The following is a 72089-nucleotide window of genomic DNA, read 5'->3' as shown; positions in this document are numbered from 1 at the left end:
TCTAGCAGTGTGTGGGACTTGTTCTATTAGTCCATCTATACTAAACTCCATCAGGTTGCAAATTCAATATAAATTTTTTCTGCATCTTGCTCTGAAAAAATATTTTGGCTTCTAGCAGTGTGTGGGACTTGTTCTATTAGTCCATCTATACTGACCTCCATCAGGTTGCAAATTCAATATAATTTTTTTCTGCATCTAGATCTGAAAAAATATTTCGGCTTCTAGCAGTGTGTGGGACTTGATCTATTAGTCCATCTATTATAACCTCCACCAGGTTGCAAATTCAATATAATTTTTATCTCCATCTAGCTCTGAAAAAATATTTGGGCTTCTAGCAGTGTGTGGGACTTGGTCTATTAGTCCATCTATACTGACCTCCATCAGGTTGCAAATTCAATATAATTTTTTTCTGCATCTAGCTCTGAAAAAATATTTCGGCTTCTAGCAGTGTGTGGGACTTGGTCTATTAGTCCATCTATACTGAACTCCATCAGGTTGCAAATTCAATATAATTTTTTTCTGCATCTTGCTCTGAAAAAATTTTTCGGCTTCTAGCAGTGTGTGGGACTTGGTTTATTAGTCCATCTATACTAACCTCCACCAGGTTGCAAATTAAAAATAATTTTTATCTGCATCTAGCTCTGAAAAAATATTTAGGCTTCTAGCAGTGTGTGGGACTTGTTCTATTAGTCCATCTATACTGACCTCCATCAGGTTGCAAATTCAATATAATATTTTTCTGCATCTAGCTCTGAAAAAATATTTTGTCTTCTAGCAGTGTGTGGGACTTGGTCTATTAGTCCATCTATACTGACCTCGATCAGGTTGCAAATTCAATATAATTTTTTTCTGCATCTAGCTCTGAAAAAATATTTCGGCTTCTAGCAGTGTGTGGGACTTGGTCTATTAGTCCATCTATACTAACCTCCACCAGGTTGCAAATTAAAAATAATTTTTATCTGCATCTTGCTCTTAAAAAAAAATTGGGTTTCTAGCAGTGTGTGGGACTTCTTCTATTAGTCCATCTATACTGACCTCCATCAGGTTGCAAATTCAATATGATTTTTTTCTGCATCTAGCTCTGAAAAAATATTTCAGCTTCTAGCAGTGTGTGGGACTTGTTCTATTAGTCCATCTATACTAACCTCCATCAGGTTGCAAATTCAATATAATTTTTTTCTGCATCTAGCTCTGAAAAAATATTTCGACTACTAGCAGTGTGTGGGACTTGTTCTATTAGTCCATCTATACTGACCTCCATCAAGTTGCAAATTCAATATAATTTTTTTCTGCATCTAGCTCTGAAAAAATATTTAGGCTTCTAGCAGTGTGTGGGACTTGTTCTATTAGTCCATCGATACTGACCTCCATCAGGTTGCAAATTCAATATAATATTTTTCTGCATCTAGCTCTGAAAAAATATTTTGTCTTCTAGCAGTGTGTGGGACTTGGTTTATTAGTCCATCTATACTGACCTCCATCAGGTTGCAAATTCAATATAATTTTTTTCTGCATCTAGCTCTGAAAAAATATTTCGGCTTCCAGCAGTGTGTGGGACTTGGTCTATTAGTCCATCTATACTAACCTCCACCAGGTTGCAAATTAAAAATAATTTTTATCTGCATCTTGCTCTTAAAAAAAAATTGGGTTTCTAGCAGTGTGTGGGACTTCTTCTATTAGTCCATCTATACTGACCTCCATCAGGTTGCAAATTCAATATAATTTTTTTCTGCATCTAGCTCTGACAGAATATTTCGGCTTCGAGCAGTGTGTGGGACTTGGTCTATTAGTCCATCTATACTAACCTCCATCAGCTTGCAAATTGAATATAATTGTTTTCTGCATCTAGCTCTGAAAAAATATTTTGGCTTCTAGCAGTGTGTGGGACTTGTTCTATTAGTCCATCTATACTGACCTCCATCAGGTTGCAAATTCAATATAATTTTTTTCTACATCTAGCTCTGAAAAAATATTTAGGCTTCTAGCAGTGTGTGGGACTTGTTCTATTAGTCCATCGATACTGACCTCCATCAGGTTGCAAATTCAATATAATATTTTTCTGCATCTAGCTCTGAGAAAATATTTTGTCTTCTAGCAGTGTGTGGGACTTGGTCTATTAGTCCATCTATACTGACCTCCATCAGGTTGCCAATTCAATATAATTTTTTTCTGCATCTAGCTCTGAAAAAATATTTCGGCTTCTAGCAGTGTGTGGGACTTGGTCTATTAGTCCATCTATACTAACCTCCACCAGGTTGCAAATTAAAAATAATTTTTATCTGCATCTTGCTCTTAAAAAAAAATTGGGTTTCTAGCAGTGTGTGGGACTTCTTCTATTAGTCTATCTATACTGACCTCCATCAGGTTGCAAATTCAACATAATTTTTTTCTGCATCTAGCTCTGAAAAAATATTTCGGCTTCTAGCAGTGTGTGGGACTAGGTCTATTAGTCCATCTATACTGACCTCCATCAGGCTGAAAATTCAATATAATTTTTTTCTGCAACTAGCTCTGAAAAAATATTTCGGCTTCTAGCAGTGTGTGGGACTTGGTCTATTAGTCCATCTATACTGACCTCCTTCAGGTTGCAAATTCAATATAATTTTTTTCTGCATCTAGCTCTGAAAAAATATTTCGGCTTCTAGCACTGTGTGGGACTTTGTCTACTAGTCCATCTATACTAACCTCCACCAGGTTGCAAATTGAAAATAATTTTTATCTGCAACTAGCTCTGAAAAAATATTTGGGCTTCTAGCAGTGTGTGGGACTACTATTAGTCCATCTATACTGACCTCCATCAGGTTGCAAATTCAATATAATTTTATTCTGCATCTAGCTCTGAAAAAATATTTCAGCTTCTAGCAGTGTGTGGGACTTGTTCTATTAGTCCATCTATACTAACCTCCATCAGGTTGCAAATTCAATATAATTTTTTTCTGCATCTTGCTCTGAAAAAATATTTCGGCTTCTAGCAGTGTGTGGGACTTGTTCTATTAGTCCATCTATACTGACCTCCATCAGGTTGCAAATTCAATATAATTTTTTTCTGCATCTAGCTCTGAAAAAATATTTCGGCTTCTAGCAGTGTGTGGGACTTGGTGTATTAGTCCATCTATTCTAAGCTCCTCCAGGTTGCAAATTCAATATAATTTTTATCTCCATCTAGCTCTGAAAAAATATTTGGGCTTCTAGCAGTGTGTGGGACTTGGTCTATTAGTCCATCTATACTGACCTCCATCAGGTTGCAAATCCAATATAATTTTTTTCTGCATCTAGCTCTGAAAAAATATTTCGGCTTCTAGCAGTGTGTGGGACTTGGTCTATTAGTCCATCTATACTGACCTCCATCAGGTTGCAAATTCAATATAATTTTTTTCTGCATCTTGCTCTGAAAAAATATTTCGGCTTCTAGCAGTGTGTGGGACTTGGTTTATTAGTCCATCTATACTAACCTCCACCAGGTTGCAAATTAAAATAATTTTTACGTGCATCTAGCTCTGAAAAAATATTTTGGCTTCTAGCAGTGTGTGGGACTTGTTCTATTAGTCCATCTATACTGACCTCCATCAGGTTGCAAATTCAATATAATTTTTTTCTGCATCTAGCTCTGAAAAAATATTTTGGCTTCTAGCAGTGTGTGGGACTTGTTCTATTAGTCCATCTATACTGACCTCCATCAGGCTGCAAATTCAATATAATATTTTTCTGCATCTAGCTCTGAAAAAATATTTTGTCTTCTAGCAGTGTGTGGGACTTGGTCTATTAGTCCATCTACACTGACCTCCATCAGGTTGCAAATTCAATATAATTTTTTTCTGCATTTAGCTCTGAAAAAATATTTCGGATTCTAGCAGTGTGTGGGACTTGGTCTATTAGTCCATCTATACTAACCTCCACCAGGTTGCAAATTAAAAATAATTTTTATCTGCATCTTGCTCTTAAAAAAAAAATGGGTTTCTAGCATTGTGTGGGACTTCTTCTATTAGTCCATCTATACTGACCTCCATCAGGTTGCAAATTCAATATAATTTTTTTCTGCATCTAGCTCTGAAAAAATATTTCAGCTTCTAGCAGTGTGTGGGACTTGTTCTATTAGTCCATCTATAATAACCTCCATCAGGTTGCAAATTCAATATAATTTTTTTCTGCATCTAGCTCTGAAAAAATATTTCGGCTTCTAGCAGTGTGTGAGAATTGTTCTATTAGTCCATCTATACTGACCTCCATCAAGTTGCAAATTCAATATAATTTTTTTCTGCATCTAGCTCTGAAAAAATATTTCGGCTTCTAGGAGTGTGTGGGACTTGGTCTATTAGTCCATCTATACTAACCTCCACCAGGTTGCAAATTAAAAATAATTTTTATCTGCATCTAGCTCTGAAAAAATATTTGGACTTCTAGCAGTGTGTGGGACTTGTTCTATTAGTCCATCTATACTGACCTCCATCAGGTTGGTTGCAAATTCAATATAATTTTTTTCTGCATCTAGCTCTGACAGAATATTTCGGCTTCGAGCAGTGTGTGGGACTTGGTCTATTAGTCCATCTATACTAACCTCCACTAGGTTGCAAATTAAAAATAATTTTTATCTGCATCTAGCTCTGTAAAAATATTTGGGCTTCTAGCAGTGTGTGGGACTTGTTCTATTAGTCCATCTAGACTGACCTCCATCAGGTTGCAAATTCAATATAATTTTTTTCTGCATCTAGCTCTGAAAAAATATTTCGGCTTCTAGCAGTGTGTGGGAATTGGTCTATTAGTCCATCTATACTGACCTCCATCAGGTTGCAAATTCAATATAATTTTTTTTTGCACCTAGCTCTGAAAAAATATTTTGGCTTCTAGCAGTGTGTGGGACTTGTTCTATTAGTCCATCTAGACTGACCTCCATCAGGTTGCAAATTCAATATAATTTTTTTCTGCATCTAGCTCTGAAAAAATATTTCGGCTTCTAGCAGTGTGTGGGACTTGTTCTATTAGTCCATCTATACTGACCTCCATCAGGATGCAAATTCAATATAATTTTTTTCTGCATCTATCTCTGAAAAAATATTTCGGCTTTTAGCAGTGTGTGGGACTTGGTCTATTAGTCCATCTATACTGACCTCCTTCAGGTTGCAAATTCAATATAATTTTTTTCTGCATCTAGCTCTGAAAAAATATTTCAGCTTCTAGCACTGTGTGGGACTTGGTCTATTAGTCCATCTATACTAACCTCCACCAGGTTGCAAATTAAAAATAATTTTTATCTGCATCTAGCTCTGAAAAAATATTTGGGCTTCTAGCAGTGTGTGGGACTTCTATTAGTCCATCTATACTGACCTCCATCAGGTTGCAAAATCAATATAATTTTATTCTGCATCTAGCTCTGAAAAAATATTTCAGCTTCTAGCAGTGTGTGGGACTTGTTCTATTAGTCCATCTATACTAACCTCCATCAGGTTGCAAATTCAATATAAATTTTTTCTGCATCTTGCTCTGAAAAAATATTTTGGCTTCTAGCAGTGTGTGGGACCTGTTCTATTAGTCCATCTATACTGACCTCCATCAGGTTGCAAATTCAATATAATTTTTTTCTGCATCTAGCTCTGAAAAAATATTTCGGCTTCTAGCAGTGTGTGGGACTTGGTCTATTAGTCCATCTATTATAACCTCCACCAGGTTGCAAATTCAATATAATTTTTATCTCCATCTAGCTCTGAAAAAATATTTGGGCTTCTAGCAGTGTGTGGGACTTGGTCTATTAGTCCATCTATACTGACCTCCATCAGGTTGCAAATTCAATATAATTTTTTTCTGCATCTTGCTCTGAAAAAATATTTTGGCTTCTAGCAGTGTGTGGGACTTGGTTTATTAGTCCATCTATACTAACCTCCACCAGGTTGCAAGTTATAAATAATTTTTACATGCATCTAGCTCTGAAAAAATATTTGGGCTTCTAGCAGTGTGTGGGACTTGTTCTATTAGTCCATCTATACTGACCTCCATCAGGTTGCAAATTCAATATAATTTTTTTCTGCATCTAGCTCTGAAAAAATATTTAGTCTTCTAGCAGTGTGTGGGACTTGTTCTATTAGTCCATCTATACTGACCTCCATCAGGTTGCAAATTCAATATAATATTTTTCTGCATCTAGCTCTGAAAAAATATTTTGTCTTCTAGCAGTGTGTGGGACTTGGTCTATTAGTCCATCTATACTGACCTCCATCAGGTTGCAAATTCAATATAATTTTTTTCTGCATCTAGCTCTGAAAAAATATTTCGGCTTCTAGCAGTGTGTGGGACTTGGTCTATTAGTCCATCTATACTAACCTCCACCAGGTTGCAAATTAAAAATAATTTTTATCTGCATCTTGCTCTTAAAAAAAAATTGGGTTTCTAGCAGTGTGTGGGACTTCTTCTATTAGTCCATCTATACTGACCTCCATCAGGTTGCAAATTCAACATAATTTTTTTCTGCATCTAGCTCTGAAAAAATATTTCAGCTTCTAGCAGTGTGTGGGACTTGTTCTATTAGTCCATCTATACTAACCTCCATCAGGTTGCAAATTCAATATAATTTTTTTCTGCATCTAGCTCTGAAAAAATATTTCGGCTTCTAGCAGTGTGTGGGACTTGTTCTATTAGTCCATCTATACTGACCTCCATCAAGTTGCAAATTCAATATAATTTTTTTCTGCCTCTAGCTCTGAAAAAATATTTGGGCTTCTAGCAGTGTGTGGGACTTGTTCTATTAATCCATCTATACTGACCTCCATCAGGTTGGTTGCAAATTCAATATAATTTTTTTCTGCATCTAGCTCTGACAGAATATTTCGGCTTCTAGCAGTGTGTGGGACTTGGTCTATTAGTCCATCTACACTGACCTCCATCAGGTTGCAAATTCAATATAATTTTTTTCTGCATTTAGCTCTGAAAAAATATTTCGGATTCTAGCAGTGTGTGGGACTTGGTCTATTAGTCCATCTATACTAACCTCCACCAGGTTGCAAATTAAAAATAATTTTTATCTGCATCTTGCTCTTAAAAAAAAATTGGGTTTCTAGCATTGTGTGGGACTTCTTCTATTAGTCCATCTATACTGACCTCCATCAGGTTGCAAATTCAATATAATTTTTTTCTGCATCTAGCTCTGAAAAAATATTTCAGCTTCTAGCAGTGTGTGGGACTTGTTCTATTAGTCCATCTATAATAACCTCCATCAGGTTGCAAATTCAATATAATTTTTTTCTGCATCTAGCTCTGAAAAAATATTTCGGCTTCTAGCAGTGTGTGAGACTTGTTCTATTAGTCCATCTATACTGACCTCCATCAAGTTGCAAATTCAATATAATTTTTTTCTGCATCTAGCTCTGAAAAAATATTTCGGCTTCTAGGAGTGTGTGGGACTTGGTCTATTAGTCCATCTATACTAACCTCCACCAGGTTGCAAATTAAAAATAATTTTTATCTGCATCTAGCTCTGAAAAAATATTTGGGCTTCTAGCAGTGTGTGGGACTTGTTCTATTAGTCCATCTATACTGACCTCCATAAGGTTGGTTGCAAATTCAATATAATTTTTTTCTGCATCTAGCTCTGACAGAATATTTCGGCTTCGAGCAGTGTGTGGGACTTGGTCTATTAGTCCATCTATACTAACCTCCACTAGGTTGCAAATTAAAAATAATTTTTATCTGCATCTAGCTCTGAAAAAATATTTGGGCTTCTAGCAGTGTGTGGGACTTGTTCTATTAGTCCATCTAGACTGACCTCCATCAGGTTGCAAATTCAATATAATTTTTTTCTGCATCTAGCTCTGAAAAAATATTTCGGCTTCTAGCAGTGTGTGGGACTTGGTCTATTAGTCCATCTATACTGACCTCCATCAGGTTGCAAATTCAATATAATTTTTTTTTGCACCTAGCTCTGAAAAAATATTTTGGCTTCTAGCAGTGTGTGGGACTTGTTCTATTAGTCCATCTATACTGACCTCCATCAGGATGCAAATTCAATATAATTTTTTTCTGCATCTATCTCTGAAAAAATATTTCGGCTTTTAGCAGTGTGTGGGACTTGGTCTATTAGTCCATCTATACTGACCTCCTTCAGGTTGCAAATTCAATATAATTTTTTTCTGCATCTAGCTCTGAAAAAATATTTCAGCTTCTAGCACTGTGTGGGACTTGGTCTATTAGTCCATCTATACTAACCTCCACCAGGTTGCAAATTAAAAATAATTTTTATCTGCATCTAGCTCTGAAAAAATATTTGGGCTTCTAGCAGTGTGTGGGACTTCTATTAGTCCATCTATACTGACCTCCATCAGGTTGCAAATTCAATATAATTTTATACTGCATCTAGCTCTGAAAAAATATTTCAGCTTCTAGCAGTGTGTGGGACTTGTTCTATTAGTCCATCTATACTAAACTCCATCAGGTTGCAAATTCAATATAAATTTTTTCTGCATCTTGCTCTGAAAAAATATTTTGGCTTCTAGCAGTGTGTGGGACTTGTTCTATTAGTCCATCTATACTGACCTCCATCAGGTTGCAAATTCAATATAATTTTTTTCTGCATCTAGATCTGAAAAATTATTTCGGCTTCTAGCAATGTGTGGGACTTGATCTATTAGTCCATCTATTATAACCTCCACCAGGTTGCAAATTCAATATAATTTTTATCTCCATCTAGCTCTGAAAAAATATTTGGGCTTCTAGCAGTGTGTGGGACTTGGTCTATTAGTCCATCTATACTGACCTCCATCAGGTTGCAAATTCAATATAATTTTTTTCTGCATCTAGCTCTGAAAAAATATTTCGGCTTCTAGCAGTGTGTGGGACTTGGTCTATTAGTCCATCTATACTGAACTCCATCAGGTTGCAAATTCAATATAATTTTTTTCTGCATCTTGCTCTGAAAAAATTTTTCGGCTTCTAGCAGTGTGTGGGACTTGGTTTATTAGTCCATCTATACTAACCTCCACCAGGTTGCAAATTAAAAATAATTTTTACATGCATCTAGCTCTGAAAAAATATTTGGGCTTCTAGCAGTGTGTGGGACTTGTTCTATTAGTCCATCTATACTGACCTCCATCAGGTTGCAAATTCAATATAATTTTTTTCTGCATCTAGCTCTGAAAAAATATTTCGGCCTCTAGCAGTGTGTGGGACTTGGTCTATTAGTCCATCTATACTGACCTCCATCAACTTGCAAATTGAATATAATTTTTTTCTGCATCTAGCTCTGAAAAAATATTTTGGCTTCTAGCAGTGTGTGGGACTTGTTCTATTAGTCCATCTATACTGACCTCCATCAGGTTGCAAATTCAATATAATTTTTTTCTGCATCTAGCTCTGAAAAAATATTTAGGCTTCTAGCAGTGTGTGGGACTTGTTCTAGTAGTCCATCTATACTGACCTCCATCAGGTTGCAAATTCAATATAATATTTTTCTGCATCTAGCTCTGAAAAAATATTTTGTCTTCTAGCAGTGTGTGGGACTTGGTCTATTAGTCCATCTATACTGACCTCCATCAGGTTGCAAATTCAATATAATTTTTTTCTGCATCTAGCTCTGAAAAAATATTTCGGCTTCTAGCAGTGTGTGGGACTTGGTCTATTAGTCCATCTATACTAACCTCCACCAGGTTGCAAATTAAAAATAATTTTTATCTGCATCTTGCTCTTAAAAAAAAATTGGGTTTCTAGCAGTGTGTGGGACTTCTTCTATTAGTCCATCTATACTGACCTCCATCAGGTTGCAAATTCAATATGATTTTTTTCTGCATCTAGCTCTGAAAAAATATTTCAGCTTCTAGCAGTGTGTGGGACTTGTTCTATTAGTCCATCTATACTAACCTCCATCAGGTTGCAAATTCAATATAATTTTTTTCTGCATCTAGCTCTGAAAAAATATTTAGGCTTCTAGCAGTGTGTGGGACTTGTTCTATTAGTCCATCGATACTGACCTCCATCAGGTTGCAAATTCAATATAATATTTTTCTGCATCTAGCTCTGAAAAAATATTTTGTCTTCTAGCAGTGTGTGGGACTTGGTTTATTAGTCCATCTATACTGACCTCCATCAGGTTGCAAATTCAATATAATTTTTTTCTGCATCTAGCTCTGAAAAAATATTTCGGCTTCTAGCAGTGTGTGGGACTTGGTCTATTAGTCCATCTATACTAACCTCCACCAGGTTGCAAATTAAAAATAATTTTTATCTGCATCTTGCTCTTAAAAAAAAATTGGGTTTCTAGCAGTGTGTGGGACTTCTTCTATTAGTCCATCTATACTGACCTCCATCAGGTTGCAAATTCAATATGATTTTTTTCTGCATCTAGCTCTGAAAAAATATTTCTGCTTCTAGCAGTGTGTGGGACTTGTTCTATTAGTCCATCTATACTAACCTCCATCAGGTTGCAAATTCAATATAATTTTTTTCTGCATCTAGCTCTGAAAAAATATTTAGGCTTCTAGCAGTGTGTGGGACTTGTTCTATTAGTCCATCGATACTGACCTCCATCAGGTTGCAAATTCAATATAATATTTTTCTGCATCTAGCTCTGAAAAAATATTTTGTCTTCTAGCAGTGTGTGGGACTTGGTTTATTAGTCCATCTATACTGACCTCCATCAGGTTGCAAATTCAATATAATTTTTTTCTGCATCTAGCTCTGAAAAAATATTTCGGCTTCCAGCAGTGTGTGGGACTTGGTCTATTAGTCCATCTATACTAACCTCCACCAGGTTGCAAATTAAAAATAATTTTTATCTGCATCTTGCTCTTAAAAAAAAATTGGGTTTCTAGCAGTGTGTGGGACTTCTTCTATTAGTCCATCTATACTGACCTCCATCAGGTTGCAAATTCAATATAATTTTTTTCTGCATCTAGCTCTGACAGAATATTTCGGCTTCGAGCAGTGTGTGGGACTTGGTCTATTAGTCCATCTATACTAACCTCCATCAGCTTGCAAATTGAATATAATTGTTTTCTGCATCTAGCTCTGAAAAAATATTTTGGCTTCTAGCAGTGTGTGGGACTTGTTCTATTAGTCCATCTATACTGACCTCCATCAGGTTGCAAATTCAATATAATTTTTTTCTACATCTAGCTCTGAAAAAATATTTAGGCTTCTAGCAGTGTGTGGGACTTGTTCTATTAGTCCATCGATACTGACCTCCATCAGGTTGCAAATTCAATATAATATTTTTCTGCATCTAGCTCTGAGAAAATATTTTGTCTTCTAGCAGTGTGTGGGACTTGGTCTATTAGTCCATCTATACTGACCTCCATCAGGTTGCCAATTCAATATAATTTTTTTCTGCATCTAGCTCTGAAAAAATATTTCGGCTTCTAGCAGTGTGTGGGACTTGGTCTATTAGTCCATCTATACTAACCTCCACCAGGTTGCAAATTAAAAATAATTTTTATCTGCATCTTGCTCTTAAAAAAAAATTGGGTTTCTAGCAGTGTGTGGGACTTCTTCTATTAGTCTATCTATACTGACCTCCATCAGGTTGCAAATTCAACATAATTTTTTTCTGCATCTAGCTCTGAAAAAATATTTCAGCTTCTAGCAGTGTGTGGGACTTGTTCTATTAGTCCATCTATACTAACCTCCATCAGGTTGCAAATTCAATATAATTTTTTTCTGCATCTAGCTCTGAAAAAATATTTCGGCCTCTAGCAGTATGTGGGACTTGTTCTATTAGTCCATCTATACTGACCTCCATCAAGTTGCAAATTCAATATAATTTTTTTCTGCATCTAGCTCTGAAAAAATATTTTGGCTTCTAGGAGTTTGTGGGACTTGGTCTATTAGTCCATCTATACTAACCTCCAGCAGGTTGCAAATTAAAAATAATTTTTATCTGCATCTAGCTGTGAAAAAATATTTGGGCTTCTAGCAGTGTGTGGGACTTGTTCTATTAGTCCATCTATACTGACCTCCATCAGGTTGGTTGCAAATTCAATATAATTTTTTTCTGCATCTAGCTCTGACAGAATATTTTGGTTTCGAGCAGTGTGTGGGACTTGGTCTATTAGTCCATCTATACTAACCTCCACCAGGTTGCAAATTAAAAATAATTTTTATCTGCATCTAGCTCTGAAAAAATATTTGGGCTTCTAGCAGTGTGTGGGACTTGGTCTATTAGTCCATCTATACTGACCTCCATCAGGTTGCAAATTCAATATAATTTTTTTTTGCATCTAGCTCTGAAAAAATATTTTGGCTTCTAGCAGTGTGTGGGACTTGTTCTATTAGTCCATCTATACTGACCTCCATCAGGTTGCAAATTCAATATAATTTTTTTCTGCATTTATCTCTGAAAAAATATTTTGGCTTCTAGCAGTGTGTGGGACTTGTTCTATTAGTCCATCTAGACTGACCTCCATCAGGTTGCAAATTCAATATAATTTTTTTCTGCATCTAGCTCTGAAAAAATATTTCGGCTTCTAGCAGTGTGTGGGACTTGGTCTATTAGTCCATCTATACTGACCTCCTTCAGGTTGCAAATTCAATATAATTTTTTTCTGCATCTAGCTCTGAAAAAATATTTCGGCTTCTAGCACTGTGTGGGACTAGGTCTATTAGCCCATCTATACTAACCTCCACCAGGTTGCAAATTAAAAATAATTTTTATCTGCATCTAGCTCTGAAAAATATTTGGGCTTCTAGCAGTGTGTGGGACTTCTATTAGTCCATCTATACTGACCTCCATCAGGTTGCAAATTCAATATAATTTTTTTCTGCATCTTGCTCTGAAAAAATATTTCGGCTTCTAGCAGTGTGTGGAACTTGTTCTATTAGTCCATCTATACTGACCTCCATCAGGTTGCAAATTCAATATAATTTTTTTCTGCATCTAGCTCTGAAAAAATATTTCGGCTTCTAGCAGTGTGTGGGACTTGGTCTATTAGTCCATCTATTCTAACCTCCACCAGGTTGCAAATTCAATATAATTTTTATCTCCATCTAGCTCTGAAAAAATATTTGAGCTTCTAGCAATGTGTGGGACTTGGTCTATCAGTCCATCTATACTGACCTCCATCAGGTTGCAAATTCAATATAATTTTTTTCTGCATCTAGCTCTGAAAAAATATTTCGGCTTCTAGCAGTGTGTGGGACTTGGTCTATTAGTCCATCTATACTGACCTCCATCAGGTTGCAAATTCAATATAATTTTTTTCTGCATCTTGCTCTGAAAAAATATTTCGGCTTCTAGCAGTGTGTGGGACTTGGTTTATTAGTCCATCTATACTAACCTCCACCAGGCTGCAAATTAAAAATAATTTTTACGTGCATCTAGCTCTGAAAAAATATTTGGGCTTCTAGCAGTGTGTGGGACTTGTTCTATTAGTCCATCTATACTGACCTCCATCAGGTTGCAAATTCAATATAATTTTTTTCTGCATCTAGCTCTGAAAAAATATTTCGGCTTCTAGCAGTGTGTGGGACTTGGTCTATTATTCCATCTATACTGACCTCCATCAGCTTGCAAATTGAATATAATTTTTTTCTGCATCTAGCTCTGAAAAAATATTTTGGCTTCTAGCAGTGTGTGGGACTTGTTCTATTAGTCCATCTATACTGACCTCCATCAGGTTGCAAATTAAATATAATTTTTTTCTGCATCTAGCTCTGAAAAAATATTTAGGCTTCTAGCAGTGTGTGGGACTTGTTCTATTAGTCCATCTATACTGACCTCCATCAGGTTGCAAATTAAAAATAATTTTTATCTGCATCTAGCTCTGAAAAAATATTTGGGCTTCTAGCAGTGTGTGGGACTTGGTCTATTAGTGCATCTATACTGACCTCCATCAGGTTGCAAATTCAATATAATTTTTTTCTGCATCTAGCTCTGAAAAAATATTTCGGCTTCTAGCAGTGTGTGGGACTTGTTCTATTAGTCCATCTATACTGACCTCCATCAGGTTGCAAATTCAATATAATTTTTTTCTGCATCTAGATCTGAAAAATTATTTCGGCTTCTAGCAATGTGTGGGACTTGATCTATTAGTCCATCTATTATAACCTCCACCAGGTTGCAAATTCAATATAATTTTTATCTCCATCTAGCTCTGAAAAAATATTTGGGCTTCTAGCAGTGTGTGGGACTTGGTCTATTAGTCCATCTATACTGACCTCCATCAGGTTGCAAATTCAATATAATTTTTTTCTGCATCTAGCTCTGAAAAAATATTTCGGCTTCTAGCAGTGTGTGGGACTTGGTCTATTAGTCCATCTATACTGAACTCCATCAGGTTGCAAATTCAATATAATTTTTTTCTGCATCTTGCTCTGAAAAAATTTTTCGGCTTCTAGCAGTGTGTGGGACTTGGTTTATTAGTCCATCTATACTAACCTCCACCAGGTTGCAAATTAAAAATAATTTTTACATGCATCTAGCTCTGAAAAAATATTTGGGCTTCTAGCAGTGTGTGGGACTTGTTCTATTAGTCCATCTATACTGACCTCCATCAGGTTGCAAATTCAATATAATTTTTTTCTGCATCTAGCTCTGAAAAAATATTTCGGCCTCTAGCAGTGTGTGGGACTTGGTCTATTAGTCCATCTATACTGACCTCCATCAACTTGCAAATTGAATATAATTTTTTTCTGCATCTAGCTCTGAAAAAATATTTTGGCTTCTAGCAGTGTGTGGGACTTGTTCTATTAGTCCATCTATACTGACCTCCATCAGGTTGCAAATTCAATATAATTTTTTTCTGCATCTAGCTCTGAAAAAATATTTAGGCTTCTAGCAGTGTGTGGGACTTGTTCTAGTAGTCCATCTATACTGACCTCCATCAGGTTGCAAATTCAATATAATATTTTTCTGCATCTAGCTCTGAAAAAATATTTTGTCTTCTAGCAGTGTGTGGGACTTGGTCTATTAGTCCATCTATACTGACCTCCATCAGGTTGCAAATTCAATATAATTTTTTTCTGCATCTAGCTCTGAAAAAATATTTCGGCTTCTAGCAGTGTGTGGGACTTGGTCTATTAGTCCATCTATACTAACCTCCACCAGGTTGCAAATTAAAAATAATTTTTATCTGCATCTTGCTCTTAAAAAAAAATTGGGTTTCTAGCAGTGTGTGGGACTTCTTCTATTAGTCCATCTATACTGACCTCCATCAGGTTGCAAATTCAATATGATTTTTTTCTGCATCTAGCTCTGAAAAAATATTTCAGCTTCTAGCAGTGTGTGGGACTTGTTCTATTAGTCCATCTATACTAACCTCCATCAGGTTGCAAATTCAATATAATTTTTTTCTGCATCTAGCTCTGAAAAAATATTTAGGCTTCTAGCAGTGTGTGGGACTTGTTCTATTAGTCCATCGATACTGACCTCCATCAGGTTGCAAATTCAATATAATATTTTTCTGCATCTAGCTCTGAAAAAATATTTTGTCTTCTAGCAGTGTGTGGGACTTGGTTTATTAGTCCATCTATACTGACCTCCATCAGGTTGCAAATTCAATATAATTTTTTTCTGCATCTAGCTCTGAAAAAATATTTCGGCTTCTAGCAGTGTGTGGGACTTGGTCTATTAGTCCATCTATACTAACCTCCACCAGGTTGCAAATTAAAAATAATTTTTATCTGCATCTTGCTCTTAAAAAAAAATTGGGTTTCTAGCAGTGTGTGGGACTTCTTCTATTAGTCCATCTATACTGACCTCCATCAGGTTGCAAATTCAATATGATTTTTTTCTGCATCTAGCTCTGAAAAAATATTTCTGCTTCTAGCAGTGTGTGGGACTTGTTCTATTAGTCCATCTATACTAACCTCCATCAGGTTGCAAATTCAATATAATTTTTTTCTGCATCTAGCTCTGAAAAAATATTTAGGCTTCTAGCAGTGTGTGGGACTTGTTCTATTAGTCCATCGATACTGACCTCCATCAGGTTGCAAATTCAATATAATATTTTTCTGCATCTAGCTCTGAAAAAATATTTTGTCTTCTAGCAGTGTGTGGGACTTGGTTTATTAGTCCATCTATACTGACCTCCATCAGGTTGCAAATTCAATATAATTTTTTTCTGCATCTAGCTCTGAAAAAATATTTCGGCTTCCAGCAGTGTGTGGGACTTGGTCTATTAGTCCATCTATACTAACCTCCACCAGGTTGCAAATTAAAAATAATTTTTATCTGCATCTTGCTCTTAAAAAAAAATTGGGTTTCTAGCAGTGTGTGGGACTTCTTCTATTAGTCCATCTATACTGACCTCCATCAGGTTGCAAATTCAATATAATTTTTTTCTGCATCTAGCTCTGACAGAATATTTCGGCTTCGAGCAGTGTGTGGGACTTGGTCTATTAGTCCATCTATACTAACCTCCATCAGCTTGCAAATTGAATATAATTGTTTTCTGCATCTAGCTCTGAAAAAATATTTTGGCTTCTAGCAGTGTGTGGGACTTGTTCTATTAGTCCATCTATACTGACCTCCATCAGGTTGCAAATTCAATATAATTTTTTTCTACATCTAGCTCTGAAAAAATATTTAGGCTTCTAGCAGTGTGTGGGACTTGTTCTATTAGTCCATCGATACTGACCTCCATCAGGTTGCAAATTCAATATAATATTTTTCTGCATCTAGCTCTGAGAAAATATTTTGTCTTCTAGCAGTGTGTGGGACTTGGTCTATTAGTCCATCTATACTGACCTCCATCAGGTTGCCAATTCAATATAATTTTTTTCTGCATCTAGCTCTGAAAAAATATTTCGGCTTCTAGCAGTGTGTGGGACTTGGTCTATTAGTCCATCTATACTAACCTCCACCAGGTTGCAAATTAAAAATAATTTTTATCTGCATCTTGCTCTTAAAAAAAAATTGGGTTTCTAGCAGTGTGTGGGACTTCTTCTATTAGTCTATCTATACTGACCTCCATCAGGTTGCAAATTCAACATAATTTTTTTCTGCATCTAGCTCTGAAAAAATATTTCAGCTTCTAGCAGTGTGTGGGACTTGTTCTATTAGTCCATCTATACTAACCTCCATCAGGTTGCAAATTCAATATAATTTTTTTCTGCATCTAGCTCTGAAAAAATATTTCGGCCTCTAGCAGTATGTGGGACTTGTTCTATTAGTCCATCTATACTGACCTCCATCAAGTTGCAAATTCAATATAATTTTTTTCTGCATCTAGCTCTGAAAAAATATTTTGGCTTCTAGGAGTTTGTGGGACTTGGTCTATTAGTCCATCTATACTAACCTCCAGCAGGTTGCAAATTAAAAATAATTTTTATCTGCATCTAGCTGTGAAAAAATATTTGGGCTTCTAGCAGTGTGTGGGACTTGTTCTATTAGTCCATCTATACTGACCTCCATCAGGTTGGTTGCAAATTCAATATAATTTTTTTCTGCATCTAGCTCTGACAGAATATTTTGGTTTCGAGCAGTGTGTGGGACTTGGTCTATTAGTCCATCTATACTAACCTCCACCAGGTTGCAAATTAAAAATAATTTTTATCTGCATCTAGCTCTGAAAAAATATTTGGGCTTCTAGCAGTGTGTGGGACTTGGTCTATTAGTCCATCTATACTGACCTCCATCAGGTTGCAAATTCAATATAATTTTTTTTTGCATCTAGCTCTGAAAAAATATTTTGGCTTCTAGCAGTGTGTGGGACTTGTTCTATTAGTCCATCTATACTGACCTCCATCAGGTTGCAAATTCAATATAATTTTTTTCTGCATTTATCTCTGAAAAAATATTTTGGCTTCTAGCAGTGTGTGGGACTTGTTCTATTAGTCCATCTAGACTGACCTCCATCAGGTTGCAAATTCAATATAATTTTTTTCTGCATCTAGCTCTGAAAAAATATTTCGGCTTCTAGCAGTGTGTGGGACTTGGTCTATTAGTCCATCTATACTGACCTCCTTCAGGTTGCAAATTCAATATAATTTTTTTCTGCATCTAGCTCTGAAAAAATATTTCGGCTTCTAGCACTGTGTGGGACTAGGTCTATTAGTCCATCTATACTAACCTCCACCAGGTTGCAAATTAAAAATAATTTTTATCTGCATCTAGCTCTGAAAAATATTTGGGCTTCTAGCAGTGTGTGGGACTTCTATTAGTCCATCTATACTGACCTCCATCAGGTTGCAAATTCAATATAATTTTTTTCTGCATCTTGCTCTGAAAAAATATTTCGGCTTCTAGCAGTGTGTGGAACTTGTTCTATTAGTCCATCTATACTGACCTCCATCAGGTTGCAAATTCAATATAATTTTTTTCTGCATCTAGCTCTGAAAAAATATTTCGGCTTCTAGCAGTGTGTGGGACTTGGTCTATTAGTCCATCTATTCTAACCTCCACCAGGTTGCAAATTCAATATAATTTTTATCTCCATCTAGCTCTGAAAAAATATTTGAGCTTCTAGCAATGTGTGGGACTTGGTCTATCAGTCCATCTATACTGACCTCCATCAGGTTGCAAATTCAATATAATTTTTTTCTGCATCTAGCTCTGAAAAAATATTTCGGCTTCTAGCAGTGTGTGGGACTTGGTCTATTAGTCCATCTATACTGACCTCCATCAGGTTGCAAATTCAATATAATTTTTTTCTGCATCTTGCTCTGAAAAAATATTTCGGCTTCTAGCAGTGTGTGGGACTTGGTTTATTAGTCCATCTATACTAACCTCCACCAGGCTGCAAATTAAAAATAATTTTTACGTGCATCTAGCTCTGAAAAAATATTTGGGCTTCTAGCAGTGTGTGGGACTTGTTCTATTAGTCCATCTATACTGACCTCCATCAGGTTGCAAATTCAATATAATTTTTTTCTGCATCTAGCTCTGAAAAAATATTTCGGCTTCTAGCAGTGTGTGGGACTTGGTCTATTATTCCATCTATACTGACCTCCATCAGCTTGCAAATTGAATATAATTTTTTTCTGCATCTAGCTCTGAAAAAATATTTTGGCTTCTAGCAGTGTGTGGGACTTGTTCTATTAGTCCATCTATACTGACCTCCATCAGGTTGCAAATTAAATATAATTTTTTTCTGCATCTAGCTCTGAAAAAATATTTAGGCTTCTAGCAGTGTGTGGGACTTGTTCTATTAGTCCATCTATACTGACCTCCATCAGGTTGCAAATTAAAAATAATTTTTATCTGCATCTAGCTCTGAAAAAATATTTGGGCTTCTAGCAGTGTGTGGGACTTGGTCTATTAGTGCATCTATACTGACCTCCATCAGGTTGCAAATTCAATATAATTTTTTTCTGCATCTAGCTCTGAAAAAATATTTCGGCTTCTAGCAGTGTGTGGGACTTGTTCTATTAGTCCATCTATACTGACCTCCATCAGGTTGCAAATTCAATATAATTTTTTTCGGCATCTAGCTCTGAAAAAATATTTAGGCTTGTAGCAGTGTGTGGTACTCATTGTATTAGGCCATCTATACCAAGCTCCACCAGCTTTGAAATTAATAATAATTTTTAGCTGCATCTAGCCCTGAAAATAATTTTTCTTCCCAATAGTGGTAGCAATAGAAATATGGGGCGCGCGCCTGGCTAACAAAAATATACGCTTCATAACAAAAAACACCAGCCTAGCGCATTGCATTAATAAGATGGCATCATCGTCTCTCCCAGTGCTAGGCCTACTACGCCGGCTAGCATTCCTGTGCCTAAAACACAATGTATGGGTCCGCGCTAGCCACTATGCTGAGGGGTGTAAAGCTGCTGCTAACGCTTTATAACAATTCAATTGGCAGATTTTCTCAGAGCTCTTCCCCAATGCCCACCCATCGGGCAGAAGTTGCCCACCCTCCATATGGGATCTTGTGGCGAATAGTTGATGCCATTAATCAGAGTGTCAGTTGCCCCGTCGACGTGGCAAGCATACGGTAAGGCATGGGAAGAGTGGACACGACTAGTAGCAGGCAGACGGGTTGACCAATGTGAACAAGCCAAATCACAAGACACCATAGAATTTCTCCACCAGCTAATGATGAGGGGCATATCAGGGGCGTCAGCGCAGCGGTGTCTGACCGGAGTAGCATTTCACTTCCAACTACTGAATTGGGGAGATGTGACAAAGATTCATCATCAGACAATCCATAAAAGGGTGGAAAAGGGGTCAGCCAAGTCAGGAGTGTAGACGTCCCGTCCCGTGTCACTAAAACTGATTTCTCACATCATATCCCTAACACCATTAACATGACACTCACAATTTGAAGCAACACTACTGTCTACTGCATTTGTGATCACCTTCGGGGCGCTATGCATAAGCGAATTAGTCCCTCAATCCAAAATTACCACCAGTGGAGGCTTATTACACCAGGACGTAGTCATAGCCAATAATGCAATACGTCTATGCATATGCCAATCGAAAACGGTTCCAGCGGGCATGGGCACTTGGGTACTTCTACAACCCACAAACGGTACACTGAGTCGGGTAACAATAGTAAAAACATATATAACCATCAGATCACAAAGTAATTTCTTCCAATCACACATTGATAGAACGCCATTATCAAGATACCAGTTCCAAGCTATATTTAATAAATGCATAACATCGGCAGGGAACCACCCCAAAGATTACGGGACACACTCAATCTGCATAGGCACGGCCACGGAAGCAGCAAGAGCAGGATAGGGAGATGACGATCCACGTGTTTGGCGAGATACATAAGACTGGACTTGTTATCCTAACGTGGTTTGTTTCTTTTACAGGTGACGCTAAGCCAACAGTGTGGGTGATAGGCCACTCGTATATATATTGGGCAGAAAAAAGGGCGAAAGTCCGCCCAGGCGGGAGGAAATTAGAGTTTCATAAGACATATTTCAACTGGAGAGGTATTAGAGGCCTGCTATGGCCACAGGTACTAATGGAGGTAATCAAGGTAGGGAGAGAGGCAAGAGGTCCGGTCATCTTAGTTATACAGGCCGGGGGAAACGATCTAGGTCATCACAAGAGCGCATAACTAATGGCAATAATGAAACTAGACACAGAGCGCTTAAGAGAATTTTTCACAAAACTAGCTATAGTATGGTCAGAGATTTTGCCGATAGCGGTATGGCAAGGTGCGCGAGACATCACGGCCATCGAACGGACAAGGCGGGTAATAAATATTCGGATGGCAAAATTTAGAAGAGACAGAGGCGGTGTAGTGATAAGACACCGACAACTGGAAGGAGATAAAGCAGGCCTCATACGGCCCGACGGTGTTCACTTAATGGATATTGGACTGGACATATTTCTGTCAGGACTCCAGGATGGAGTGGAACAAGCGTTAAGAGTGATGGGTGGGGGTCAGAGTCCTGCATACGAGTACGCAGGATCCTCCGTGGCCTGGAAATAGAAGGACAAGTTGGAGAGTTACACTTGTTGGCCAACTTGCCAGAGTGGAGACCCAGGGCATGCTGCAACAAGCTGAATTATTTTAGAAATAAAATGCCTTTCTAATGGAATGAGTATAAAAAGTTAATAAAGCTGTGACCGATCCTCACCCATCCAGTTGTAAGAGTTACATTATTGTATTGTCAAGGAAAGGGGGGCGGTAGGGGGGCTGAGCGTCTGGGTTTGGTTCGGGGTCCCCACAGTCTGCCTAGGCTAGATGCATTTAAAAATTCTTATTAGATACACAGGCGGTGCAGCTTGCTTCGCAGCTGGGCTACTACGCCCAAAGTATTAAAACCTACAAAAGACAAAAAATATGTCTCATAACCTACCATCATTATATATAAATGTAAAGCAAAGTTGCATATTAAATATAGGGTACTTAGTGAACTATTTTTGATCAAAACAAGTATACAAGCCGTCCCACCAGCGACAAGGTGACCCTAAATTGGGACGGTACCTACACTGTCTATATTAAAAACCTTACTGTATATCAAAGTTGAAGTAATGCATATAAAAGGGTTTTACTTTTTTGAGCTGATTAGTATATATGTAGCTTACCACGGGCCTAGGTGGTCTGAAGTTGGGACCCGGTCCTATTTGTCTACCCTTTTATATGCATTACTTCAACTTTGATATACAGTAAGGTTTTTAATATAGACAGTGTAGGTACCGTCCCAATTTAGGGTCTCCTTGTCGCTGGTGGGACGGCTTATATACTTTTTTTGATCAAAAATAGTTCACTAAGTACCCTATATTTAATATGCAACTTTGCTTTACATTTATATATAATGATGGTAGGGTATGAGATATATTTTTTGTCTTTTGTAGGTTTTGCTTCTTTTTGCTAGTGTGAACATGCTCCCATTTCTTGCATGTGTACCATCTTAGACCTCAGTTCACATTGCTTGGTTTTACACCCAAAGTATTGCCTAGGCTAAATGCAATTAAAAATTCTACGCTGACTAGCAGACACTGAAGCTTTGGAGCAGACCTCTGAGTAAACAGCTCTTCACATTCAACCATCTGTGTTACCCCAAGCCATAGTGTATGTAGTTTCTTACAGTTAAAAGGGGGGGGGCGACCCAACCCACCTGGAATTGGGGGGGGGGGGCGACCCAACCCACCTGGAATTGACAATGCCAAAGTCACGTAAGACATAGCAAGGGGACTCCAAAAAGAGTCTCCATTTTTCCCAAAATTGTGGCACAGACACCACTGAAACCTAGAACGCATACCTGGGGCCTCGCAGGCCCGCCCTGTTAATTGTTTTCTATTTTCGGCAAGATTACTTTAGTTAGAATTTTGAAACTCTAGGTATTCTTCATGTATATAGTTGTTTGTCATTTGAGTTTGAGTTATTCCATGTTATTTGCACACGGGCCTAAAAGGTCCCAGGTATGTGAAAGTGTAGATTTTTATGGTCATGCGTTCTAGGGTTAAGTGGCATCATTTGCCCCACGGTTGCTTAAAACGGTTGGTGAGGTGATTTTACGAAATCCTCAAGCTTTTAGTCTCCCCAGGATGACACAGGGGTAGAAAAGTCCTTGCGAATCCATGATTTGTTCATCTTTATGAACGTAAGTGTGTCTACATTCTCAGTGGACAGCCGCGTGCGCTTATCTGCCAGCACACCACCAGCAGCGCTGAACACACGTTCAGAGAGAACGCTGGCTGCAGGGCATGACAAGATCTCCAAGGCGTGAGTGGCGAGCTCCGGCCATTTTTCCAGATTGGAATCCCAAAATGAGCAAGGGTCCTGTGACACAGTCATGGCTTCGATGTTCACTTGGAGATACTCCTGTACCATCCTGTCTAGGCGTTGACTATGTGTCAGACTTCTTGTCTCCTGTGGCCTTGCAAAGGATGGTCTAAAAAAGTGGTGAAACGATTCCACAAAATTGCTGTTACCAGCAGATACTGTGTTACTGTTACGGTTTGAGTGATGAAGACTCGACAGTCCCACGGTTGGCAAGTTAGAACTGTGAGATTCACTACGTGCACCACTGGTGCTTTGTGGAAAAGCACATGTAAGATTCTGCAACAGCGTCTGCAGATACTCCTGCATGCGTAAATCCCTTTTTATGGCAGGAATTATTTCGGCAAATTTACTTTTGTACCGGGGATCTAAGAGTGTGGCAACCCAGTAGTCGGGATTGCTTCGAATTCTGACAATCTGAGGGTCATGTTGCAGGTAGTGCAGCAAGAAGGCACTCATGTGTCTTGCGCATCCAGGAGGACCAAGTCCTTGTTGTGTTGGTAGCGAGGTAAGAATCATGCTTCCTTCCTCTGCCCTCTCCCCCCAACCTCGCACAACAGAAATGTGATCAAGGTCTCCCTCATCTGATGAGTCTTCCATGCCCATCGTCAGTTCGTCCTCCACTTCTTCCTCGGCTCCTGCATCTTCCTCAACAGTTTGGCTGCTACCTTGCGCCCTGGTTAATCCCTCTCCCTCACCCTCCCATGCCTGGCGCCTTGGTGCTGCCGACCGTCTGGACCTTGGAGATGTTATCCCTTCTGCATACGACTCCTCCTCTACTTCCTCCACCTCCTCTTGTCCCACCACCTGACTCTGAATTCTGTTTAATGTGTGCTCCAGCATGTAAATCACCGGAATAGTCATGCTGATAATGGCATCGTCGTCAGCACTAAACATCTTCGTCGCCATTTCAAAACTGTGCAGAAGGGTGTGTGGCGCCCCTGAGGGTTCAGTCGCCACAGAGTTGCTGCATCTCACCCAGAGTTGTGGTATCTCACCCTCAGGTAAGGAAGGCGTATGGCTCGGGACCCTAACACCTGCATCCAACACATACCCGCAGTAGGGGTAGGGCGAGATTAGTCCTAAGGGAGAGCACAGTCCCAGGTCCCTAGCTGGCGGGAGGGTCCTATGTAGTGGGTGCTTAGGGGAGCAGCTTAGGGGAGAACATGACAGGGAGAATATAAATAGTAAGCCATCTTTGAAAGAGCAAGCCAGTCAGAGGAGGAAAAGTGACAGGAGCAGAGGCTCTGCATGAGCTCTGCTCCGGAGGCGAGCCTAGCCTGGGAGGCCCAGGACTGAAGGAGAGAAGAGAGGAGTGGGAGCAGGAAGGCTCCAGGAACCGAAGGGACCCTAGGGATACGGGCCGTGCAGAAGGCCACCCGTACTCCCGCTGCTACCAGGAGGTAGAGGGGTCAGGCCAGATAATGGGAACCGGTCCCTCAACTAGCGGAGAAACAGCAAGGCTCAACTAGAAACCGGAGGCTGCAGCATTGCATGTACTGCAGGCCAAAGTCCACACCAGTCTCACTAAGAAGGTAGCCACATAGGACCCAGGGGTTGGAACACACGTCGCCCACCAAGGCCCGAGGATACCGGATAGAAGAGTCACTAGGTGTGAGGTGCAGGGAGAAGGCCAGAGAAAGGACACACAGAAGAGGGTCCTGATAAGTACTCCAGAGCTATCTAGGGGTGGACTGAGCCCCTCACTGAGTACGCACAGCACGACGGGGGAGATTGCTCTGGTACCTGTAATCTGGACTGCAACAACTGTGAGTAAAGATCTTGGGATTGCATCACACGGACTCTGTGTTCATTACTGACTCCCTGCACTACAACCACCATCATCCACCCACAATGCCCTGAAGCTACACTCTTCCTGTGGGGAGTAATAATACCATTGTTGCAAAACCACCAGCTTCAGAGGACTGTTCCGCAGCGGTGGCCCCTTTTGCGGCACTCCACAGGTGGCGTAGTCGGATATTATAAAACCCATATATACAAATTACCCTTGGATTGACCGCCCTGGGTCACGGACCGGGTCACCGCCACAGTGACTTCAACCCCCAGCATCTACCGGCCCGGCTCCGGGTACCCCATGGCCCAGGGGGCGCGTCAACTTCATAGGTCCCTGATCTGAGACCAATCCTGCAGCGTGATTTGCCCCACCTCTGGATCTCGTTGGCCCAGGCTATACATCAGAACGTATTGCATCAGGGCTTGTCGGTGCTGCCACAGTCGCTGCAACATGTGCAGAGTTGAATTCCACCGTGTCGGCACATCGCATTTCAGCCGGTGAACTGGCAGGCCCAACGACTTCTGTAGAGATGTAAGTCGTTGAGCTGCGGGATGCAAATGGCGGAAGTGAGCACACAGCGACCGTGCCGTCTGCAGAAGGCCATCTAGTCCGGGATAGTGGGCTAAAAATTGATGGACAACCAGGTTCAACACGTGAGTCATACAAGGCATGTGTGTGACATTTCCCCGGCGAAGGGCCGCACCCAGGTTTGCAGCATTGTCGCACACGGCCTTCCCTGGTTTCAGGTCCAGTGAAGACAACCATTCATGAAATTGGGTCTCCAGAGCTGACCACAACTCCTCAGCTGTGTGACTCACATTTCCCAGACATTTCAAAGTAAACACTGATGCCATTAAGCCCTGCTGCCAGCATAGTAAGGAGGTGTGCATTATTCTTTCTGCGCAGTTAGAAAGCAGGTGGCATTACCAGACAGGCTTTGGGTGCAGGTGGAGGACCGAGAGGAGGTTGAGGAGGCAGAAGCATTGGAGGAACTTCGAGATAAAGAGGATTGACGCACAACTCGTGGGGACTGTAAGACTTGGACAGCAGCCCCTTGTCCTGCTGTCACCATAGTTACTCAGTGCCCAGTCAGCGACATGTAACGCCCCTGTCCATGCCTACTCATCCAAGTGTCTGTGGTGAAATGCACCCTGTCACACACAGAGTTTCTCAAAGAAGTGGTGATGTTGTGTGCGACATGCTGGTGGAGTGCAGGCACACCTTTCTTTGAGAAGTAGTACCGACTGGGCATCTGGTACTGGGGCACTGCGACGGACATAAGGTCTCGAAAATCCTCTGTGTCCTCCAGGCGGAAAGGCAGCATTTCTGTAGCCAACAGCTTGCAGATGGTGAAATTCAACCTCTTAGCTTTCTCATGGCTAGGAGGAAATGGTCTTTTACTTTTCCACATCTGAGGGACCGAGGGCTGGCTGTTGTGCTTAGACGGGGTTGAGTAGGGTGTCCCCGGCAAACTGCCGGTCTGTGAGGAAGATGCAGGCGGACATGTTAGGTTGCCTTGATCCAAAGGTGGTGCTTTCGATGTCAGAGAGCGCTCAACACCAGCAGGTGTTTCCACTTCCCAATGAACTGACGACCTGCCAATCACACTGGCTGTTGCGGGTAAAGAGGTGGCAGGTCTGCGTCCAAAAACATGTGTGATTGCTGTCCCCCCAGTCACAGAGGATGAAGAGGCTGCGGATGCACAAGATGGGGCAGACAGTGGTTGGCCCGGCCCGCTAGGCCGCATTGTAGCACAGTGAGCTTCCCACTGCAACTTATGCTTCATATCCATGTGACGGTACATACATGAAGTACTCAAACTATGGATTTTTTGGCCTCTACTTAGCTTTTGGTGACAAATATTACAGGTAACACGAGTTGGGTCATCCTTATCGATCTGAAAAAATGCCCAGGCTATGCAAGGCTTAGAGCCCATGCGACCCGAAGAGCCACTACGACTTGTAGTCAGAGGCAGAGTTGTGGTTGAGGATGCAGTTGTTGATGTGCTTCTAGTACTCTGTCTCTGTCCAGGAAGGTGCAACCTAACCTCATCGTCAATAGCATCTGTGACGCCCCGCTGCGCTTGGTATCACAGATCCTAGAAGAGTGCATTGATGGAACCCTCCACAAGAGGCCCCCATAAACATTCACACATCTCCACCTTCCACCTCAGACCACCAGAGGGAGCCTGTTAGGGACATAAATAGGGAAGGTGGAGCTAGGCAGTTCAGTTCCTCTGAAGAGTTCCTGCAGTAGAGAAGCCTAAGAGAGGTCAGTATGCAGTGGAGCTCAGTCTAGTCTAGAGAACTCAGTTAATAGTTCAGCAGTAGAGCACGAGGCTCCTGCTAGCTAGATTCAGGGAGCCCAGTTAGAGCTTAAGGTGTGCCGGCGCCATAAGATCGGTGAAGCGCGGCAAGCTGCCATTAGTGTGTATAGCCTAGTGAGGGCCCGAGTATGCCGAAGGCGAGTGGCGAGTTAGTACATAAGGGGCAGAGGAGCTTAACCAGCTCACCCCGAAGCTTTTACCGGACACCGGATCCAAGCTTATCGGGATCTCTATGACCCAATAAGGCATAACCGGAATCCCTGGAGAACTACAAGTCCCAGGATCGCTAAGGTGCTGATACGTAACAGAGCCAGGAGACGCTTAGGCCCCGCATACTGGGAGCATGAACTCCAAGAGAAGGCCCTACCACAAGGTCAGCCAGCGCAGGACAGAGACAAAATTAGGCCTAGCTCCAGGCAGGTCAGAAACTTACCACGCAGAGGCAAGAAACAGGAGGCCCTACACCCGCTCATTGGGGAGGATCCTGATATGCACCCTTCACCCTTCAGTGCTCCGGGATGTGCCTGAATTTCCACCAGTAAAAGGTACTGAAGTGACTACCATGTCCATTCCTGTTCTTGCTCTGACCCAGCTGGGTCTTGCCTGTCCTGCATTCCCCCTGCATACGCTGCCCTGAGACCTAGCTCCACCTGTGGGGAGCTATACCATCGAGCTGCCTTATCACGGGCCTCAGTGGACTGCTGCAGCGCTGGTGCTTCTCACCAGATACCACAGGTGGCGTCACGAACTCATAAAATTAACCATTATCCACCCTTTTAAAGAGTGACCCCAGGGTACGGGCCAGGGAGCCGACCACCGCGACATCCCCAAGGCCAGGCAAAGGCCCGGGTACCGAGTCATACCCATCCCCTGGGCTAGTCACATCCTCCTCCACCTCCTCTGCTGACCTCATCGACTAGCTGACTGTGGGTTGTCAGTAAGTGGGATCTCCAACCTCGTCATTATCACCCTGTGTGTTCTCACATCCGTCGTCCTCAGAGCCAACCTCTTCCTACCCTGACCGAAAAGTCAAGTTGTCACTCCAATCAGGTATTTGAGTCTCATCATAGTCTTCATCATTGTCTCCACCAACAGGAGTTACAGTTTGGGAACGAGGGTCTACATTATGCTCAGAACCTTCTTCATCTGGTCCTGGATCCGACTTATAAAGATTCTGGGCATCAGTGCAGATCATTTCCTCGTCTGGATTAACAGAAGCTCTGGAGCAGACCTCCGTTTCCCAGGCTATAGTATGAGTAAACAGCTGTGCAGACTCAACCATCTGTGTTACCCCATACTCAGACTGGCAGCTTTTTTTACTTGTCACTTTTCCATGTGTTAGTTATGTCTTCTGAGCAGTTTGTCAGCTTTTGGACACCTTTGAAGGTGGTTTCTATGTGTTTCTATGTATTTTTGTTTGCCTGCCATTGGTTTTAACGGTGTTCGAAGGTATTCGACGAACAGTTCGGCGAACATACGGGTGTTTGACGAACCGAACCGAACTCGAACACTACGGGGGTGGCTCAACACTAATAAACTCCTCCCATAAGCGGTCCAGCAGCCATAACGAACGGGGTAGGAGGTATCGATAGAGGGGGGAGACTGGGAGTTCAACACTCCTCCGTAATACAAACAAAAAATCAATATAGAAAATACCCCGTATTGATAGTATATAGAAGGCTGTATTGGGTAATAACCAAAATGCCTAATTGCCTAAACAGACATATACAGTCCTCTCCAAATGTGTGTTCCAAACACTAGATCAAGGATTAGACAGGGTTCTCATCAAGATAAAAAGGGCCATTATATACGTACGATGTTTATGTACAATGAACATGGGTTACCAGAACAGGAATGATTGGCTAAAAATAGATGTCAAAGACTATAGAAGGCAAGCTTGGGATTTGAGAAATAGATTCCTTGTTAGAGGATATCCTAAAAAAGTTCTTAATCACGCCTATAGAGAATCTTTGGCTAGAGAGAGAGGTGACCTTTTAGTCCCAAAATCCAAACAAAAAGAAGAATCCTCAATCAGGTTTATAACACGGTTTTGTAATAGATCTCGACAGGTGAAACAGATCTTCCAGAAACATTGGGGTATCCTTCGTATGGATGAGGACGTTGGAGACAAATTGGCCCCACAACCACAAATTACTTATCGCAAAGGTAGGTCCCTTAGGGACCGTCTTGTCCATAGCCATTTTCTATCTGTGCGGGCTCCCACATGGTTGGATCGAGGGGTATCTAGTTGTTATCGATGTAATAATTGTAAGGCATGCATTGCCATGACCCAAGGGACCAAATTCAGAAGTTTTGTTAAGGGGAGGGATTTTAACATCAGGCAACTCATCAATTGTCGGTCGAAGGGAGTGATATACAAGGCCACATGTATATGCAACCTCGAATATGTTGGGAAGACATGGAGGGAATTAAAGAAGAGGATATTAGAACATTTGCGTGATATTAAAAACAAGAAAGACACTCCAATTGCGAATCATGTAAACACTATGCAGCAAGGCGATGCCAATGTGATCAAATTTATGGGCATAGAGAAGGTGGCACCATCAATAAGAGGAGGCAACTGGGATTTACGCATATTACAAAAAGAAACTCGATGGATCTTTACCCTGGGCACTACTACCCCACTTGGTCTGAATGAGATTCTATTCTTCGCCCCATTCCTTCCAGAATAGGGACAGAATAGGGAGAGATAGTCAGGGTCAGCCACCGTAGAGTGGGGGCGCCATTTGCGCAGGATTTATAGGGTGCCAACCCCCACATAGGTAGGGTCAGCAGATGAGTCACTTTCTAGTTATTTTAAGAGGGCCCCCCTTTTCACATTCGTTTGGGAGGTCCACTGTAGTTAGGTAATTGTACAGTACAATATATTTTTAGCCAATTATTCCTGTTCTGGTAACCCATGTTCATTGTACATAAACATCGTGCATATATAATGACCCTTTTTATCTTGATGAGAACCCTCTCTAATCCTTGATCTAGTGTTTGGAACACTCATTTGGAGAGGACTGTATATGTCTATTTAGGCAATTAGGCATTTTGGTTATTACCCAATACAGCCTTTATATACTATCAATACGGGGTATTTTCTATATTGATTTTTTGTTTGTATTACGGAGGTGTGGTGAACTCCCAGTCTCCGCCCTCTATCGATACCTCCTACCCCGTTCATTATGGCTGCTGGACCGCTTATGGGAGGAGTTTATGCACTCCAGCATAGCGTGATGCTGTTTCATGTGTTCGGAGGTGACGCATGTGGTTCCGCATCACGCTTGCGTTCCATGCTCTTAGGAACGCGTGACTTTGGCTTCCGGTAGCCGGGCACTCTGGGACCGGAAGTGCATCACGGCAAGCGCCGCAACTATGAATGAGAGCGGTTTGATGCACATATATAAAGCACAGCAGCATGTATACCTCTCTGAGGCATTAGGATGGAACTGAGGAACTAATGCGGGATAGGAACTAAATACCCCTGATGAAGGATTGAAATGCGTCGGGATGTTCCGTTGATCAACTGATCACCTGTAATATAGGGGGGACATATATGAAAAGACCCCGGGTGAGATGTTTCCTTTTTCATATGAGGATATAATGCCAGGATGGTAATAGAAGGCTCCTCATAGATTTATTTATATACACATACCTACTGTTTGGACAATGGCTTGTTATGTTTATGGGTACATGCGTATTCAGGTATGATCACCGAATTTATTGTTATATTTATTACTGTTGATTAGTGTTCAGCATTCCGATACTGAAATATCGGGTATCGGCCGATATTCGCGGTATCGGAATTCCGATACTTAATTCCGATACTTTTACAATATCGAATACCGGAATCGGAAGTTCCCATAATGCCTGAGCTCTGCAGTGTCTGTGAAGGATGACAAGTTGGATGGCAGCGCGATCCAGCCTGTCATCAGAATGCCATCCCAGCGGGGGAGAATTCTCCTGATTGTTTAAAAGCCGGCGCGCGGTAAAAAGCCGCCGGCTTTTAAACAATCACACAGTCCCATACTGCTTCCCCGCAGCCTCCCACCCCGATCCTCCGCTCCCCTCGCCACCTCCAATCCCAATCGTAAATTAGGACCGGGCGGGGAGCGCAGCACCAAGGAGCGGGGAGCGAAAAGACTTCACCGCCGGCTTTCCAGTTCTGTGCTGCGCTTCCCCGCCGGTTATTTCAAATGAACAGCTGAGGTATCAGCTGATGCCGATCAGCTGTTCATTTGAAGTCGCCGCGGTGCCCTCAGAGGGTTCATGTGAGTTCATGCTTCACTGCATTGCATTAAATCACATGAACTTTCCAACGGCCGCACAGGTCAGCCACACCTCCCAGACCATCAGACCGGTCATGATTAGTGTGTGTGCAGGTGTCTGTGCGTGTGTGTGCGGGGTGTGTGTGCGATGTCTGCGGGTGTGTGCGGGGTGTCTGTGCGATGTTTGTGCGGGTGTGCGGGTTGTCTGTGCATGCAGGCAGACATAGGCCGATGTGACACTACTACTCCCATCGGCCTATGTCTGTCCCCCGTCCACTCGTGCCAGCAGGATCAGCTCGATGGGAGCAGTAGTTCCCATCAGCCTGATCCTGCTATTTAAATTGCCCTACTGTGTCCCCAATGAATTTTAAATACATGTCATTGGTGGCCAGTGGTTACCTACAATAAATTAGTTCATACATTACCTGTCCCCGCCGATCGCCACCTAAAATAAAGTAAAAAATAAAAAACTACACCTATACTCACCTAGACACCTAATTCCCCGAAGCCATCGATCTCCTGTAATAAAATATAAAATAATAAACCACAACCTTATCCTTACCCCTCCGTAGTAGTCCACGAGTGTCCCACGAAGATCTCCAGTTCAGAGAAGCCACATAGAATGTGACCGCTCTGAACAGCCGCCGCCGCTAGAATGACGGGGCCGTAAGGGTTCACTGGAGTTCAGGCAGCGCTGCTCCGGTCAGCTCCTTTAAGGCCCTGCTGTATCGTGAGAAATTCCCACGGTACAGCACTGCCGTAAAGGAGGTCTCCGGAGCAGCGCTGACTGAATGCACTCCGGTGACCTCAGTCAGGGGCTCCCGCTGCCGGGAGCGGACGTGTTCCCAGCAGCGTGAGCTTACAGCAGCCATGCACAGCTGTCACCATCTCCAGATGTGACAGCTGTGCATGGGAGATCAGCGCAGGAACGTGGACAGGTAACTATTATTTTTAGTAAACTAAGAATTAAATAAAATGGTCTGTTTTATTTCAAATAAATTATTTTTTTCTGGGTGTAGTGTGTGTTTTATTTTTAACACTTTGTAGGTTAGTAATGGGGGTGTCTTATAGACGCCCATCATTACTAACCTGGGCTTCATGGCAGCTGGCGCTGACATGAACCCCACCACTATTACCCCCTGCCACCACACCAGGGCAGCGTGGAAGAGCGAGGCTAAGTGCCAGAATTGGCGCATCATATGGATGCGCCATTTCTGGGGCGGCTGACGGCTGGTGTTTCTAGCCTGGGAGGGGGCCATTATTCATGGCACCCTTCCTGGGCTATTAATATCAGCCCCCAGCTGTCTGCCTAGCCTTTGCTAGCTATTAAAATAGGGGGAACCCCACGTCATTTTTTTTGGGGGGGTCTCCCATTTTAATAGCTAGTAAAGGCTAGGTATTCAGCTGGGGGCTGATATTAGTAGCCTGGGAAGCTCCGTGGGTTTTACCCCCTTCCCAGGCTTCAAACATCTGCCCCAGCCGTCTGCTTAACCTCCGCTAGAGACTAAAATTATGGGGGATCCCACGCCATTTTTTTTTTAAATAAATCCTTTATTTTAACACTAAATGACATTTGAGGAGTTAATAAAGATGCAGTCCCTAAATTATTATTTATTTTTTAATTAATTTTTCCCAAAACTTTTGACGTGGGCTTCGCCATATTTTTATATGCCAGCCAGGTACAGCATCCAGCTTCTATGAACGCGCCATTTTCCGGGGCGGCTGCAGACTGCAATTTTCAGCGGGGGGGGGGGGCAGAAAGCTTGGGCCTCCCTGCGCTGCAGATTCCAGCCCCCAGCTGCCTAGTTGTACCTGGCTGGACACAAAAATAGGGAGAAGCTCCACGTTTTTTTTTTTAATTATTTCATGAAATTCATGGAATAATTAAGAAAAAAAGGGCTTCCCTATATTGTTGTGTCCAAACAGGTACAAATAGGCAGCTGGTGGTTGGGGGCAGCCCGTTCCTGCCTGCTGTACCTGGCTGGACACAAATATAGTGCAAAGCCCCACGTCAATTTTTTTTAAATTATTTCAGGAAATTCATGAAATAATTAAAAAAATTTATGTGGGGCTTCGCCCTATATTTGTGTCCAGTCAGGTACAGCAGGCAGGAACGGGCTGCCCCCAACCACCAGCTGCCTATTTGTACCTGGCCGGACACAACAATATAGGGAAGCCCTTTTTTTCTTAATTATTCCATGAATTTCATGAAATAATTTAAAAAAAAAATACGTGGGGCTTCGCCCTATTTTTGTGTCCAGCCAGGTACAACTAGGCAGCTGGGGGCTGGAATCTGCAGCGCAGGGAGGCCCAAGCTTTCTGGGCCCCACCCGCTGCAAATTGCAGTCCGCAGCCGCCCCGGAAAATGGTGCGTTCATAGAAGCGCCATCTTCTGGCGCTGTACCCAACTCATCCAGGGCCCTGAAGCATGCCTGCGCTTCTCAGTGTCTGCGGGATGACAGGCTGGATGGCAGCGTTCTGCTGCGGTCCAGCCTGTCATCTCGATGTAGCAGAGCTGAAGCTGTCGTGGGAGCCATGGAAAGGTAAGGATGATGTTGCTTTATTATTTTACTTTTATTGCAGGAGATCGTTGGCTTCAGCTGGAATGGGCGTGACTGTAAGTATGGTTTAATTTAGAACAATAAAGAATTGTGTGTTTATTTCAATTAAAGGACTTTATTCTGGGTGTTGTGTTTTTTTTAAATACTTTACTAGAAATTCATGGTGGTCATGTCTAATATTGGCGTGACCCCATGAATTTCGGGCTTAGGGCCAGCTGATAATGCCAAGCTGGCCTTAACCCCTATATTACCCAGTGAGCCACCGCACCAGGGCCCTGGATGAGTTGGGTACAGCGCAAGAAGATGGCGCTTCTATGAACGCGCCATTTTCCGGGGCGGCTGCGGACTGCAATTTACAGCGTGTGGGGCCCAGAAAGCTTGGGCCTCCCTGCGCTGCAGATTCCAGCCCCCAGCTGCCTAGTTGTACCTGGCTGGACACAAAAATAGGGCGAAGCTCCACGTATTTTTTTTTTAAATTCATGAAATTCATGGAATAATTAAGAAAAAAAGGGCTTCCCTATATTGTTGTGTCCTGCTAGGTACAAATAGGCTGCTGGTGGTTGGGGGCAGCCCGTTCCTGCCTGCTGTTCCTGACTGGACACAAATATAGGGCGAAGCCCCACATCAATTTTTTTTAATTATTTCATGAATTTCCTGAAATAATTTAAAAAAAAAAATACGTGAAGCTTCTCCCTATTTTTGTGTCCAGCCAGGTACAACTAGGCAGCTGGGGGATGGAATCTGCAGCGCAGGGAGGCCCAAGCTTTATGCCCCCCCCCCGCTGAAAATTGCAGTCCGCAGCCACCCCGGAAAATGACGCGTTCATAGAAGATGGATGCTGTACCTGGCTGGCATACAAAAATATGGCGAAGCCCACGTCAAAAGTTTTGGGAATAATTAATTAAAAAATAAATAATAATTTAGGGACTGCATCTTTATTAACTCCTCAAATGTCATTTAGTGTTAAAATAAAGGATTTATTTAAAAAAAAATTGATGTGGGGCTTCGCCCTATATTTGTGTCCAGCCAGGTACAGCAGGCAGGAACGGGCTGCGCCCAACCACCAGCTGCCTATTTGTACCTGGCCGGACACAACAATATAGGGAAGCCCTTTTTTAAAAAAATTATTTCATGAAATAATTAAAAAAAAATTGAAGTGGGGCTTCGCACTATATTTGTGTCCAGCCAGGTACAGCAGGCAGGAACGGGCTGCCCCCAACCACCAGCTGCCTATTTGTACCTGGTTGGACACAACAATATAGGTAAGCCCTTTTTTTCTTAATTATTCCATGAATTTCATGAAATAATTAAAAAAAAAAATGCGCGGGGCTTCGCCCTATTTTTGTGCCCAGCCAGGTACAACTAGGCAGCTGGGGGCTGGAATCCGCAGCGCAGGGAGACCCAAGCTTTCTGGGCCACCCCCGCTACAAATTGCAGTCCGCAACCGCCCCAGAAAATGGCGCGTTCATAGAAGCGCCATCTTCTGGCGCTGTACCCAACTCATCCAGGGCCCTGGTGCGGTGGCTCACTGGGTAATAAAGGGGTTAAGGCCAGCTTGGTATTATCAGCTGGCCCTAAGCCCGAAATTCATGGGGTCACGCCAATATTAGACATGACCACCATGAATTTCTAGTAAAGTATTTAAAAAAACACAACACCCAGAATAAAGTCCTTTAATTGAAATAAACACACAATTCTTTATTGTTCTAAATTAAACCATACTTACAGTCACGCCCATTCCAGCTGAAGCCAATGATCTCCTGCAATAAAAGTAAAATAATAAAGCAACCTCATCCTTACCTTTCCATGGCTCCCACGACAGCTTCAGCTCTGCTACATCGAGATGACAGGCTGGACCGCAGCAGAACGCTGCCATCCAGCCTGTCATCCCGCAGACACTGAGAAGCGCAGGCATACTTGCACTCCTCAGTGTCTGGCTGTGACGGCATAAAGATGAGCCGAGGTCATGTCCAATGAACTCAGCTCACCTCATGCACGTCACTGACAGCGTGGGAAAATTCTCCTGCACTCAGCGCTTCAGCGTGAGAATTTTCCCACGGTGTCAGTGACGTGCATGAGGTGAGCTGAGTTCATTGGACATGACCTCGGCTCATCTTTATGCCGTCACAGCCAGACACTGAGGAGCGCAAGCATGCCTGCGCTTCTCAGTGTCTGCGGGATGACAGGCTGGATGGCAGCGTTCTGCTGCGGTCCAGCCTGTCATCTCGATGTAGCAGAGCTGAAGATGTCGTGGGAACCATAGAAAGGTAAGGATGAGGTAGCTTTATTATTTTTCTTTTATTGCAGGAGATCGTTGGCTTCAGCTGGAATGGGCGTGATGGTGAGTATGGTTTAATTTAGAACAATAAAGAATTGTGTGTTTATTTCAATTAAAGGACTTTATTCTGGGTGTTTGTGTTTTTCTTTAACTTTGACTATGGGGTTAGTAATGGGGGTGTCTTATAGACGCCTCTCCATTACTAACCTGGGCTTGATGTCAGCTGGCATTATAAGCTGACATCAACCCCAACCCTATTACCCCACTGCCACCGCTACAGGGCAGTGGGAAGAGCGAGGCTAAGTGCTAGAATTGGCGCATCCTATGGATGCGCCATTTCTGGGGCGGCTGACGGCTGGTGTTTCTAGCCTGGGAGGGGGCCAATATTCATGGCACCCTTCCTGGGCTATTAAAATCAGCCCCCAGCTGTCTGTCTAGCCTTTGCTAGCTATTAAATTAGGGGGGACCCCACGTTATTTTTTTTGGGGGGTTCCCCCATTTTAATAGCTAGTAAAGGCTAGGTAGTCAGCTGGGGGCTGATATTAGTAGCCTGGGAAGCTCCGTGGGTATTACCCCCTTCCCAGGCTTCAAACATTTGCCCCAGCTGTCTGCTTAACCTCCGCTAGAGCCTAAAATTAAGGGGAACCCCACGCCAATTTTTTTTTAAATAAATCCTTTATTTTAACACTAAATGACAAGTACAGTAATCAACACTGTCACTGTACTTCATATATATGTGACTGACATGTTTCTATCTATCTAATCTATGTGTGATGCTCTATTCCTTCTATTCTAAATTGTCGGGTACCGCTGCTGAATTGCCGGCCGGCTTTCTTAAAGAGACGGTGCACGAAAACACTAATATTTTTTTAAATAAATCCTTTACACTAAATGACAAGTACAGTAAGCAACACTGTCACTGTACTTCATAGATATGTGACTGACATGTTTCTATCTATCTAATCTATGTGTGAAGCTCTATTCTGTCTGTTATAAATTGTCGGGTACCGCTGCTGAATTGCCGGCCGGCTTTTTTAAAGAGACGGTGCACGAAAACACTAATATTTTTTTAAATAAATCCTTTACACTAAATGACAAGTTCTGTAAGCAACACTGTCACTGTACTTCATATATATGTGACTGACATGGTTCTATCTACCTAATCTATGTGTGATGCTCTATTCTTTCTTTTGTAAATTGTCGGGTACCGGTGAATGCCGCTGATGAATTGCCGGCTTTTCATGTCATTCTACATTATTCTTAGTTGTTTTACTTCATGTAGAATTAACCTACAAGGAAAGAAAGGGTTTATTTTCATTCCGATATTTGTGTCCCATTGACTTGCATTGGTTTCCGGTATTGGAATCGGCGATATCCGATACTTTTTGGGTATCGGCCCGATCCAATCCGATACGATATTTCCTGATATCGGAAGGTATCGCTCAACACTACTGTTGATGTGTACTCTGGTACAATATTGCCTCTACATAAGGCTTTTTTGGACTTTATAGCTTAGTACCTTCTGGATTCTTACCTATGCTTGACCTGATAGGGCTTTAATTTTGTTGAGCCTTGTTTGTGATAGATATATACTATCTGACATTTTTCAGGTTTAAGGTTGTAGCACCTTTTTAATCACGGTGTGTATTATACACCATATGGGCATCTAGCAAAATCCTTGTGACAGACTCCCTTTAAGGCCTGTTGTTCACTTATCCCTATTTCCTTGTTCAAAAACATTTAGCCTAGAAGTTACTTTAATATACTGTTATTTTTCTTATGTTTTTCTTCAAGAAAAGTACACTGCTCAAAAAAATAAAGGGAACATTTAAACAACAGAATATAACTCCAAGTAAATCAAACTTCTGTGAAATCAAACTGTCCACTTAGAAAGCAACACTGATTGACAATCAATTTCACATGCTGTTGTGCAAATGGAGTAGACAATAGATTGAAATTATTGGCAAATATCAAGACACCCTCAATAAAGGAGTGGTTATGCAGGTGGGGACGACAGACTACATCTCAGTACCATTGCTTTCCTGACTGATGTTTTGGTCACTTTGAATGTTGGTTGTACTTTCACACTCGTGGTAGCATGAGATGGGCTCTACAACCCACAGAAGTTTCTCAGGTAGTGCATCTCATCCAGGATGGCACATCAATGCGAGCTGTGGCAAGAAGGTTTGCTGTGTCTGTCAGCGTAGTGTCCAGAGGCTGGAGGCGCTACCAAGAGACAGGCCAGTACACCAGGAGCCGTGGAGGGGGCTGTAGGAGGGCAACAACCCAGCAGCAGGAGCGATACCTCCACCTTTGTGCAAGGAGGAACAGGAGGAGCACTGCCAGAGCCCTGCAAAATGACCTCCAGCAGGCCACAAATGTGCATGTGTCTGCAGAAACGATTAGAAACCGACTCCATGAGGGTGGTAAGAGGGCCCTACGTCCACAGATGGGGGTTGTGCTTACAGCCCAACACCGTGAAGGATGCTTGGCATTTGCCACAGAACACCAGTATGGGCAAAGCCGCCACTGATGCCCTGTGCTGTTCACAGATGAAAGTAGGTTCACACTGAGCACATGTGACAGATGTGACAGAGTATGGAGACACCATGAAGAGCGATCTGCTGCCTGCAACATCCTTCAGCATGACCAGTTTGGCAGTGGGTCAGTAATGGTGTGTGGTGGCATTTCTTTGGTGCCCCACACAGCCCTCCATGTGCTCACCAGAGGTAGCCTGATTGCCAAAAGGTACCGAGGTGAGATCCTTAGACCCCTTGTGAGACCATATGCTGGTGCGGTTGGCCCTGGGTTCATCCTAATGCACGACAATGCCAGACCTCATGTGGTTGGAGTGTGTCAGCAGTTCCTGCAAGATGAAGGCATTGAAGCTATGGACTGGCCCGCCCGTTCCCCAGACCTGAATACGATTGAGCACATCTGGGACATCATGTCTCGCTCCAGCCACCAACGTCACGTTGCATCACAGACTGTCCAGGAGTTGGCGGATGCTTTAGTCCAGGTCTGGGAGGAGATCACACAGGAGACCATCTGCAACCTCATCAGGAGCATGCCCAGGCATTGTAGGGAGGTCATACAGGCACGTGGCGGCCACACACAATACTGAGCCTCATTTTGACTTGTTTTAAGGACATTACATCAAAGCTGGATCAGCCTGTAGTGTGTTTTAAAGTATTCAAATAGAATATTTCATTCATTCAGATCTAGGATGTGTTATTTGAGTGTTCCCTTTATTTTTTTTGAGCAGTGTACAGTGGTGGCCAAAAGTATTGGCACCCTTGCAATTCTGTCAGATAATACTCAGTTTCTTCCTGAAAATGATTGCAATCACAAATTATTTGGTATTATTATCTTCATTTAATTTGTCTTCAATGAAAAAACACAAAAAGAATTGTCCTAAAGCCAAATTGGATACAATTTCACACCAAACCTAAAAAAGGGGGTGGACAAAAGTATTGGCACTGTTTGAAAAATCATGTGATGCTTCTCTAATTCGTGTAATTAACAGCACCTGTAATTTACCTGTGGCACCTAACAGGTGTTGGCAATAACTAAATCACACTTGCAGCCAGTTAACATGGATTAAAGTTGACTCAACCTCTGTCCTGTGTCCTTGTGTGTACCACAATGAGCATGGAGAAAAGAAAGAAGACCAAAGAACTGTCTGAGGACTTGAGAAACCAAATTGTGAGGAAGCATGAGCAATCTCAAGGCTACAAGTCCATCTCCAAAGACCTGAATGTTCCTGTGTCTTTCGTGCGCAGTGTCATCAAGAAGTTTAAAGCCCATGGCACTGTGGCTAACCTCCCTAGATGTGGACGGAAAAGAAAAATTGACGAGAGATTTCAACGCAAGATTGTGTGGATGGTGGATAAAGAACCTCGATTAACGTCCAAACAAGTTCAAGCTGCCCTGCAGTCCGAGGGTACAACAGTGTCAACCCGTACTATCCGTCGGCGTCTGAATGAAAAGGGACTGTATGGTAGGATACCCAGGAAGACCCCACTTCTTACCCCGAGACATAAAAAAGCCAGGCTGGAGTTTGCCAAAACTTACCTGAGAAAGCCTAAAATGTTTTGGAAGAATGTTCTCTGGACAGATGAGACAAAAGTAGAGCTTTTTGGGAAAAAGCATCAATATAGAGTGTACAGGAAAAAAAAAGAGGCATTCAAAGAAAAGAACACTGTCCCTACAGTCAAACATGGCGGAGGTTCCATGATGTTTTGGGGTTGCTTTGCTGCCTCTGGCTCTGGACTGCTTGACCGTGTGCATGGCATTATGAAGTCTGAAGACTACAAATAAATTTTGCAGCATAATGTAGGGCCCAGTGTGAGAAAGCTGGGTCTCCCTCAGAGGTCATGGGTCTTCCAGCAGGACAATGACCCAAAACACACTTCCAAAAGCACTATAAAATGGTTTGAGAGAAAGCACTGGAGACTTCTAAGGTGGCCAACAATGAGTCCAGACCTGAATCCCATAGAATATCTGTGGAGAGATCTCAAAATGGCAGTTTGGAGAAGCACCCTTCAAATATCAGGGACCTGGAGCAGTTTGCCAAAGAAGAATGGTCTACAATTCCAGCAGAGCATTGTAAGAAACTCATTGATGGTTACTGGAAGCAGTTATTTTGGCTAAAGGTTGTGCAACCAAGTATTAGGCTGAAGGTGCCAATACTTTTGTCTGGCCCATTTTTGGAGTTTTGTGTGAAATGATCAATGATTTGATTTTTGCTTCACTCTCTTTTGTGTTTTTTCCTTGCAAGCAAATTAAATGAAGATAATAAGACCAAAGAATTTGTGATTGCAATCATTTTCAGGAAGAAACTGAGTATTATCAGACAGAATTGCAGGGGTGGTAATACTTTTGGCCACCACTGTATATACCAATATCAGCAAACTAAAAAATTCCAGCTAAAACATTTTTTTTTTGTTTTAAAAAAGCCATTAAAATGATTGAATTTATGTTTTTTTATTTTTTCACATGTATTTTAAAGCGTGTGTTCAGGTCTGATGGTTACCTAATTGATTGTCACTTAACTTTCTCATTAAAAACGCTAAATATTTTTAAGAAATTGAGAAAAGAACGCAACTTAGATAGTTTTATTTTAACAGTGTTGTTTTAGTCTTTTTTGGGAAACTATTTTTTAAAGGACTTTTCCGAAACTTAACTGAATAAAGAAGCAACAAAGCACTTTTCTAATATAATTCAATAAAAAAAAACAGATAGGAAGTTAGAATAGAGAAGGAAAAGTAGGGATTTTTTAATTACTTCCGATGATGTCCTGTTTTAGTCTCCCTTCACACCCTGAGAATTTTCTAACGAGATGTCATGAGAGGGCTGGCACTGTGATCGCTGGCACTGCTGCTGCCCCCAACCTGAAGCAGATCATGATCAGGGATGACAATTGCAGGGGCTGGACTATCTTCTGCCATATTGAGCATACGCCGGTTGTCAATCCCAATGCCTGCGCAGTGTGCAGTCTCTGTTACTTTCATTGGGCACTGACAGAGCGCTCCCTCGCCGGGAGTCAGGTCATCACTTCTAAATAGTGCCGGTGAAATGAAAATAACACAGAGATGGTGGAAAGAGTCGACATACTGAGAGTGTATCGGTAATGACAACTTGAGAATAGTCCAGCCCTGCAAAGGTTCGTCCCGGATGATGATGTTTCAGGGCGGAAACAGCAGCTGAGGCAGCTCCAGCCCCGTTTGAGAATTCCTAGCGGGGGGACTGAAAAGGAACATGATTGGAAGTAAGCAAAAAAAAAAAAGACACAGATAAGCAGGTAGAGTACAGAGGGTAGAATAGGGATTTTTTATTTCAACTATATTATAAAAGTGCTTATTTTTTACATTAAGTAGACACAGAATCATATTAAATTCAGCTAGGTTTCTGACAAACCCTTTATGTTTTTTCTCATCTAAATAAAAATCTATTAGGGATTTCATTGTAAGGATTTCCATCATTAAACATTATATCTTATGTATAACAGAAGAGACCAGACATTGCACATTTCAGAGAGTAAAGTCACACAAATAGAGAGCAAAGTCACAAATCAAGCACGGGTATTGCTGTTCTTATATGGTTTATATCAATGACCCAAAATTCATTTTCTGGTTGCATATTTCATCATTGTGAGGCGGAAGGAGGCTTCTTTGAAAAATACCGCTTTTCTCCAATGATTCATTCCAGTAGACTGGCAATACATTGTATATCATTGAAATCCATACATTTTTATGTACACCCACTTCCTACAGAGTAGCATTTATTATTAAATGGCACAATGCGTTTCTCTTCTGCAAAATGTCGTAAGGATTTACATTACAAACGCCTCCTTCCCGCCATCTTCGTGCTATACATATTTACTGTCATGTTGGAAATTAAACATTTCTAAAAGCGTACACACGTTTGGTTTTCTTGAGTGGACCCTGCTGAATTGTGCAGTGGATTTGACTTTGGCTATGCTAAACTGTTCTTTCTGCAGACACAAAGGAAAGATTTAAGCTGAATCCTTAATAAACCTTTGAAGCAAGCAAGAAAAAATATGATGATATATCAATGTTTCCTACGCAAAAAGTGCAGGCGGTCGCATAAAACGGCCGCTTTGCTGAAGCTTTTGTTTGTTTGTGTGTTTTCTGCTCCTAGAACACTGTCTGTGTGAGCGGATAATGCTTTCTGTGGATAGGAGGATACAAACTCAATTCCATTGTCACCAGGGTTTATGTTAACTCACATCATTATTGACTTGTCTGAGATTTTGCTTAGCTCTTTTCTTTAAAACCGTCATCACTTTCTGATGCTAACATACAGAATATGAAAGTGTATTTACTGCTATGGGGAGACAATCTGATTTCGTAGGGTATGGCTACTCACTTTGTATAGCATAACAGTATGTCACCCTGGCCTGGATGCCACAAAATGTAATAAAGCTGTGTCTGAGAGCAAGGGGGAGGTTCTCTGGTCAGGGGAACATTAGCATGCAATGCCTCCTGTCTCAGGCCAGTAGGGGGAGCAGGCTGCCCCTATAAAAGCTGGTACTGGGGGCAGGGTTAGAGAGAACTGGATGGCCTGTCTCAGCACTGAGACGTGTCCCGGAGCAGAGCAGGGACAGAAAGTTGTATTGCACCTAAGAGGAAGTGTGGCAGGAGGAGAGCCACAAGCCAGAGACAAGAGGTGAAGAGAGCCTGTCTTGGCAGATAACGGACTTAATTTACCAGACTTTGGTGTCTGAGGCTGGGAGGATTCCACATTCTCCAGCAGATAACCAGTCCGCAGGGAACTGTATATTCCTTGGCCTAAGAAGCCTGGAGGCCCTGCCACAACAGAAGGGACCAGCAAAGCCGTACAAGGCTGGGAGCAGAAAGGAACACACGTTGCAGGCCATACAGGCGAGAATACATGGAAAGCTTTGTTACCCTATAAGGAGGAGATAGCCAGAAGGAACACAGAAAGCACGGTAGGCCTACACCCGCACCCTGACCAGGGCCAATTTCCCCGTTGCTCTCAGACATCCAGGTCCCCTCCTAGCCAGGACTGTTTGTGGGTCAATTTACCTGTTCTAGTAAAGACCCTGGACTGCAACCTGTTGTCTGCGTGCTCCTTGCTCCTCCAGCACTATCAGCACTGGGACTCTCACTACCATCTCTCCCAACATCCACTACACTGGCCTGGGGCCGCACTCTTCCCGCGGGGAGTCACACCATCCCAGCTGCATACATCATCAGCCTCAGCGGTCTGCCTTGCAGCGGCGGTTCCTAATGACCGCAAATCCACGGGTGGCGTAGTCGGACATAATCAACAGCACATAACGGACTACCACTGGCCTGACCCCCCTGAGCCATGGAACCGGGTTGCCACTACTACCCCCACCGTTTCCCTATTGCCCGGATCCGAGTGCCCCACGGCCCAGGGGGTGAGTCAGCTTTGGCGTAGTCGGCAGGATTTCGTTCCCGCAACCACCGGGTACTGCGTGCCTTCAAAAGACTGTCATACCTACTGTGGTGAAGGTTTCTGCCATCCGGAGCCGTTTCCCGCCATCTTCAGTTGGTTCCCGCCATCTTCAGCTGTTTTCCCGCCATCCGAAGTCGTTTTCCTGCCGTCGGACGCCATCTTCAGGACGCCGCGCGGGAAGAAGAGGGGCGTGGACGCCGAAAGCGCGCGAGACCTGAAGCTCCGCCCCACGCACCGACGCTACGCAAGGTCCTGGAAGGGAGAGAGAGCGACGCTGACGTCAACAGGACGCGACGCAAGGTCCTCGTCCAGAGCAGCGTCAGCGGAGCCGCGGCCTACATAAGAGGATCGTCGGAAGGTAGGCCGCGCTTAACTAGGGGGGAGGAAGATGTCGGACACAGATGCGCCCACTACCACCAACGCAGCTGCAGCAGCGGTGATGCCCTTTTCCCTGCCCTACATCCCTGGAGCGGCCTGGCTGCCCAAGTACTCAGGGGAGCCCCATGCCCTAACTGACTTTAAGGAAAGGCTGTACAGTTTGTTCCAAGTCTACCCCCTGACAGAGGAACAGAAGGTCAGCATACTAACAGGGCAGTTAACTGGCGCAGCCCAAAGGGAGGTAAAATCATGGCCCACTGAGGATAAAAGGACTGTGACGGGTATTCTGGCCCGGCTGCGGGGTACCTTTGACACACGTACCTTCGCTGAGATTAAAATGAGGTTCTATGGATGTAAGCAGCGGGCACAGGACAGCATCAGAGACTATGCCCTAAATCGGCAGGAAGCCTTGAGGGCTATTCAACAAGCTGACCCTGGCAGTGTGCAGGAAACGGATAAGCTGCTAACAGAACAATTCATAGAAGGTCTGCTGTCTAGCACCCACAGGGCCCAACTGCGCCTCATGCTCTTCCAGAACCCCGACCTGACCTTTGCCCAATTTAAGGACAGGGCCATAAGGGTGCTCCGTGAATCTGCAACCAGTGGCGCTATAAACCCCCGGCGCCCTGCTCTCACCTACCACCAGGAGGCGGCGCCCTCCTCTATGGATCCCGTGGGGGCTGATGCACAGGCCTTGAACCAAGCCCCGTCGAAAGACCTGCACCACCAAGTCCAGGAGCTGACCAGGAGCGTCGCGGCATTGACCAGGACCGTCCAGGCATTGCAAGTGGACCCGTCAAGACCCATCGAGCTGGCTTCAAGTCCGGAGGATGTCCCGTGGCGTCGACAGAGGAGGATCCCGTCGTTCCGAGGGAGGCCCACAGACTGCTACGCAGAGGATGGACAGCCCATTTGCCGTCGATGCAACCAGCCCGGACACATTTCCAGGTACTGTAATTTAAACGGGTCCAACCTGGGGCAGAGGGCCAACCCCCAGGCATAAGATCACCAGGCCCTAATAATTGGCGTGATAAGTACGTTGGGGGGCGCCCGGTTTTACCCGTGGTGCTGGACGGTATCCCCATGAGCGCCTTGCTGGATACTGGGTCACAAGTAACCACTATCCCTTATGTACTTTTTAAGCAGTATTGGACTGATGCTGATATCACATGGTATCCAGACAGTAACTTGAGCATCATCGCCAGTAATGGCTTACCCGTGCCGCAGATGGGGTTCAAGGAGATGACCATTAAAATTGGTAAAGTTGAACTGCCGGCACAGGGAGTGATTATTGTGGACATTGACCGTCGTGAAAGTCACCCTAAAATAACTGTGGGTACTAACGTGATTGAAAATTGTCTTTCAGAGGTAATTGTAATCTTACAACAGGTGGCGGTGAATGCTAGTTCCAGCCAACAGAGAGTCTTCAACAAGGAGATAAAAGCCCTGATGAGACGGCAGCAGGTAGAACTGTCTGGTGGTGAGATCGGTAGCGTAAGACAGAGTGACCCATTCCCCATTTCCATGCCTCCCAAAAGTGAAGTGATGATCTGGTGTCGGACTGCAATCGGGTTGAGAGGTAGAGACTACCAAGCCATGGTAGAACCCGTGTACTCAGACAGCAGGCCCACCATTTTGACAGCCCGGGTGGTGGTTGATGTCCGTCATGGGAGGGTGCCCGTCCGCATCCTCAACATTGGGGAGAGGGAGGTACACTTACCCAGGTACGCTACACTCGCCAAGCTGTTTGTGGTCGAACACAAAGCTATCAGGGCCGTGGAACCCTTGCCTCCATCTCCTCAGGTGGAGGGTAATGGCTCCCAGAAACAAAAGGAGGACTGGTGCCAGAAACTCCATGTGGGTGCTGACTCCACTCCCCTGCACCAAAAACAAGGAGTCTACCGGGTGGTACAGGAGTACGAGAGAGTCTTTAGTAAGCCCCCGCTAGACTTCGGCAGAGTAAAGGGGATAGAACACCACATCCCCACAGGGAGCCACCCACCAATAAAAGAGAGACACATGCCTGTACCCCCTGCACATTATCAGAACGCCAAGGGCATGCTAAGAGAAATGAAAGAAGCTGGGGTCATTAGAGACAGCTGTAGCCCCTGGGCAGCCCCCTTGGTTCTGGTGAAAAAGAAAGACGGCACCATGAGAATGTGCGTCGACTATAGACAAATCAACCGTATCACCCACAAAGACGCATATCCGCTGCCTAGGATAGAGGAGTCTTTAGCCGCACTAAAATCAGCTAACTTCTTTTCTACTTTGGACCTTACTAGCGGGTACTGGCAGGTTCCTGTGGCAGAGGCTGACAAGGAGAAGACCGCCTTCACCACCCCGATGGGACTGAGCGAATTCAACTGTATGCCTTTCGGGCTCTGCAACGCACCAGGGACCTTCCAGCGGCTCATGGAATGCTGTCTAGGGCACCGAAACTTCGAGACGGTCCTCCTTTACCTGGACACCGTGATCGTCTATTCAAAGACCTACGAGGACCATCTAAAGCACCTGGCCGAGGTGTTCGAAGCCCTGGCAGGCTACGGCCTGAAGGTGAAACCATCGAAGTGTCACCTGCTGAAACCGAAGGTCCAGTACCTAGGGCACGTGGTAAGTGCAGAAGGAGTAGCCCCCGACCCTGACAAGGTCATGGCAATCAAGAGCTGGCCAAGCCCCTCGAACATCAAAGAGGTGAGACCGTTCCTCAGGTTGGTAGGCTACTACCGAAGGTTCATCCCCAGGTTCACTAAGATGGCAGCTCCTATGCAGGACCTCCTGATTGGACAGTCTATGTCCCGAAGTCAAAAGCCACCCTTCAAGTGGGATAAATCGGAAGAGGAGTCCTTCCGCCAGTTGAAGATGGCCCTCACGGGGGATGAGATCCTGGCCTACCCTGACTATGGCCAGCCTTTTATTCTCCACACAGACGCCAGTAATGTGGGACTGGGAGCCTTATTGTCCCAAAACCAACAGGGCAGAGAAAGGGTGATCGCATACGCCAGCCAGAAGCTGAGGCCCACCGAGAGGAACCCGGAGAATTACAGCTCCTTCAAGCTAGAATTATTGGCGGTGGTGTGGGCCGTGACGGAACGCTTCAAGCATTACCTGGCCTCCGCAAAGTTCACCGTGTACACGGACAACAACCCGTTGACACACCTGGACAATGCAAGATTGGGTGCCCTAGAACAGCGGTGGATGGCCTGTCTCTCCAACTATGACTTCGTGATCAAGTACCGGGCAGGCAAAACCAATGCCAACGCTGACGCCCTATCGAGAATGCCTCACTTACCTGAAGGTGACGAAGACCCAGACGAGCTGGAGGAGGTAGAACTCCCCGCGTTTCACCGGTATGGAGCCGCTCAATACTCCCACCGCGTGAAGGAGGAGGATCAAACAACCGTGATGATCAATCCCCTACCTCACCACAGCTGGGCCGAGACCCAAGATAGTGACCCTGCAATCCGCCTGGTGAAAGATCTGCTGACCCGGGAAGACGCCCGCTTAGATCCAGATGCCCCAGAGGAAGCCAAGCAGCTATGGAAAGAGAAGAGCAAGCTGATCCTCTACGAAGGCAAGTTGTGCAGAAGGATTGTCAACCATCGGACGCACGAGCTGACCTGGCAAGTCGTGGTCCCAAGGCGAGATGCAGCTATGGTCCTGGGGGCTTACCATGACAGAGCGGGACACTTCGGTTGGAAGAAACTGGAGTTCCTACTAAGAGGAAGGTTCTTTTGGGTCGGCATGAGAGGAGCTGTAGAAAAATGGTGCAGAGACTGTGGCCCTTGTCACCTAAGGAGGAAGGACCGCACCAGCCAGAAGACACCCTTGAGGCCCATCATCACCACGCAGCCTCTTGAGCTGGTAGCTCTGGACCATGTCAAATTGGCTCCCAGCCGGTCAGGATACATCTATGCCCTGACAATCGTGGACCACTATTACCGTTTTCTAGTGGTGGTCCCGGTAAAGGACTTGACAGCCCAAACAGCGGCCAGAGCCTTCCAGCAATACTTCTGCCGTCCACACGGGTATCCAGAACAGGTCCTGATGGACCAGGGTCCAGCGTTCGAGGCTGAAGTCTTCCAGGAGTTCAGCAACCTCTATGGCTGTAAGAAGATTCGGATAACGCCTTACCACCCACAAACCAACGGGATGTGTGAGAAGATGAGCAATATAGTTATTGATCTCCTGAAGATGTTGCCCCTGGAGGAACGCAGCCTGTGGCCAGAAAAACTGCCGGACCTGATAGACTTATACAACCATATCCCGGTGAATGCTACCAACTGCACCCCGGCTTACCTGATGCGAGCCCGACCAGGTAAGCTGCCCGTAGACCTGGAGATGGGAGTCCTAACACCTGAGGACACCTCCCCGGATGCAGACTGCGATACGGAAAGGCAACTGCAGTACAAGAAGGTACAGGAGAGTGTGGAGAAGAGCCTGGCCCAGGTGAGAGAGAGGCAAGAAAAACTCTTCAACCAACACGCCCCTGCTGGTCCCCTAGAACCTGGTGAGCAAGTCCTGAAGCGGAAGAGAAGGCTACATAAGTTGGACAACCAGTGGGAAAGGGAAACCTACACCGTACTGCAGTCTGATCACGACAACCCGAAGGTGTGCGTGATCACCAAGGACGGAGGAGAAACCACTAGCACCATCTCCAGAGACTACCTCAAAAGATGCCCCGAGCAACTCCGTAGTGCAGAAGAGGATCAGAGTGACCTTGAACCCACAGAGGACAAGGAAGAAATGATCAGCACCGTTCTCGGAGAGTTCCCTCAGTCCTGGACTCACATAAATGATGCCATAGTGGTACCCGTCTTGCATTTCCTGCAACCGGCACAGCAACAACCAACACCAGAGCCGGAAGGTGAAGAGGAGCAAGCAGTTCCAGAGGCAGAAGAGCCTGTACCAGCAGCCCAGGAGAGTCAACCCTCTGCTGACAGTGAGCCTGCCATGCCTGCGGTAAGCCAAAGGACCCGCAGACAGCTGCCTGCCCTACCTGTACACCCAGCTGGTAGCTGTACCTGTAGCGCTAGTGGGGAAAGCCAGGTTGGTCCACCACCAGACAGTGGGTTAAGGAGGTCAACCAGGAGCACAAAGGGGCAGATACCCGCTCGCTGGAAAATATAGAGCGCACTAAAATTGCAAATAACCCTGTTGCCAAATGGTGAAATGTTTGCCAAGTTACATGCATGTTTGGTAATTCTGTGTTTCAGTTTCTTGCAGCTACTGTAAGGACACACAGGTTATGGACTTTTTTATAACCGGGACCTTGTATGGACTGCGTTCGGAGCCTAACCAAGGAATGAACTAAGACTGTGAAGGACTTTAGGTAGGACAGACCCCCACCTGGTTAAGGCTCCCGTTGTTCTGGTGATATGGACACCCGGTCACAGACCACACTGTGACCTAAAGAACTCAATTTGTGCGTCACTTTCCTGATAATGTTTTATGGTTATGCATGTTATTCTTTATTTACTGTTTAGTCCCGGAGTACTAAATTTTACCAGGGTGGAATGTGTCACCCTGGCCTGGATGCCACAAAATGTAATAAAGCTGTGTCTGAGAGCAAGGGGGAGGTTCTCTGGTCAGGGGAACATTAGCATGCAATGCCTCCTGTCTCAGTCCAGTAGGGGGAGCAGGCTGCCCCTATAAAAGCTGGTACTGGGGGCAGGGTTAGAGAGAACTGGATGGCCTGTCTCAGCACTGAGACATGTCCCGGAGCAGAGCAGGAACAGAAAGTTGTATTGCACCTAAGAGGAAGTGTGGCAGGAGGAGAGCCACAAGCCAGAGACAAGAGGCGAAGAGAGCCTGTCTTGGCAGATAACAGACTTAATTTACCAGACTTTGGTGTCTGAGGCTGGGAGGATTCCACATTCTCCAGCAGATAACCAGTCCGCAGGGGACTGTATATTCCTTGGCCTAAGAAGCCTGGAGACCCTGCCACAACAGAAGGGACCAGCAAAGCTGTACAAGGCTGGGAGCAGAAAGGAACCCACGTCGCAGGCCATACAGTCGAGAATACACGGAAAGCTCGGAAACGTGGGCTGTTACCCTATAAGGAGGAGATAGCCAGAAGGAGCACAGAAAGCACGGTAGGCCTACACCCTCACCCTGACCAGGGCCAATTTCCCCGTTGCTCTCAGACATCCAGGTCCCCTCCTAGCCGGGACTGTTTGTGGGTCAATTTACCTGTTCTAGTAAAGACCCTGGACTGCAACCTGTTGTCTGCATGCTCCTTGCTCCTCCAGCACTATCAGCACTGGGACTCTCACTACCATCACTCCCAACATCCACTACACTGCTCTGGGGCCGCACTCTTCCCGTGGGGAGTCACACCATCCCAGCTGCATACATCATCAGCCCCAGCGGTCTGCCTTGCAGCGGCGGTTCCTAATGACCGCAAATCCATGGGTGGCGTAGTCGGACATAATCCACAGCACATAACGGACTACCACTGGCCTGACCACCCTGAGCCATGGAACCGGGTTGCCACTACTACCCCCACCGTTTCCCTATTGCCCGGATCCGAGTGCCCCACGGCCCAGGGGGCGAGTCAACAGCACCGCAATCATATGGAAAAAGAAGGGCATTCCTGCATTAGGATCTTCAGTAAAAACACTCTTTTTAAGAAAAATAGTTAAAAGGTCCCAATTCCAAAGTCAACAGTGGCTAGCAAATGCATTTCAGAAAGGTGTCTTTAGTCATTGCCAAATGACTGAAACGCATTTGCTAGCCACAGTCGTCTTTGGAATTGAGACCTTTTAACTTTTTGTCTTAAAAAGAGTGTTTTTACTGAAGATCATGATGCAGGAATTCCCTTCCTTTTCCATTTGATTTTCCTGTGGCACTGTCAACATACCTGCATTGACTCTTCATATCTGGGTGAGCTAATCTTTCTCTACTATAGCACCGCAATCACAGTACATAGCAGTACAGCAAGTCATGGGACAGTTGCTTGTACTGTGAAGATGGTAAAATACATTTTCAAGACCCAGGTCAGTGGCCAAGTCAACATTTGTGATGGATGGACGAAAGGCCTGCAAGCTGCTTCTTAACTTCCATCATCCATACTCCGATGCAACGACTTGTGTACATCTTGCCTTGATGAGGACTTCCTGTTAGACCAGCTAATCAAAAGGGGAGCCAAGTATGCGGTTAAGTAGGAGGGAGTTTATAAGGCTTCTGTCCAGCAGCCATGGACCATGGTCAGGACAATCAATTTGTCTACTTTCATGATATTGCATAGTAGATGATCATTTAGTAGAGTCCACAAATAAAGTTTCACAATTATAATTGTTCTGCAGCCTAAACATGGAGAGGGTAAGACACTGGTAAAGGTTTCATGCCCTCTTTACATACCCTGTACCATTGGGAGAAAGCTTCCAATTAACAGTGGGTAGTTAGCGGTAGCTCCCCATTCATGAATTTCAAAGACTCCGCAAATTATTATACACTTTTTCATTGCTGATATTGCAAGGATGCAACAATAACATGCTCTAAATTAAAGGGATTTTCCAATAATTAGCTTGTTTTACCAAAAAGGCTTGCCTAGATAAAAATAACATGAGGAGCTTTACTCATCCAGCCCTATTCTAACGCTGATTCACTGCTGCTTCCCATTGTTGTTGACAGAGTGCACATCAGCACAATTAAGGTGTTATTAAATTTATAAACTGACGGGATCCTGACAATTGCTGCAGCTCCAAGGCTGTGTATTACAGCCACACTCCAGCTGCTCAGCTTGATGGTGCTATCAGTGTGTAGGTTGACCAACCAGTTGAAAATGTGCTGGATGGGAACCATAGGTTATATCAATGTCAGAGTTGTTGGGGTCTGACACCTGGCGCCTCCAGTAATCAGCTTCTATCCATCACCATATACACTGTGTGCAGAATTATTAGGCAAGTTGTATTTTAGAGGATTACTTTTATTATTGATCAACAACTATGTTCTCTATCAACCGAAAAGACTCATAAATATCCAAGCTTAATATTTTTGGAAGTTGCAGTGTTTTTTTTTTAGATTTGGCTATCTTAGGAGGATATCTGTTTGTGCAGGTAACTATTACTGTGCAAAATTATTAGGCAACTTAATAAAAACCAAATATAATCCCATCTCACTTGTTTATTTTCACCAGGTAAACCAATATCAGTGCAAAAAATTTAGAAATAAACATTTCTGACATGCAAAAACAAAACCCCAAAAAATTAGTGCTCAATATAGCCACCTTTCTTTATGATAACACTCAACAGCCTTCCATCCATAGATTCTGTCAGTTGCTTGATCTGTTTTCGATCAACATTGCGTGTAGCAGCCACCACAGCCTCCCAGACACTGTTCCGAGAGGTGTACTGTTTTCCCTCCCTGTAGATCTCACATTTTATGATGGACCACAGGTTCTCTATTGGGTTCAGATCAGGTGAACAAGAGGGCCATGTCATTATTTTTTCTTTTTTTAGACCTTTACTGGCCAGCCATGCTGTGGAGTAGTTGGATGCATGTGATGGGGCATTGTCCTGCATGAAAATCATGTTTTTCTTGAACGATATCGACTTCTTCCTTACCACTGCTTGAAGAAGTTGTCTTCCAGAAACTGGCAGTAGGTCTGGGAGTTGAGCTTCACTCCATCCTCAACCCTAAAAGGTCCCACAAGTTAATCTTTGATGATACCAGCCCATACCAGTACTCCACCTCCACCTTGCTGGCGTCTGAGTCGGAGTGGAGCTCTCTGCCCTTTATTAATCCAGCCTCTGGCCCATCCATCTGGCCCATCAAGAGTCACGCTCATTTCATCAGTCCATAAAACCTTTAAAAAATCAGTCTTAAGATATTTCTTGACCGATTCTTGACGTTTTATCTTATGCTTCTTGTTCAAAGGTGATCGTTTTTCAGCCTTCCTTACCTTGGCCATGTCCCTAAGTATAGCACACCTTGTGCTTTTTGATACTCCAGTAACGTTGCAGCTCTGAAACTGGTGGCGAATGACATCTTGGCAGCTTCACGCTTGATTTTCCTCAATTCATGGACAGTTATTTTGCGCCTTTTTTGGCCAACACGCTTCTTGTGACCCTGTTGGCTATTTGCCATAAAACGCTTGATTGTTCGATGATCACGCTTCAAAAGTTTGGAAATTTCAAGACTGCTGCATCCCTCTGCAAGACATCTCAAAATTTTGGACTTTTCAGAGCCCATCAAATCTCTCTTCTGACCCATTTTGCCAAAGGAAAGGAAGTTGCCTAATAATTAAGCACACCTTATATAGGGTGTTGATGTCATTAGTCAACACCCCTCCTCATTACAGAGATGCACATCACCAGATTTACTTAATTGGTAGTTGGCTCTCAAGCCTATGCAGCTTGGAGTAGGACAACATGTATAAAAAGTATCAAAGTGATCAAAATACGCATTTGCCTAATAATTCTGCATGCGGTGTATATGAATAAAACTGTGTATATGTAGTATTGATGAAGGAAGTAGCTTCCCTCTGGCACTCAAAGGGTTAAAAAGCATATTCCCGAAAGTTAGATCTCTCTGGGCTGCAGTTAGGTCCAGTTAAGGGGTTAGCTGTGATAATCCTGCCCAGTAGAGGGAGGGGGAACCCAGTGATATTGTTGAACTCAGGAACTGAATAGCTCAGTAGTGTACAGGACTTCAGAAAAGTGACAAGCTCCATATACTGGCTGCTAGGGTAGACGTGAGCCTTAGTATCCCTGACAGTGGATCATCAGATGCAAAAATCTCTTCACAAGAGATCCCCTTAGCCGGCCTGGGAACCTCGAGAGAGTCATCGGGGACCTAGGGGTGCATTCTGTCTGCAGGACTGCAGAAGAAGTTACGACTCAAGGCTAGTACGTGGAGAGAACTAGGATCCGGAAATACTGTCACTGGTGAGGAAGATTTTCTAGAGCTAAAGAACAAAACAACAGAGATGCTTCACCTAAATTGGGAACCAGGGCTGAAGGTGTATCCAGTACCTGTGGAAAGATGACAACCCGTTGTGCCGTATCCTTTATACCTGCCTGTAAATATTGTAAATACTCCCAGTTACCCAGTAAATTCCAGTTATTGTTATTAATTTTGTGTCCTCTGAATTTATTGTTACCCTGGTTCCAGAAGAGAAATCCCTGGAGGGAGAAGAGACTGGCTGGTCGGAAGTAAGTTGAAAACACCACATACACCGCAGCACATCAGAGGGAGGACACACTTTGTCTGTAGGGTGCCAAAGCGAACAATGGCTACAGCTCGCCCATGGCTACTTCACTGGGGTACTATATATATATATGATATAATGAGCACCACAGCACTGTACTGTGTAGTGTCAACTCCTATTCATTCGATAACAGCTGATCATTGGAGGTGACAGATGTCAGATCCCTAATGACCTTATATTAATGATCTATCTCATCAATATAATAGTAGTGGACATTCCCCTCCTCCTTTTTTTGAGGCTGCTGAATTTGAAAAAGTGCCATGAACATTGCTAAGACAAGGACCCACAATGAAATAATATTAGTGGCCTAAGGACAGGCAATAAAAATTAAAAGGCTGGAAAAACCCTTAACCCATAAATTTAACTTGCACCGAGCCCCTTCATTGGAAGCCTAGGTGACTGCCAATTCCACTTATCCTTCGTCCCGGCCCTGTCTATACTAAAATAAAAAAAAAGAATACTAAACAGAATTATTAGGAGTAAAATATAATTCATTAAACATTCTAGAACTAGTCTTCTGTACTCGTGACCTAAAATCCACCAAGTAGCACACAAAAGGCAACCTCACTGGTAAGGTCTAGCTCAGACACTGGGTTAGGCTCATTCAACAAGATGAAAAGATTCAGTACAATAGAATACTTCCCTTAACAAACTGCATATTGTCTGCAGATGTAAAAGTAAGTGAAATGGAGGTATCCAGCATGTTTATGGGGTTACTCCTCCCTTCGTTAGGATAAAAGGACAATAGACAGAGCATGAATGGTGGCTACATGTAAGTATTACATAACTGTGCTTTACTTTCTCGTCAACAATAAGGAGTTTTTCAGCCACTGTGGTCTTTTACATTAAGATGCCCTTGTTCTTTTATTCTCTAGCTACCTAAAACTCCTGAATACAATGTTCCACACAATAGGGTTGCCTGGCAAAAAACATAATAAGCATCAATGGTAAATTTCAAAATATCAGAAATTCAGAAAATTTCATACTAATAACTCCTTCACTACCATACACTAAATTCGTATTAAATCCAAAAGATTCTAGCTAAACAGATTTAAAGTAACCCCCTAGTCTAGAAGCAAAGTTTCTGGGATCCACACTGATTTAAGGCCTTCAAACGCCAGTGATTTTTCTCATATGCAAAAAAAAAAAAATAAAACAGTCTGATTTTGATCAGTGTTTTATGTCAAATATTCATTAGTATTTTGTCAATAATTCAACTACTATCAACAGTGTTTCATCAGTTATTTCCTCGTATGAAAATAAAATTGCAAAGCTTTTTTAATCCATTACAATACTAAAAATGGATGGCATTTATTTGGTGTCTGTGATTTTCATGAACCCATACACTTGCATTTATGAGTTTTGAGCCATAAGTCAGATCAAAAACAGACATGACTCCCTCATTGACATGTGAACAGGCACATAGACTATAATGGGTGAGTGTTCTACTCATAAAAAGCCAAAATAGAGCAAATACTAACTTATTTAGGCTTGCAAACCCCTTTGAAGATGATGCCAGAGAGCAGCAAAGCCTAGAGCATAGCTATCATAGCTTCAGGGGAAACAATCCTACTCAAGAATTGTTGTCTGAGTGGACTCAACAACCCCCTTTGCCACAAAAGAAGACACCAGTGTTATTCCTGGTAGGAGGTAGGATGACTGCCCTGTTATAGATTTTGAATCTTAGTCCAGGAAATGCAACTTATCCATAATATATGGTTTGCAGGACTACTCTTCTCACAGTCAGACTATATGGTACAAGGTTGGCTTTGCCTAGAAAGAGCCTGGTTGCCTGGTTCTAGCTAGGAGCTGCATGTGGTGATTATGAAGTTCTTCTCTCCACGTGCTCCAGGAATATGTCACCAAGAGGTAAAGTGGGCCTGAGGGGAGTATATGGATAGTATCTGATAGGTGCCAATAGAGTGCTGTCAGCCAGCAGGCAATTGTAGACACACCTGTAGGTCTGTTCACCAGCAACCTGTAGAAGAGGCTGGAGATTGTTGTTGTGGTGTCCCAGAGGCTGGTAGGAGTGATACAGGCTTAAACTAAGAAGGAGGATCACCGGGATGCAGGTAACAGCCCAAAATTAGTGATGCCCACAACAGGAAATACAGTGGGGAAAATAAGTATTTGATACACTGCTGATTTTGCAAGTTTTCCCACCTATAAAGAATGGACAGGTCTGTAATTTTTATCATAGGTTCACTGCAACTGTGAGAGAGAGAATCTTAAAAAAATCCAGAAAATCACATTGTATGATTTTTACTTAATTAATTTGTATTTTATTGCATGAAATAAGTATTTGATACAATAGAAAAACAGAATTTAATATTTGGTACAGAAACCTTTGTTTGCAATTACAGAGGTCAGACGTTTCCTGTTGTTCTTGACCAAGTTTGCAAACACTGCAGCAGCGATTTTGGCCCACTCCTCCATACAGATCTTCTCCAGATCTTTCAGGTTTCGGGGCTGTCACTGAGCAACATTGAGTTTCAGCTTCCTCCAAAGATTTTCTATTGGGTTCAGGTTTTGAAACTGGCTAGGCCACTCCAGGATCTTGAAATGCATCTTACTGAGCCACTCTTTAGTTGCCCTGGCTGTGTGTTTCAGATCATTGTCATGCTGGCAGACCCAGCCATGACTCATCTTCAATGCTCTTACTAAGGGAAGGAGATTGTTGGCTAAAATCTTGCGATACATGACCTCATCCATCCTCTCTTCAATACAGTGCAGTTATCCTGTCCCCTTTGCAGAAAAGCACCCCAAAAAGTATGATGTTTCCCCCACCATGTTTCACAGTTGGGATGGTGTTCTTGGGGTTGTACTCATCTTTCTTTCACCAAACAAGGCGAGTGGAGTTGATACCAAAATTTTGGTCTCATCTGACCACATGACCTTTTCCCATGCCTCTTCTGGATCATCCAGAAGGTCTTTGGCAAACTTCAAACCGGCCTGGACATGTGCTGGCATGAGCAGGGGGACCTTGTGTGCCCCGCAGGATTTTAATCCATGACTGAGTAGTGTGTTACTAACGGTAATGTTTGAGACTGTGGCCAGCTCTCTCCAGGTCATTAACTGTAACCTGTACTGCTCTTCCGGGCTCATGATCTCTGGCTGAAAATGTCCTACTACCTGTGATGTCAGGTCAAAATCTCCTTCTATTCCAGGCTCTGGAAGCTGATGAGTGAGGGAGGCTTGTATTGTGGGTGGGCGTGGTTTACTATGTGGATAGGCGGGGCTTCATTCAGCAGAGCTCACACAGTTTCTGTGTATGCTGCTGCTGCAGACCCGGCTCTCCCTGTAGACCCAGCTGTCCCTTGTATCTGTATGTAAACAGCAGGGTATCTATACATGTACACTGCTGTATATCTTGTGTAATGTATATGACGTGCCCCCTGGGCTATGGGGTACCCGGTGCCGGGCCGGTAGATGCTGGGGGATGTCACAGTGGCGGTGACCCGGTCCGTGACTCAGGGCAGTCAATAACAGGTGTTTATTTATAGGGGATTTATAGTGTTTATATACAGTTCGTGATGCCACCTGTGGTATACGGCTACAGGGAGCCGCCGCTGCGGAGCAGGTCCTCTGGAGCTGATGTTAGTGCAGCAGGGATGGTGTGGCTCTCCACAGGTAGAGCTTAGCTCCAGGGCAGTGTTGATGTTATAGGTTAAGCTGGGCGTTAAAGTGCAGGGATTGATGGCGCAGCAATAGTCAGTCCACAACTTAATGGCGGTTTCCTCTTAGCTTTACTAGTGGTGATTAGACAAGCCGGGACTAGGGTACTGGCTAGAAGTGGAAGTCCGGGCAGCCTGGAAGCAAGTAGAGAATCCTCCTTGCCTGGTGAAGTTGGAGGCCTTCCTTTTCCACTAAACTCTTTGGCCCTGCTGCTTGTAGCTGTGCAGTGGCCCTCGTCCCTGAGTGCAACGTTTCTGTGCTCACCCGTATGGCAGGCAGTTCGGGCCTTGCTGGTGCGTCGCTCCCATGTGGCGGTGCTGGGCCCTCTGTGCTGCTGAGCCTCCGGGCGTCTCATGGTACCAAGAGACCTGCAGTCTCCTGCCCTCCGGCTTCTTCTGCTGGGCCCTCAGTGCCCCCACAGCCTCGGACTCCGGTGTCCGGTTCCTCTGTGCTGGTCCTTCTGGGGTGAGCTGCCGTGCAGCTCCAGTCCCCAGCTCCTCTCTCCTCGACGTCCTGACTTCAACTCCTCACACCAAGTCTAACTAACTCCGCCTCCAGATCCCAGTAGACAAGGGGAGGGACTCCCCTTGCTGGTCTGGAGCCAGAAAAGTGTTGCATGCTTAGTAAAACCTGATTAGGGGACCCCTGCTTGCTTCCAGGCATGGCATCACCTCTTGTGAGAGAGGCAATGCCACTGTGGCAACCGGACCCCTGGGGTGCCACATATATTCCCCTGCTCTATTCCCTTTATTATATCAATACATTCATATCTTTCTCCCTATCTAATTTTATTCATCCATCCATCTATCCAGTTACATTGACTCTAGGGGCCCACTGTTAAGCTACATGCAGATATTAAATTACCTATATTCACAAATTTACCTATTCCTCTATATAAAAATAAACTAGATAATTTGTAGAATGAATGATAAGATGCTGCTATTGTCTGTACATAGTGAATCAAATGTATTGGGATAAAAACTGTTGATTATGGGGGGGTAAGTGACTTACTCCTGCAGAGGGACCGACTGGAGGATTCACCTGTTTACCTGTAGGCCAGTCCAAGCCTGGATCAAGCTATCTAATTGGTGTTCTGGTGCTTTGTGCATTACTTCTATTTCCTATAACAGTGTCAATTACAGGCGAACATGCAGTCGCTGTGTGTAACTCTGAGGGAGAAGTGGAAGGTGTTTAGGCAGAGTTATAGGTCTGTGTTCACTGCTGGATTTTAGCCCAGCACAAGGAATGATGGGAAATGTAATCAAAAGGGAGCAGAGGATTCTGAGGAGGAAGTGATGGCTGTGAGAACAGAGCTGGTGCCAGGGCAGAAAGGCATAAAATAACATGCAACATGGCAGAAAAGGTAAATCTCCTACAAAGAAGAGAAAAATGTCAGTTTTGGAACTACCTAAGCTGATCGGGCTAAATTTATATATACCTATTTGTGCCGATTTTCCCAGAAAATTATATTCTCCACAAATTTAATGACCCTTATTATGCTTCAGGGTGTCTCCAGACCCCAGATCATAATAAACATAATATGTAGTGATGAGCGAGCATACTCGCAAGTACTCGGTACTCGCCCGAGCATCTCAGCACTTGAGATGCTTGGAGCTTGCCGAGTACTTGCGAAATGCTCGGGCGGATGTTCGGGTCCCCTCCCTGCATGTTTGGCGCTCTTTAGAGCGCCAATCAACATGCAGGGATTGCCTGCCACTCACTGTAATGCTGCAGCCATGTTGGTTGTGGCATTACAGTGATTGGCTGGCCGCACAGCGTCATCAGGTCTATATCACACCTGGCACGGCTGAACTCGTCAGTCTACTCCGCAATCAGGCAGTGTAGGGAGAGGTGCTGCTGAGCTAGGGAGAGATTTGATTGTGTATTAGGTAGTGTAGGGAGAAAAACCGTACATTACACATATCCATCTCAACAAACAGTCCTTCTGAGGACTAATCCATCTACAGAGATATCAGACAGGCAGGGTGTATAGGCAGGCTGTGTATATAGCAGACTGCAGTGCATATAGCACAAGAGGCTCCATTCCAGTTCCGCCTTCTGCTGCTGTTAGATATTTCTATACAAAGGCCCAGGTCTCAGGGGCCAGGAATAATAGGAATAATTTTTTTTAGATCTTAATCATCATTATTTGCTTAAAAAGCAATCCAGAGAACACTGTTTTTCTGCTCCATTTGCTTACTGGCACTGCGGAATACAGCCAAGTCCTTTCCATATTACAGTGCTAAAATTTTGCCGTCACACGGATCACATATAATTGTGCTGCAAATGCTGCCATTTTTTGCCTCCATTCAAATTTTTTTCAGTGTGTTAGCAAACTTTTTGACACCAGTTTGCTGTTCAAAATAGTTACCTACAAGCCAGGTATTTAAAACTGTGGTTTCTCCATCACATGGATTACATATAACTTCTCTCCAAATTCAGCCATTAAAAGTGAGCATGGAAGATATTGTCCTCCATTTAAAATGAGTAAGGTGCGTGGCAAGGGACGGGGAACTGGACGTGATGGTGATTGTGATGGTGCATGCAGAGGCCGAGGCCATGGGCAAGCTGAAATTGTGCCACAACAAACTCACACATCTTCTCGCCCGACCTTCCTGTCCCAATTACTAGGGGACCGCAGCACACCACTATTGAACCCAGAGCAGTGTCAAAAGGTTGTTGTTGGATAGCAGATAATGCTTCCAGTCACTTAGCCACCACCACCACCACCCTGTCTTCCACATGGTCAAGTCTCAGTAGCAATGAGTCTGGATGGCATATTCCTCACCCTGATCCTCCTTCCTCCCACCATGCCGAGTGCCCGGAGACAACTGATCCCACACTTGGACACTCTGAAGAGCTGTTCACTTTTCCATTTATAGATTCAGGCCTCTTGCCCGGTCCACTTGAATAAGTCCAAGAGGAGATCGCATGTAGCAATGCCTAAATATTTGAGCAGCCACGGTCACACGAAGGTGATGGTGGGAAAGTGTCACAAGAGGTGGACGATGATGAGACACAATTGCCAGAAAGTCAGGAGGAGGACCTGGGTGCGGAAGTGGAAGACGAGGTGGTGAATGATATAGTAACTGACCCAACCTGGCAGGAGGACATGCAGAGCGAGGAGAGCAGCACACAGGGGGAGGGAGGCAGAGCACCCCAACAGGCACGAAGAAGCAGTGTGGTGGCCGCAGACAGAAGCCAGGTAACCGTTCCCCGTAACACCAACACGAAGAAAGTTGCCAGTACAACTGTTAAGTCTTCCCGAGTCAGGTTGTTTTTTAAAGATTCTGCTGATAACCCCAAAAAGGCCATTTGCACCACCTGCTAGGCCAGCATCAGCAGGGGTAGCAAAACTACCAGCCTGACCACCACCAGCATGATGAGGCACATGGCAGCAAAGCACCCGACTTTGTGGTCCAAACCTCAGGGTCTAGGAACAGTGTCTGTGGGTGGCACCATTGCTTCTTCTGCTGCTGTGCATGCAAGCGAATCCCCTGTCCATGGTGCATGCGAAGATGCCTCCTGCCCTGCACCTGTCGTTGCACACTCTAAAGTAGCAGCATCAGGAAGCATGTCCACGTCCTTTTTCCCAGCGCAGCGTTCAGATGTCCCTACCCCAGTCCTTGGAACGCAGGCGCAAATACGCAGCCAACACCCCACAGGCCACACTACTAAATTCACACATTTCACGACTGCTTTTGCTCGAAATGTTGTCTTTTAGGCTCGTGGAGACGGAAGCATTCCGCGCCCTGATGGTGGCGGCTGTCTCTCGGTACTCGGTCTCCAGCCGCCACTATTTCTCCCCGTGTGCCGTCCCCGCATTACACAAGCACGTGTCCCAAAACATTAGCAGTTAACGGGAAAGTCCACCTAACCACGGACACGTGGACAAGTGCTTGTGGGCAGGGATGGTAATCTGTCCTGAGGAAGTGGTGTGATCACCACGAAACGCGTAAAAATAAAGTCTATTTTATCATTACATCGACTTGGTTTCCTCTGGTACATAATTCTGACAGGCGAGCAACGCAGTCTGATGCCCCATTCTCTTCATCCAACAAAGGTACATCTCGCTGACGGCACACTGGGTTAACATAGTGGAAGCCCGGACCCAGTCGAACCTTGGGACGGAACATGTCCTCCCGACGCCGAGGATTGCGGGCCCTAGGTCAATCAGAGTTGCCCCCACAGTCTACAGCTCCTGCACTTCATTCTCCTCAGCCTCCTCCTCCTCTTCAGCCTCCATCTCCGAAATGACCGCATCAGTCACAAGCTGGAAGAACTGCAGCACTGACTCGGCCAAGCGGCATCAGGGTGTGCTGAAGCTAATATGCTTAGGTGACAAACCGCACAATGCTGAAGAGTTGTGGAAAGCTCTGAAAGAGCAGGCAGATATGTGGCTCACACTACTGAACCTACAACCAGGCATGGTTGTGAGTGACAATGGCTGGAACCTGATGGCGGCTTTGAGGCGAGGCGAGCTCACACACATGCCATGCCTGGCCCATGTGCTTAACCTCATGGTTCAGTGGTTTTTCAAATCCTACCCGGAGCTGCTGGATATGCTTGTTAAAGTACGCCGCCTGTGTGCCCATTTTAGAAAGTCACCTACAGCTTCCTCCGCCCTTGCCATTTATCAGCAGCGTTTGCAGCTTCCGGCTCACAGATTGGTGTGTGATGTCCCCACGCATTGGAACTCCACATTGCAGATGTTGAGAAGGATTTGTGAGCAGAAGAGGGCAATGGTTGACTACCAGCATCAACAAGGCCGTCGGTATTCAGTTCAAACTCCACACATAAGACCTCAGAAGTGGACATGGATTTCAGACATATGTACCATTCTCCAAAACTTTGAGGACTCCACCAAGATAGTGAGCGGCGATGACGCCATAATTAGCATCACCATCCCGCGTCTCTGTCTTCTGAAATGCTTTCTGCTCACAATCAAAGAGGATGCATTGCAGGCGGAGCACGATGTGATGGAGCAAGGAACCATACAGGGTGATTACACACAGCCCAGCCTCATCTCATCCCAACATGGATTGGGTGACAATGAGGAAGAGAAGGAGGAGGAGGAAGAACATGAGCTAGTTTCATGCGCTATAGATTGTACTACCTGCACAACTGTCAAACCGTCTGTTCAGCGTAGATGGCCAGAGGACAGAGAGGAGGAGGATGAGAGCATGGTCAGTCATCCTCTTGGTGAGGACACGGAAGTCTTGCCTGTTAGCAGTCTGGCATGCATGGCTGAGTTTATGTTACGCTGCCTTTCCCATGACCCTTGCATTCTCAAAATTTTGGGTGACAGTCATTACTGGTTGGTGACACTTCTAGACCCACGCTACAAGGAGAACTTTATATCTATTATTCCTGAGGTGGACAGGTCTACAAAAATGGGGCAGTACCAGAAGGCCCTTGCTTGTTGCAGAACTATTTAAAAAATTCCCATCTGAAAACGCTGGCAGCAGAGGTCACAGTTCGTTGGACAACCAAGGAGAACAGGCGAGAGAGACACAACTTCAATCCAGCAGAGGCAAGGGAACATTGTCAAAGTTCTGGGAGAATTTTCTCAGCCCCTCCTATCACACAGGTCTTGAGGCGTGGGGTACTCTCACAAGGAGTGCAAAGTTTGGGAAGATGATGAGGGAGTACCTTGCCGACTGTACCAATGTCCTTCGTGATACCTCTGTGCCTTATAATTATTGGGTATCCAAGCTGGATACGTGGAATGAACTGGCTCTCTATGCCTTGGAGGTCCTGGCCTGCCCTGCCGCAATCATTTTATCAGAGCGGGTTTTGAGTGCCGCTGGTGGAATTATAATTGATAAGTGCATCCGCCTGTCAACTGAAAAAGCTGACAGGCTGACTCTTATAAAAATGAACAAGGGCTAGATTGGGCCAGACTTCTCAACACCACCGAATGATAGCAGCGCAACATAAACTCAAATCCAGTGTCTATTTTTGGGAGGTGTATTCCAATGCACCTCTTCATACCCACACATAGGTATACGCTTCCTTATTTTGGCTATTTGTGATGCAACACCCACATAATTTTTTTAAAGGGTGTTTATGATGCCCATAAAAAAATTTTTATACAGTATGTTCATGTATACCCCCCAGGGGTAAATGTTTGCATTTAGTGCATGGGCATTACCAGTATAGGAGACCCGCTTCTTTCTAATGGGAACATTTTTTAAGAGTCCCTCCTCCACGTCTCTTCCAAGGGGCATTGGAGTGCCTCCAAATTTTTGGCAACCCTTACATTCACTGCATAGGCAAACACAATGGGAGACCTACTTCCTAATAATGGGAATATTGTTTTCAGGAGGCCCTCTGACCTCCATGTCTCTTCCAAGGGGCATTGGAATGCCTCCAAATTTTTGGCAACCCTTGCAGTCACTGCATAGGCAAACACAATGGGAGACCCACTAGCTAATAATAGGAACATTGTTTTCAGGAGGCCCTCTGACCTTCATGTCTCTTCCAAGGGGCATTGGAGCGCCTCCAAATTTTTGGCAACCCTTGCATTCACTGAATAGGCAAACACAATGGGAGACTTACTTCCTAATAATGGGAACATTCTTTTCAGGAGGCCCTCCCTAAGTCCAAATTTTCAAAGTGGTATTGGGGTGTGTCCAAATTTTGGGCAGCCCTGCCACTCACTGCATACGCAATAACAGTATAGGAGACCATGGGAACAATTAAACATTGCCGGCTGATGGCTCTCTAAGAATAGTGAGGGCCGACTTCTGGCCCTTTAAGAATAGTAAAGACCGCCTGATGGCCCTATAAAAATAGGCTTTGTGACTTTCAGAGTCCCTCCTTCATAAATGAATTAAGATGTGTCTGATGATATCTTACCATATGACTAGACAAGGTTGTAAAATGTTAAAATGACATTTCCTGGTGAATGCATTTGTCACGGTTGAAAGCAATGCAAAAGTGCAAAAACGCATCAAAAATGCTTACTGTGAACATAGCCCAAGGTGTGGAAGAGTATTTTTGTTTTTGGTTAATTATTTTGCTTTATATACAAGTCATTACCCTGGAAAGGATGTTCCTTAACATATTTTCCAATAAAATCCATTTTGGTTTAATTTTTGCATGTTTTACTGTGAGTCGGTAAAAGTGGTGTAATACCTCTGACAACATTGTTGACAGAAGTGACCCGGGAGTCAGAAATGCTTCCATGGGTCTTCCCCATGCTGTTCCCATGTCATTTGATCACTGTTCCTATCGATTTGGGAAATTTTTAGGCCCTCTGCAGACCGCAGGGGGGAGCCACCTTAAAAATACTCGAGTTTCCCATAGACTTACATTGGACTTATTGCTCGGGTCGAGCACTCGAGTATTCCAATACGCTCGACCCGAGCATTGAGCACCCAAGCATTTTAGTGCTCGCCCATCGCTAATAATATGTAGGTGACTGCTCACCTTTATGATTTCTCTGCTTCTCACAATCCAGTCCTTGGTTACATTGAATAGTCATGACGGCTTGCACCTGTTCACACTTGTCTTATTCTGTTTGGAGGTGCTGGTCAGTTTTTTGATATTTGTAGTATACTCCTTTCTGACAGATCACTCCTCTCATCAGCCTAAGGTGTTTTTAATTAGAGCTGGATCCTGCCAGCCTTTTAAATTTGTTGGCTTTCAACCAGAAAGAGGCAAATAAGGTTAGGGTCCCATCAAAGTCGAATGCCTTGTTGCGGCTGATGGGCTCTCATGAATTGGACAACTTATGCGCTAAGTACCTTCATATTTAAAAATATTTGCTATAGCAGTAATTCAGCTCCAATTTCATATATTAAAGATGCTGCATACTACTTTTTCATTGATGACCTATCCTTAGAATAGGTTATCCATGTCTGATGGATTGGGGTTCTACACCCAGCACCCCTACCGATCAGCTGTTCTCGACAGTAGTGGCTGCCAGACAGAACTGCTCAATTGTGGAGCTGCGGTGTCTTCTGGTAGTGGCCATAGGAGGGTACTACACATCTACCACCTATTGATTTAAAAAAGGGGCGAATGTGCAGTACCCTGCCACAGCCACTTACAGAAGACGGAGTAGCTTGAAAATCGAGCAGTTCCGGCCACTGGTCGCAGACGCCAAGAACAGCTGATAGGTCATCAATGAAAAAGTAGTGGACAACCTCTTTAAATGTTTTACTATTATAGCATTTCAGAGTGCAGCTATATTTTCTTGGTTATATTTCCCCGCCCGGTGATTGTCGCAACTTCGGATCCCCACCGTGAGCACTGAAATCTGTGGGCCACTCATGCAGAACCAGGATGCACAAGCGTAAAAGGTCACGGAGTCATGATGTCACGATGTGTGCCTTGCACTTGTGTGGACATTGAGCACAAGGTTCATTGCGGCTTGGTGTGTCCATTGCTGTTCAGTGTGAAAGGTACGGGTATTTCAGAGCAAGTAGCAGGAATCAGAAGATGAGATGTGGACCGGATATGTTATGGTGAGGAGTAGTGTGGCCAGATAGGTGAGTACAAGGATTTTCTTTTAAATTCTTAACTAGTGATAATCGAGCATGCTAGCTCATCACTATTCTTAACCTTTTGATGGCCATCCATGGCCAAAATGGGTTGCCATTTTGTTGAATCCGCATGGAAGTAAATTACAAAAAAATCCACATTTTGGTGAAGACAGATTTTTGTAAAATCGAGATAGAATACAATTACACTTACATTTATTTTCTCTATTTGGATCTAGCTTAGTTGAATTTATTACACTATATATCAGTCATTGCAATATAGTTCAGCTCTAACCTTTTCGATGTGGCGACCACCCGTGTCTTTAGTGCCTAGTGAGAAATTCTGCTCTAGTATATGTAGATAGAAGCAATGGTTAATTTACAACCATCGTTATCTAATTACAGGCCACATGGCGATCATTCATTATGGCTATGCAGCAACAAATGTTTCTCTACTTATTAGCATCGAGAAAGAAAAAAACAAATGCTTCTTTAAGACACCATTGTGTTTTTATGTGACGATGGCTGATCTTTTTTAATAATTCATATAGAAAAATATAAAAAAGACAGACTATTAGAAAAGGCAGTGCAACTGCCCTGCACCCCCATGATTCCTCTTCAATCCCTGTATATTTGCAATGTTGTCAAAACTAAGACAGAAGCACGCGTTAAAGCACTTCAACAGAAAAATATACTGAAAACTAATAAACGGCTTATTGTAATAGAGATAGCTTCAGGGCTTTAATAACCAGATCCCCTAGCTCACATCTGTGGAGTCTTCTGTAGTAAGCAAGGCCTATAGTGGAGCCAGAATGCTAAAACAGATCGGTTGGAGCAATAATGTTGACTTCTTTTTTTCCAGCTCTTTGCAATTTTTATAAACTTCTTGCAAAATTGACTTTATATTATATTTTAATGTTGCATTTGGAGGATTTTAATATAATTCCAAATATTAGCATTGCTATAAGGAGCTGGCAATAAGAGAAACTTTACTGCCCTCTAATGGAAGCAAAGCAGGTAGGAAACTACAAGAATTTATGGTACGGAGTTTAATGCACATTAATGTGGATGTTGATGGTCACATTAGAGGGAAGCCGAAACAGCTAAATTAAACACAGTGCAGAAGAACTTGGTTGGAAACCATTAACGAAAATGTGAAAATAAATGGATGTTTTACTGCAAAAAAAAGTCAAAGGTTGACAACTTCAATACTAGAGGATCAGGAATTGAAATTTGTCTTTGAGGAGCTGAAAAGTGAATTATTGATGACAGAAAGTAAGAGTAACACCTTGACAATGCATTAAGGTAAATTTAAGTCATCAGACCTTCTATTTGGATGGAATTATAGTTACCCATATTCTTGTGTATTGTTCTACACTTTCGAGCAAAAAAAAAAATAGTAACATTATTTGTGTCAACTGTTATGTCGATTGGGGCACGCTTTCATGAAAAACTATTCTCCCATGATGTACATATCTGTCAGCATTAAAAACAACTTCTTATGGATAAAATATGTCAAAGAACCAAATGTGCTGTTGATTTATTGGGACTTTGCACCTAAAGCATGACATACACTATTCTCCTTCATCAGTGACATTTAGCTACATTCCACAGAACATATTTACTGCTGACCTCCTGCAGTGAAGGTCCTGTACTGATATCCACAGTGGTACTTCACATACCGAACATCATTGCAAAGAAGGTGCAGAAAGGCCTGAACATCGGCTGCATAAATCGACATGTTGCAGATCTCAAACCCACACCTCTTGTCAATTTTTCGCTGCAATCCATATATATAATTGTTGCTCTATTCATTGTTTTGCTAATCCATGCCATAGACATCTTCATTGCCTAAGATTAAAGTTTACCTCCACCTTTACAATTTTATAAACCCAAAATAGCATTATTATAGTATGTACAGATTCACACACCCGATCCATTTGTCATCATTATACTCTGCTTTCATTGCATTTGCAATACATTAATTTCAAGGCTTAGGCTGGATTCACACATACTTGTACATGTTCCGAGGTTGAAGAATAGACCGTGAATCATGGACCCAAACTTGACAACCTCATAGGTATATATGAGGTTACCAAGTTTGAGTCAGGAGATCTGTAGTTGGTCCGTGCATTGCAGTCCGTACTTAGACAACGAAATACGGATGTGTGAATCCAGCCTAAATGGTAGTGACAGCGTCCCAATAATGGACAAGGGCAATGGAAGGCTTTCAATTTCCTATATTTGCTCTACTCTAAGTTTAAAAAGGTTGGTAAGGATTTATGTATTAATGCTATTGACGCGCCCAGGGGGGATATGGCGGAAACTCAGTACCTGGGCCTTTACCTTCTTTGTAGGAAGTCACGGCAGTCGGCTCCCGGGCCCGTCCTCTGGGGTCACTCTTTAAAAGGGGTTTTGTTAACGGTTTTTGTCTCGTGACGCCACCTGTGGATCCCGGTAATGAGTACCAGCGCTGCTGCAGACCTCCGGGGGTGGTGGGATGGCAGTTGGGATGTTTTATGCTCCCCACAGGCGGAGCGGGCCCCCGGGGTAGTGTAGGTGCAGTTGGTGATGCTGGTCATTGTAGTGCAGGCGCGGTAGCGTGGTGGAAATAACTGACAGAGACAGTGGAGTGCAGTCATCCGAGTTTACTCACAGTTCTTTTTAGGTTCCTCGGGTACACTGTCCAGGTGTCAGACTCCCGCGTCGCACTGCGTTTGCCAGGTAGGGGTTCAGCACTCCTTCAGGTATATCAGAAGCACTTAACGGGACCCACTTTCTTTATGTTCCTTCCTTGACCGACTTCCCACGCTGGATCTTCTCCCTCCTGCCCTGCGCTTCTGACTCGCCCCCTGTGCCGTGGGGCACTCGGATCCGGGCAGTAGGGGAATGATGGGAGTAGTAGTGGCAACCCGGTTCCGTGGCTCAGGGTGGTCAGGCCAGTGGTAGTCCGTTATGCGCTGATGATTATGTCCGACTACGCCACCCGTGGATTGCGGTTATTAGGAACTGCCGCTGCATGCAGACCGCTGGGGCTGATGAGGTGTGCAGCTAGGGTAGTGTGACTCCCCACGGGAAGAGTGCGGCCCCAGGGCAGTATAATGGATGGTGGGAGTGATGGTGGTGAGAGTCCCAGTACCGGTAGTGCTGGAGGCGCGAAGGAGCACACAGACAACAGGTTGCAGTCCAGGGTCTTTACTAAAACAGGTAAACTGACCCATAAACAGTCCCGGCTAGGAGGGGACCTTGATGTCTGAGAGCAATGGGGAAATTGGCCCTGGTCAGGGTGAGGGTGTAGGCCTACCGTGCTTTCTGTGCTCCTTCTGGCTATCTCCTCCTTATAGGGTAACAGCCCACGTTTCCGAGCTTTCCGTGTACTCTCGCCTGTATGGCCTGCGACGTGGGTTCCTTTCTGCTCCCAGCCTGGTACGGCTTTGCTGGTCCCTTCTGTTGTGGCAGAGCCTCCAGGCTTCTAATGCCAAGGAATATACAGTCCCCTGCGGACTGGTTATCTGCTGTAGGATGTGGAATCCTCCCAGCCTCAGACACAGCTTCATTACATTTTGTGGCATCCAGGCCAGGGTGACACACTTCCCCACACACAGTCCCGATCGGGTACTCTGAGATCCCTCTGGGCAACCTGGAGTTCCCGGACATACTTGGTGCCCCTCATGGTGGCTAGGGTGAAGTTGTGGCAACTGCCCCATGGAAGTGCAGAAGCCTCCGGTTTTCCAGCCGAGATCTGGAGTTACATGATTTGATGTACTATTGCTTGTCCTCTCTGTTATTCATGAATTTATGTGCTTTTTAATATATTTCTAATAAATAAATCTGGATTTTAAGTCTATAAAACTCCGCATCTTTTCTCCTAATTAATGAATGGATGATTATGGGTTGTACATTACACTATCTGGAAGACTAGGTAGTAGTGACATCTTTGGCATTGTACTATACCTATATTTCTCTGCCGTATCTGTAGATCATAATTCATGGTAAGTAGTGATGAGCGAGCATGCTCGCCACTGCTCGGTACTAGCCTGAGCATCTCAGTACTCGAGCTCGCCGAGTACTTGTGCGATGCTCGGGAGGGAGCTCGGGTCGCGTCCTGCATATTTGGGACTATTTAGAGTGCCAATCAACATGCAGAGATTGCCTGCCACTCACTGTAATGCCGCAGACATGTTGGTTGTGGCATTACAGCGATTGCCCAAATCGATGGGAACAGTACTCAGTGAAACATGAAAAGCCAGCAAATCATCAGCGGCATACATCGGTACCTGACAATTTAGCACATAGATTAGATAGAAAGAAACATGTCAGTCACATATATAATAAGTACAGTGACAGTGTTGGTTACGGTACTTGTCATTTAGTGTTAAAATAAAGGATTTATTAAAAAAAAATTGGCCTGGGGTTCCATGTAATTTTAGTCTCTAGCAGAGGTTAAGCAGACGGCTGGGGCAGATGTTTGAAGCCGGGGAAGGGGGTAATACCCATGGGGCTTCCCAGGCTTCTAATATCAGCCCCCAGCTGAATACCTAGCCTTTACTAGCTATTAAAATGGGGGACCCATAAAAAAAATGACTTGGGGGTCCCCCTATTTTAATAGCTAGCAAAGGCTAGGCAGACAACTGGGGGCTGATATTAATAGCCCAGGAAGGGTGCCATGAATATTGGCCCCCTCCCAGGCTAAAAACACCAGCCCTCAGCCACCCCAGAAATGGCGCATCCATAGGATGTGCCAATTCTGGCACTTAGCCTCGCTCTTCCCACTGCCCTGTAGCGGTGGCAGTGGGGTAATAGGGCTGGGGTTGATGTCACTTATAATGGTAGCTGACATCAAGCCCAGGTTAGTAACTGGGAGACGTCTATAAGACGCCCCCATTACTAACCCCATAGTGAAAGTGAAAAAAAACACCAACACCCAAAATAAAATCTTTTAAGTGAAATAAACACACAATACTTTAATATTCTAAATTAAACTCTACTTACCATTACACCCAATCCAGCTGAATCCCATGTCTCCAGCAATA

This window comes from Phyllobates terribilis, unplaced genomic scaffold (assembly GCF_046119375.1).
Source record: "Phyllobates terribilis strain yellow unplaced genomic scaffold, ASM4611937v1 Scaffold_11__3_contigs__length_659146591, whole genome shotgun sequence".
In the NCBI taxonomy this organism is placed as follows: domain Eukaryota; kingdom Metazoa; phylum Chordata; class Amphibia; order Anura; family Dendrobatidae; genus Phyllobates; species Phyllobates terribilis.
This window is presented reverse-complemented; position numbering follows the sequence as displayed.